The sequence below is a fragment of the Sphaeramia orbicularis genome, chromosome 7 (assembly GCF_902148855.1).
Source record: "Sphaeramia orbicularis chromosome 7, fSphaOr1.1, whole genome shotgun sequence".
In the NCBI taxonomy this organism is placed as follows: domain Eukaryota; kingdom Metazoa; phylum Chordata; class Actinopteri; order Kurtiformes; family Apogonidae; genus Sphaeramia; species Sphaeramia orbicularis.
The window spans coordinates 3,961,325-4,033,413 of NC_043963.1; the positions used below are offsets into that span (position 1 = coordinate 3,961,325).

General features: G+C 37.2%; 3 protein-coding genes and 1 long non-coding RNA gene across 5 annotated transcripts in view; 1 reads left to right on the top strand and 3 right to left on the bottom strand.

Annotated features, from left to right (window-relative positions):
* Positions 1 to 11,960: 11,960 nt before the first annotated feature.
* LOC115422539 (uncharacterized) lies at positions 11,961 to 21,206 on the top strand. The gene is made up of 2 exons (XR_003935849.1): positions 11,961 to 12,024; positions 19,606 to 21,206. It is a non-coding gene; the product is annotated as an uncharacterized LOC115422539 (long non-coding RNA).
* A 373-nt stretch (positions 21,207 to 21,579) lies between these two features.
* On the bottom strand, positions 21,580 to 48,188 carry rhoab (ras homolog gene family, member Ab). The gene is made up of 5 exons (XM_030138903.1): positions 48,074 to 48,188; positions 29,304 to 29,461; positions 25,477 to 25,597; positions 23,601 to 23,731; positions 21,580 to 22,735 (listed from the first exon to the last, which is right to left on the bottom strand). The coding sequence occupies exons 2-5, from the start codon at positions 29,457 to 29,459 to the stop codon at positions 22,562 to 22,564; spliced, it is 582 nt and encodes a 193-aa protein (XP_029994763.1). The 5' UTR covers positions 29,460 to 29,461; positions 48,074 to 48,188; the 3' UTR covers positions 21,580 to 22,561.
* A 5,466-nt stretch (positions 48,189 to 53,654) lies between these two features.
* Positions 53,655 to 67,293, bottom strand: tmem115 (transmembrane protein 115). Of its 2 annotated transcripts, XM_030138894.1 has the most exons (4): positions 66,971 to 67,293; positions 65,535 to 66,194; positions 61,392 to 61,756; positions 53,655 to 54,590 (listed from the first exon to the last, which is right to left on the bottom strand). In XM_030138894.1, the coding sequence occupies exons 2-4, from the start codon at positions 66,024 to 66,026 to the stop codon at positions 54,302 to 54,304; spliced, it is 1,146 nt and encodes a 381-aa protein (XP_029994754.1). In that variant the 5' UTR covers positions 66,027 to 66,194; positions 66,971 to 67,293; the 3' UTR covers positions 53,655 to 54,301. The 2 variants fall into 2 exon arrangements, with proteins under 2 accessions (XP_029994754.1, XP_029994753.1); XM_030138893.1 differs by having other exon boundaries at positions 65,535 to 67,293.
* A 3,483-nt stretch (positions 67,294 to 70,776) lies between these two features.
* Positions 70,777 to 72,089, bottom strand: part of LOC115422515 (helicase ARIP4-like) — a 72,909-nt gene continuing 71,596 nt past the window's right edge. The window contains exon 22 of the mRNA XM_030138870.1: positions 70,777 to 72,089. This exon is cut by the window's right edge and continues 3,433 nt beyond it. The gene's annotated coding sequence lies outside the window, so the exon portion shown is untranslated.

Genomic DNA, 72,089 nt, shown 5'->3' on the forward strand with positions numbered 1-72,089 from the left:
ATCTCATATCAAAACTAAATCTGAACTTTATTTCTTTTTTAGTTGTTCATTTCTTTGCTAAAATAATTGTAGACAGACATGGCAATAATTATGATTAACAATTCTGTGAAATAACAAAGTACATTTTGTGTTTTTGTCTAATTTTTTCAAAGTCCCTGGAACTCTTTGACTTGAATCTAAACCATCTGAAAACCCAGAACCAGCATCAACACTTTCATTGACCTATTGATCTACTTTCAGGAGGAAAACAAGATTGGTTAAAACTGTTAAAACTGTGTTAAAAGTCATAAAACTTGACATGCAACGGGTGAGATCTGGGACAGCAGTATTGTGTTAACTGTAACACATTTACTGTATTATTAGTTTTAACACAGTGCATGTGTCTGGAAGGTTAACACAAAACACACATACACTGCCTGCAAACCCTCAAAGACTAAAACCATCTGTGGCTAAAATGTTCAATAACATTATCACCATGAATCCTAGCCATAAGGTTTAAAACGATAAGATCGGTAAAGTGCAGTTTCTGACAGTTTCAGTAGTTCTACACAGGTCTGATCTGGACATTCACACTCTCTATAGGAAATGTGTTAAATCTGCAGAATTACTGCAGCATAATTTCTTCATCTGAGTCAAAAAAAAGGCCGTAACTTGTTTAGGAAAGTTTAGACAAGGTCGACAACAATGCATTTGGAGGTCTAAAATATCAACAACTAATAGGAAACACAATAAAAAGCATCATAATCTTTAAGTATTTTTGCATTCATTCTTAGACAAAGCAAATGTTAATTATAGTTTTGTTGAAAAATGTGTTAAGTTACTCCTGTAGTCCAGTTCTGAACCCAGACACAAATAAAGTAACCTGAACCAACCTGTAGTCTATATGATCTGGACATACACCGTGTACAATCAGGGGTTTTATTAACCCTTTAACCCCTGACATGTCTGTGGTGAGCGTTCGGAATGTATTATTTATTTAAATATTCATTAAATTCAACCATTTGCTCAATAAGAAACTTTTAAAAGCGTGCTGATAGAATAGACCTTGTTTTTTCCATAGACATCTGAGCATGCTCAGTGAACCCCCGCCACCTGTGGAGGGGGGGGTAAAACACCAAGCAGTGAGAGAGAGAGACTGACTCTCTATAAAAATGGAAAGTTTGGGCTTTTTTTTTTTTTAACACCATTTTCCTTGTGATTTTGTTTTTTACTGTTGTGTGCAGTTTTGTGGTGATTTTCCTTTTTTTTTTTTTTAACTATGTTTATACCGAGTTTTGACCGTGTGACTGCATTTTGGAGTTCAACCAGGCGTCAAAAAGCAGCTGGACTGATTTAGAAAAAAAAGAGCCACAAAACTAAAACTACTGGGCCCAAATTCAAACATTTGTTCAGTGTGTTCCAGTTCACAGTTCATGTTCAAGATCCTAAATCTCTTACTGATGTACATTCTGAGTGCCTTATTTAGTCCAAACCTGTAAAATTTAAATTCCGTTCTTTGTCTTTTTCTGTTCTTCCACCTGTTTTGACCCTAAAACACACAGTAAAACAAAACCACTGAGGAAAAGGAACACAAGCACATACTCACAGCAGCTTTAATGAACCTGAAACAGCACCTTTACCTGGAATAATGTCTCAGGCGTTAAAGGGTTAACTTACATGCTTACATAAAAACTTACACTTCCATATGTTTATTTTGTACCTATGGGTTTTTCCAAATATAACATATATAACATACCATTTATTCCTCCTGCTCTCTCTGCCTATGTCCTTTCATTTATTTACTGTAAATATATTTACATGTTCAACTTATACCATGATTACTTCCACTTCTGAAAATTATAACTACAAAATCTATTCATCTACCTCAGACCCTTTCAAATAAAAGTTTATTTTGTTAGTAGTAGTTATTGTGATTAGGCTAGGTGTCAGTTCTGGAAGGTTCCAGATCCTGCACTTCATTCTAATTTGAGGTCATACCTTAAATTCCAATTAATAAAGGTGAAAACAATAAGTGGGAGATTAGAATTTCTTCCATTAATTATAGCTTCAATGAAATTAAAGAGTATTTTATATATTTTATTGAATGAGAATGTGTAATTGAAAACAGTAAAATACACTTAAGATTATTGAAAACTGTGTTGTTTTTAACAGGAAGGTGTGTTTTCCTGTCGTTTTCCTGCCTAAAAATACTAATTAGTGTTAAATAAATGACTGAACAGGTGGATTTTAAGCTAGTACTGGGACGTTAAACTGACATTTTACCGTTGTTTCAGGTTTTAATGTTACAAAAAGTACGATGCACCGACAGAAGAATTTTTAAAAAATGATGCCACTTACTAGATTCTGATGAAATTCCATGACTTTTGGGGATAAAATCTGTCCAAAACTCTTTAATGTGCCAGGTGGCTCATCTAACAGTTAAACTCTGCTGCCATCTTTTGTTTTTAGCGGTGGTTCACCTGAACGAGATCACAACTTCTGGAAATCTCGCGATAGGAAAACCTTAACTGTTTAACTGTAAAACTGCTGATTTTCCGGTTTGAAGCTTCACTTTCTGTTGAATTTTGTGCTATTTCAGTATTGTTCAAAGATTTTTAAGCATATTATTTTAAATTTTACATGTATTGTTGTGTTGACAGGTGAAGTTAAACCACGGTTCTAAAATCCTATGTAGTGTAATTACATATTTAAACCGCTAGGGGTCAGTGCAACATTATATTTATATTTTTAATACTATAACTGTGGAAAAAGGTCAGAATAGAATGAGAGACTGCATTTACTAAATACTGTTGTTTATGGATGAGTGTATATTCAGTTGAAATATATGCCACAAGCTGAACATACTTGAACACACTTTGATGGGACTTTACAGTATTTATTAAGGCTAAAGATACAGATTTTAACGGTGTTTACTGCTGTGATGTCAGTTTGGATCCCTTAAAAACATCAGAGTGACCTCATACTAACAAGTCAACTGTTTTAGTGTAGATGTAGAGTTATGTTTAGACAGAATATCTGTAGAATTTAACATAAAATATACACACAGTGTCTTCATTCGGAAAAGACAAGGCCATTTTGGTACACAGAAGCACTAATTCAACCAAAAAAAAATTTAAAAATGAAGAAAATGAAGAAAACAACTGGTAACAGTAACTTATCCAAACAATCAAACATGTTGACAGAAATCAACAGAACGAACAAACTACTCAACAAACTGAACAAAAAATCTACAAAAATAATCAATGAAATCCACATAATTTAACAAAATAATCCAAAATATTAACACAAATCAACAGAACAAACAAAATAATGAATGAAATGGACAAAAAATGAACAAAAATAATCAATGAAATCAACACAACTTATCAAAAATAATTTTTGAAAAAAAATTAGCACAAACCATCAGAACGAACAAAATAATGAACAAAAGGGACAAAAAAAAAATTAATGAAAACCACACAACTTATCAAAATAATTAAAAATACTGACACAAATAAAAGATAGTGAACAAAATAATGATCAGAATAGCACAAAAAAATAAAAAAAAAATTAATTTTACAAATAGTAAATAAAACAAACTTTGAGTATCGTGGTTATTAAATATATTAATATAACCTGTGTTTTTATTGTATTATTATGTCACTAAAACAAAGTAAATATATTTGTATATATGTTTTTTTTTGTTTTGTTTTGTGTTTTTTTTTTGTGACTGAGTTGTTCTTCATTCCTTCCACTGATGTGATGGACTTTCTGAGGGGGGCGTGGGGGGGGGGGGGGAAGGATCGGACGCAGTGGGTCTGACCGTTCTGCGCGCTCCCGAGGTGATGTGTTGGAACCTACAATGCGGGCGCGCGGATGACGGGAGCGCGCAGGGTGCTCAGAGCAGAGCAGTGAAAAGGAGGCATTAGAAAAACTGCATCATAAATGAGATGTCATGGAACAAAAGGGTCTGAGTGTCTGCAAAAAGTCCATCATGTGTCATCAGTCGGGGGGGGGGCGGCCTGAGGGGGGGGAAGGGGCGGGGCGGATCAGCGGGTCCTCGAGTTCTAAAAATAAAAGTTTGGGAAACAGCGGAATAGGTGGGTGTTAGGATGAGTCAGAAGCACGGGGTTATCCCTCCTGTCACAGACTTTAACCAGAGTCATAACAAAAAATACAAAATACACACTGAGACAGGAAGCAGCATGACGTCATCACCAAAGATCCACTCTGAGGAACAGATGAGCAACTCTGATCAGAAAAGAGGAAGCACTGTCTAAAGAAGGCAAAGGATCAACAACATGCTCAAAGTGAACAAAACTGAACACAAATGAATAAAATGATCTGTTAAATGAAGGAAAATAACCAAAACCTGAATGAGCTGATCAAGAAACTGAATGAAAACGAAAAAGAAAAAAATATCAACAAAAATGAATTAAATCTTCAACAAAATGTACAAAACTGAGCAAAACGAGCAAAATAATCAATACAACTAACAATAAGACCACAAATAATCAGTGACAACATGAACATGACAAAAAATGAACATTACAATGATGTTAACAAAAAAATAAAGAACATTTTAAAATAAGCTGAAGTTTTGCAGCTATTTATTGAATTAAATGTAAAAATTATGACAGTTCAGTGTGTAGAACATGTGGGTTTAAATACGTTCAGTGTTAATGTCTGATTTTATGACATGTGACACATAATGACACATTATTTGGACATGAACAGCTGGAGGAGAGGTGTCAGCATTCACTGGTCTCATAATTTAATGTAGGGACTTTTCACAGCGTCTTCTGATGGATCTCATGTACTGGACCTGATATTTTTACAGTTAATAGAATAATAACACAAAGTGTGCGCAATCATCCAAGCATATCCAAAATAAAAACCTGCATCTTCTCAATCCCAGTGTCTGTGTAATTATGTAAACTTTACGAAACATAAACATCCATAACATAAATCCTTCTGCAGTGCATTACAAGCATGAAACATGAATTCATGGGTCAGTTGGATCATGTTGTCTGTATGTAGATAATCTTTGACAGAAATATCCATTTGTCTAAAGACTAATGGAAAAAGAATATATACTTAAAGATTTTACAGTTTTCAAAACATGTAATATTTATATCAACTTTTCAACCTATAAATATTCCATATAACCAGTAAATTGCAGTCTTTCATAGTTTTTGTCCAAAAGGTCAGAAAATCACCTAATCTGATGTAAATGTTTTTGATTTATTGAGAAAAACTGCAAAAAGTTTCTCAACTGCCTTTATTTAAGATAAGATAAGATAAGATAAGATAAGATAAGATAAGATAAGATAAGATAAGATAATCATGTAAATCTTTCTGTTACATGTAACTTCCTGCCAAACACTCACAAATTACAACTAAAACACACTCATCATGATTTACTTTTCTTTTTAAAGTTGGAAAAGATTAAATTTTCTGTTTGTGGACAAATTAATTTGTTTTATCAACAATCGGATCCTTTTTCCTCTGTCAACAAGAGAGTCCTGCTGTCTCCTATGTCCTTTTGACGGAGAAATGTGTTGTTAGTTTACATTATATTGACTCTTAATCAGCCCTGAGTATTGGAAAGAGGAGTTGATAACATCATTTATATTGTTGTTTTTGTTGTTGTTGTTATGTTATTTATTATTATTATTATTGTTATTATTATTATTATTATTATTATTATTATTATTATTATTATTATTATTATTATTATTTCATTTTATTATTTATTTATTTTTTTGGGGGGGGGGGGGGGTTGAATAGGTTTGTAGGTTTGTTGTATAGTTTGTTTGTATATATTGTGTCTGTGTGGTTCCTTATGTACAAGTGCATGTTTATGTAAATGTATAATTTGAAATAATAATTAAAAAAAAAAAAAAAACACTCGTCCAAAAAAAAACAAAAAAAAAAAAAAACAGTATAATGTAAAGTTTCACCAAAAAAAATAAATCTGGGTTTTCATTCATGAGTTCATCTTCGCTGCTTTAGTTCTTAGTTTTTCGTACTTCATAAACTCATCAGAGTGAGACCTCTTCCTCTGTCTTTACTCTCTTATCTCCGTTTCAGTCCCGCCCCCTACCCCATCCCCAACTCCTATTGGTCGACTCCTTCTGCTCCCCCTCATCCCATTGGTCAGTTCGAGCGGGTGATGAGCTCATATTGGTTAAAAATAGTTGGGCTCGTGCGGGTCTAAAAATAGCCTGGTATATAAAGGCGGTGGCGGCTCCAGCTCCGCAGCAGAGTCCTGCCGGCGGCAGGAGGCCCAGGCCGGCCCTGCCTCCACCACAGCCGGCCCTACCTCCACCACAGCCGGCCCTGCCTCCACCACAGCCGGCCCTGCCTCCACCACAGCCGGCCCCACAGGCACAGCCGGCCCGGTGCTCAGGGACCGAGGAGCCGGACTCACACCTGGTCCTGATGAGGATCCGGTTCGGGTTCAGTTTGACTCCGTTCGGCCGGATCATGTGCGCCTTTAAGACCAGATGATGAAGCAGAAAATGAACAATGAAAGAAAAAGCAGTGTGTGTGGACACTCACATACAGGGACTTTTAACTGTGTGTTTATTTAGTTTCACACATTTTATAAAAGTAGCAAGAAACAAAAGAAAAACAAACAGAAAAAACTGAAAAACCAAAACAGGACCTTCCACACATGAACCAGTCCACATGAACATGATGGATGTGGACTCCAGGGCTTAAAACTCTGAGATTTAGCTTTTTTTTTTTTTTTTTTTTTTTTACATAGAATTCTGCATTTTCTAACATTTCCCTGTGGTCTCCAGAAACTGTAAATGCTCTGCTTGGCTCTGAAGTTGAATTTAAACTTATTTTATTGATCACTTTGGCTGTTTTTGTTCATTTTCTTGCTTATTTTACCCCATTTTATTTATTATTTTGTGAAGTTCTTATTCATTTTCCTTCATTTTTATTCATTTTCTAGTGATGGGACTTTTGCCTCTTTGAAGGGAGTCGTTCACTGAAAAGAGTTGTTCAAAACTGGCTCTTTTATGTGTTTTGCATTATTTTGAAACACCAATGTTTTAATGACTAAATAGGCTACATGTGATGGTTGACATTACATTTTAAAGGTGTTTAATTGGCGCAGCAGTAAATATTATCTTACCGTAAAAAAGAATCGTTAGTTCAAATGTGTGGGTTAAATCCATGACATGAGAGGTGACATCAGACAAATGATGGAACTGGACCAAAAACATCACGGTACATTATGTGGACTAGTCTGTAGAATGAAAATGAAGAAGAAAATAAAACATTTTCTGATAAAATAACATTTTATTCTCCTCAAAACAAGAACAATAAATGTGTGGAAACAAACGGAAAAAACTGCACAAAACACAACAGTGATGAATCACTGCAGTTACTTAAATACCTGAACTGTAGTGACATTCTCAGAAGAACAGTATGTTGGTAAACTGACAGGCAATCAGACACTCCCTCCTTAAAAAAAAAAAAAGGAACAGTTCTTTACAAAGACTTGGTTCCCATCATTCATTTCAAAGAGCCGTTCAAAAGATTCGATTCGTTCGTGAACACATCACTATCATTTTACTTGTTACTTTATTTGTTTTTGTTCATTTCGTTGCCTATTTTATTATTTTTTCTCCATATGTTTCCATGTTCACTATGAAGCCTCTGAATGTTCACACTGTAAAAAAAAATCTGTAATTTAACAGAATTTTCACTGTTTATTTTTTACAGATTTTTCCTGTATTTTTAAGACACAGGAAAATATCAATGAAATGACAAAAACAGACTGTGATTTTACATGTCAAATGCAAAATAACATGAAAAAACTGTGACTGTGAATAACCATAAAATTTCCATTTTTTAAAACACATTTTTTTTCTATTTTAACAGAAAAATACAGTTAAAATACATTTGCAAATGTACCCTAATTTCACAAATATTTCTTTTCTATTTATGAGATTAAACTGTTAATTTAAAATTTAATACTGTAAAAAAAACAAAAAACAAATAATAATAAAACCAGATAAAATTACTGACAATCATAAAAGGAGTATTTGTTCTGTCAGTTGAACCAGACTTGTTTGTTAATTGAAAAATATCTTGTGTAATTACAGGAGGTTTCACAACAAAAATGTTGAATAAATGTATTTTTGTGAATGTATAACATGTATAAGCACTGATAAACTGTCCAAATACAGTTTTTATCAGTGGATTGGACAACTGAGTCTCACTGAAAATGATTTATATATATATATATATATATATATTTATAGGTAATTTGAATGTTTTAATACATGTAAATATTCTTTATTAATCATTAAAAAGTAAAAAAAAATATGCAAAATCTCATGTAAAGTTAGGGCAAAAAACTGAATTTTAATTATGGAAAATTACCATGTTTTTATGAGATGGTTATTTTCCGTTATTTAACAGTATTTAACAGTCTTGTTTCAACCAACTCAATATGTAAAGTGTCATGAGATAACTTTTGTTATGATTTGGCGCTATATAAAAAAAATTTGATTTGATTTGAGTATTTTTTTCGGCACCGTAGCTACTGGAATATTACCGTTTTTTTACTTTTTTTTTTTTTTTTTTTTACTGTGCAAATGGGACATATCTTTTGTTTTTCTGCCCCTGTCTTTTTTTCTTCTTTCTTTCTTTTTTTCCTCACTTCATAAATATTGTTTTCTTTTCATTTCTGATTGTACATTTGTTATGTTGATGTCAAAAATGAGGCGTCATGCACCCATGAGGGGATCTGAAGTCTGTGCTATGATAAGGCTTCACAATAAAAAAACATATCTGAAACAAATGGCTCATATCTGATCACCATGAACAGGTGAATAACTGTATTTTACACCTGGTCTTTACATATATTGACAGTATGAGTGGAAACTAAATGGTTTGGATCAGTAGCTGCTGGAGGTGTGGATGGTTGGAGCCGGTCTATGGAGAGGCAGCCGTTTCTTTATTCGTCAATCAAATAGAATAGGTTTGCATCCAAAAAAAGAGATTTGAGAGCAAAAGACAATAAGTGGCAATAATAAAAGAGATCATTTGGCTTATAAATCCCTCCTCTTTGCTTACAACTTCAAAAGTTTTGCTGGTGAATTTGTCGTGTAAAATTTCCGGCTGCAGGTGGGAGACACCTGTGGTCTGTTTGACGCTCTTCCACACCGTCCTCTGGAGCGTTGAATTCATGTCTGTGTTCTCCCTAATCTGTGTAGCACAGCTTCGACAGTAAATGCACACAGAGTCAGGTCAAAGTCTGAGACGGAGCAGAATTCAAGCTGCATAAAGTGTTTATTCATGCACAAAACAAACACTGAGCTGAAATCTGCAGAAACAACTGACTTCGGCTCTGGGAGACCATTTTTATTCACCCAAAAATAGGATGGGTTTGAATTATAGACCACGCCCCTTTTACCATATCTAGAACATTCTTCTAGTCACGTCAGAGTCCGTTTTTTTGGCTTTGTCTACGATAGGGTACATTTTTACTGGTCTCTGTCCAGTTTGGACAGCATTTATACATATGCAACTATTTCCCAGTATTCATTTATCATTTATCCTCCTGACACCCAGGAAGTAAACATTTTCACCATTTTACATCAAATAACTGCCTTAATTGGAAACAGCATGATGCAACAGTTTTTTCAGATACATTTTTTATTTTTTTTATTTCTATAATGTCCTTTTCAGTGGACATTATGTAATTTTTTTATTTAAAGTAAAGCTGTGAAACTCTTGTCCACTACAGAGGACACAAATGCATTGCTGGGTCTCAGGAGGATAGAAACATGTAACTTTTTCTTAGCATATGTATATTATTTCCCAGAATGTCCAAAATTTCCATTCACGTGTACTTTTTTCCACCGTGTTTTGAAAACTTTCCAGTAGCGTACATGTCTTTTTGTAGCAGTTCTATCCAGGAAGAACGGTCAGCTGATCTGGTACAACCTACACTTCACACTAAGAAGAATAAAATACTGGTTTCTGACACCACAAATTCAACTGCACCTAATGGGCGGGGCCTACCTCCCAGTAACATGAACACAACGCAGAAGTGGGTTTAAGGTGGAAGCTGCAGCCGGCGCTGTACCCAGGTCAAACCCACCAATAGAAACTCTTCTGTCGTCCATCAGCGTAGGCCCCGCCCATTAAGTGAAGTTTAATTCATAAGCAAAACTTCTGAAGTTACAAACAAAGAGGAGTGATTTATAAGCAAAATGATCTTTTTTTTTTAATTGCCACTTATTGTTTTTTGCTCTCAAATCTCTTTTTGGTTCCAAATCTATTCTGTTTGATGGATGAATCCAGAAACAGACACTGTTCTGGTGGATCTGAACTACAGCCTCTGACTGAACCCAGGTTTCATCTGCAGAAACACACACTCATAAAACAGAAGGATAAATGACGACAGCGAACATCCATAAGGGTGAAGGTCGCTGCGGAAAGAAAGTCATAAAATCCCACAGACGTCTTTGACCCTGAAGGCAGCATCATCCTGAGGAGACAGTCGAATCTGAACTGAACTTTTTGGAGACGTTTCAAAAATAAAATGCAAATTCAGCACATTTTACAGATAAACTAGTCTGCACCGTGTGGTCTGAAGGTGGCGCTGTACAAACAGAACAGTTCAGCTGCAGGGTACGAGGTTAGGCTGGTGTCCAAATATTTATGTGCAGAAGACAGATCTGTGTTCACATGAGTCTGTAGTTGTGCAAACGTAAATATGTACAAACTGTCGAATGAGTTCAGTCGTACATTAAATGGACTGTGTGTATTTTATCAGAATATGAATGAATACATTTAGACAAGAATTACAAACAGGAAATGCAACTTTACGATTGTTCTTTCCTCATCATGAATATGAATTCACCGTCACTCTACTGTTGTAAATCTGTCCCCACTTCACAGATTTTATTTATGGAGCAGAAGATCTGTGGATTCACAGACTGACCATGAGTTCAGGTTCCAGATCAGGTCCAGATCAGGTTCCAGATCAGGTCCAGTTCAGGTCCAGATCAGGTCCAGTTCAGGTCCAGATCAGGTCCAGTTCAGGTTCCAGATCAGGTCCAGATCAGGTCCAGATCAGGTCCAGATCAGGTTCCAGATCAGGTCCAGTTCAGGTCCAGATCAGGTCCAGATCAGGTCCAGATCAGGTCCAGTTCAGGTTCCAGATCAGGTCCAGATCAGGTCCAGATCAGGTCCAGATCAGGTCCAGATCAGGTCCAGATCAGGTCCAGTTCAGGTCCAGATCAGGGCCCAGATCAGGTCCAGTTCAGGTCCAGATCAGGTCCAGATCAGGTCCAGATCAGGTCCAGTTCAGGGTCCAGATCAGGTCCAGATCAGGTCCAGATCAGGTCCAGATCAGGTCCAGATCAGGCCCAGATCAGGTCCAGTTCAGGTCCAGATCAGGTCCAGATCAGGTCCAGTTCAGGTCCAGATCAGGTCCAGATCAGGCCCAGATCAGGTCCAGATCAGGTCCAGTTCAGGTTCCAGATCATGTCCAGATCAGGTCCAGATCAGGTCCAGATCAGGTCCAGTTCAGGGTCCAGATCAGGCCCAGATCAGGTCCAGATCAGGTCCAGTTCAGGTTCCAGATCATGTCCAGATCAGGTCCAGATCAGGTCCAGTTCAGGTTCCAGATCAGGTCCAGATCAGGTCCAGATCAGGCAGGATCACTGTTCGAGGTGGAAGACCAAGTCAGAGAACAAAGCCAGGTCCAGTCCAACCATTAGTCCAGTGTTTTGACCCCAGAGAAGGAACCTGAACTCATGGTCAGTCTGTGAATCCATGGATCCTGGTTCTGGACTGGTCTGATGTGGTCTGATGGAGTCCAGAGTGGTCCACATAGAGGAACCAAGACCCAGACCCAGTACTGCTGGATTCATTCACAAGAAAAAGACACAAAATGAACCTGTCAAATATAATCACCTGGCATCATCAGTTTGGGAAAAATAATGTGTGTGTGTGTGTGTGTGTGTGTGTGTGTGTGTGTGTGTGTGTGTGTGTGTGTGTGTGTATGTGTGTGTGTGCGTGTGTGTGTGTGTGTGTGTGTCCCTGAACATCAGAAAAAGTGTTTTTCTGGACTGACCCTGAAACACTAGACTACGTTCACACAGCAGGTCTTCATGCACAGTTTGGATTTTTGGGTGAAATCTGATTTTTTTGTGTTCGTTCATATTCCACATTAAATGTGACTTTGATCAGTTTTGAGTCTGAACTGAATGTGACCCTGAAGTGACCCACATGCACTAAACAGGTCCTGATGGAATACGTGACCACACAGACACACACTGTGTTCACAGAAGGAAATACGTTTCCCTCCGCTCCTCCTCCTGGGACGCAGAACTGGGACGTTTGTCGCATTTCAATGACGTAAAGGTCGGATAAATGCGACCTGGACGTTCAGACTGAAGTCACATTGAAAATATCAGATACGTATCAGATTTAGGACCACATCTGAAAGTGGTCTGGGTCAGATTTAGGACCACATCTGAAAGTGGTCTGGGTCAGATTTAGGACCACATCTGAAAGTGGTCTGGGTCAGATTTAGGACCACATCTGAAAGTGGTCTGGGTCAGATTTAGGACCACATCTGAAAGTGGTCTGGGTCAGATCAGTGCTGTTCAGACTGTCTGTAACAGATCAGATCCAGGTCACATATGGACCACTTTTACCTGGAGTCTGAACGTAGCCATAAAAATGTTCATAATACTATAAAGCCAGAAACCAAATTATTTAATAATAAGTATCAGTCATATTATAGTTTATAGTATAGATCTGCTTAGACTAAGAAGGTTATTATTGTTATTAATTATATCAGGAGAAGGGGTGGAGTTTATGAGCTGTACTTTTTCTCACTCCTCTTTTGAATATGTATTATATGTCTTATGTTTAAGTGTTTTGTTTATTTATTTTCTTCTGTTCTGACATTCATATTCCAAATAAATACATCAGTCAATCAGAATATTCTGTTTGTAAATGTGTCGTATTATTCATTGTAACAGCGTCACATCCCCTTTACTGATGTCAACATTTGAATGTTACTGTTACTTTCTTAGAATAAAATAATTTGATGTGAAAACGTGTCACTAAAAACACACATTTGCATCATTACTTCATCTGTGAACTTGATTTCTGCCCAAATTCTGTCAGATTGTTGATGATCAGACTCAGAAATGGCATCTTTTACATCCTGATGTGTGAATATTAAGCTCTAAAAACACAGTTATCACACACACACACACACACACACACACACACACACACACGAGCTGGTTTTGGGGGCTGGTTCCTGGTGTACAGCTGAGGCTGAACAGCAGCAGATGCAGGGTGTTGGAGCTGCTGTTTTCAGAGCTCAGTCTGTCGGTGCTGTGTGATGTCGGAGCCGAGTGTGTGGGCTGTCGAGGCGAGGACGCTGTGCAGTGTGTGGGACGACGCTGGATGTGTGTACGAGCAAACGCACACACACACACACACACACACACACACACACACACACACACGTTGTGCGTTGTGTAACGGAGTGCAGAGGAGTGAAAACAGGAAGGACCAGGGTTGAAAACGCTGCAGTGGACGAACATGTTGAACACATTCACTAAAAGCTTTTAAGGAGTTCAAACTAAAGCTGAAAGTGGAGACGGAAGAGTTTCACTGTAAATATGTTCAAATATTCACCCAGACAGACACTGTACTGTTATGACATCAGGTTCTCTGGGTATTGAACCTTTTATCAGCATTTATTAGAATATTATCCTCTGTATTTTGTGTTTTCTTTGTAAATTGTGTATTTTCCTGTTTTTAATGCACTGATCATGTCCTTTAAAGCTCAGAAAGTTGTTTTTTTTAAGCAAAATCTCTCCTTGACTGAACATAAACCCAGTATCTCCATCCACTGTCATTGATCCAACTCCATGAGTTTATTATTTTTCCCCAGCTTTGTTCAGTTTTTGTCTTATTTTGTTCTTTTTGCTTATTATTTGTGCTCATTTTTATTGGTTTTGTTCATTTTATTGATCACTTTGTCTGTTTTTGTTTATTTTCTTGCTTATTTTCTCCATGTTATTTATCATTTTGTGAATTTTCTTTTTTGTTTTTGCTCATTTTGTTTATTATTGAATATATAATTAACCCAGTGTGTCCATCCACTGTCAGTGAACCAACTCCATGGGTTTTACTGTAAATATGTAAAGTGATACTTTTATGGCACTTCCCAAATGAATTTTTCTGTGTATTTAACCTTTTATCAGCATTTATTATAATATAATCCTCTGTATTTAGTGTTTTTTCACTGTAAATCATGTATTTTCTTATTTTTAATTCACTGATCATGTAGATGTTCATAGAAGATCAGATTAAGGTTGAGAGTTATTATATCAAAACAGAGAAAACTGAAGAAAAAGTGACATTCATTTATTTTTTTAGCAAAATTTATCAATAACTTAACATAAAACAAACATCTCCATCCACTATCAATGATCAAACTCAATGGTTTTATTATTTTTTCTACAGTTTTTGTCTTATTTTGTTCTTTTTGCTTATTATTTGTGCTAATTTTTATTGGTTTTGTTCATTTTATTGATCACTTTGTCTGCTTTTGTTTATTTTCTTGCTTATTTTCTCCATGTTATTTATTATTTTGTGAATGTCCTTATTTGTTTTTGCTCATTTTGTTTATTATTGAATATATATATATATATATATATATATATATATATATATATATATATATATATATATATATATATATATATATATATATATATATATATATGTAAAACCCCAGTGTGTCCATCCACTGTCATTGATCCAACACCATGGGTTTTACTGGTGAATCAATGTTGTAGAAGATGACGGTGTTTCCACGGTAACTACGGAGCCTCTGAACATCCAAACGGGTCATATCTGATGACCATGAAAGGATGAAGAACTGTATTTTACACCAATTATTGACATGGATTGATAGGATTAGTGGATCAGCAGGTATTAAACAGTTTAGATCAGTAGATGGTTCTGGTCGGTGGCGGGTGTTTTTTTTTTTTTGTAATAATTCAAATTTGTACTCAGACCAGTTTCACAACATATTAGACAGGACATCATTGGTACCAAGCACACTGTTCCCTTTGTTTCGTTTTTTTTTTTTTAAGAAAAAAAAGGTGTCAATTTTGCTCACTGAAAAGAAGAAAAAGAAAGAAAAGGAAAAAAATGCAATTAGAGAATCTTTGTTACATGAATATTGTTATATAAATACAGAGTTTGCAGTGCGTTACATAACAGAGGAGTCATATGTGAAGCTCAGTGCATTTCGTGGTCATTCTACTTTATAGAACAATAACATGAATAATACTATAGATTATTTATGTAAACAAACATATTTACATTTACTGACACACACTCACATTTATCTACATGTATATAAATGACAGTGGGCGTGTCTGTAAGGGTTCAAACAGCAGAACCGTCTGTGTCCGGGTCCTTCCACTGCTGTTTCTGAGCTGATGTGTTGTGTTTGTTGTTGTTTGTTGTGTTGTTTGTTTGTTTGTTGACTCTTTTCGATGCCTCTCCTGGTGTTTTTCTGCTGTTTTTCCGTCAGAGAATCTGTGTGGGATCCGATCAATATGCCGACACGTGGGAGTTTATAGCCACGATAAACGGCGTCTCTGCACCAGGAAGATTTAAGACCCACCGTCAGTGTGTGTGGAGCCGTTCACAGACTCACAACTGCAACACAACGGATGGGGTTAGGGTGGAGTCCAAACACTCATGTGCATTAGACAGATACAGTGGAGGAAAAAAGGATCAGACCACCCTTTGGGTTCTTCAGTTTCTTATTAATTTTAATGCCTGGTCCGACTAAAGGTCCATTTGTTTGGACGAATAGAATGAAACCAACAGAACTGGGTCACAGCTGCTATCTGCCCAGTCCACAGGTTCTCTGGATGAAACCAACATCATTTCAGTTCTTCCATCTGTATCTGTGGCACCGCACTGACACAAACATATCACACTGATCATGTAGAGGGGCTTCACTACTCATGGATCAGATATGATACGTTTGGTGTTAAAGGGTTAACCCCATAAGAACACCTGTGTGTGAGTAAACACAAACAACCACAAAAAACAAATGAACTATTTTAGATTCTAGTTTAATGCAGAATATTCACAACCTTCTGTTTTATTATCATCACACTGTGAGATGGAGGAGGAGGAGGAGGAGGAGGAGGAGGAGGGAGAGGAGGAGGAGGAGGAGGAGGGGGAGGAGGAGGGAGAGGAGGAAGAGGAGGGGGAGGAGGAGGAGGGGGAGGAGGAGGGGGAGGAGGAGGGAGAGGAGGAAGAGGAGGGGGAGGAGGAGGAGGAGGGGGAGGAGGAGGGAGAGGAGGAGGAGGAGGGAGAGGAGGAGGGAGAGGAGGAGGAGGAGGGGGAGGAGGAGGAAGAGGAGGAAGAGGAGGGGGAGGAGGAGGAGGGGGAGGAGGAAGAGGGGGAGGAGGAGGAAGAGGAGGGGGAGGAGGAAGAGGAGGAGGAGGAGGAGGAGGGAGAGGAGGAAGAGGAGGAGGAGGAGGAGGGGGAGGAGGAGGAGGAGGAGGAGGAAGAGGAGGAGGAGGAGGAGGGGGAGGAGGAGGAAGAGGAGGAGGAGGAGGAGGAGGAGGGAGAGGAGGAAGAGGAGGAGGAGGAGGAGGAGGAGGAGGAGGAGGAGGGGGAGGAGGAGGAAGAGGAGGGGGAGGAGGAGGAAGAGGAAGAGGAGGAGGAGGGGGAGGAGGGGGAGGATGAAAGGAGGAAGAGGAGGGAGAGGAGGAGGAGGAGGAGAAGGAGGAAGAGGAGGAAGAGGAGGAGGAGGAGGAGGAGGGAGAGGAGGAGGAGGGGGAGGATGAAGAGGAGGAGGAGGATGAAGAGGAGGAGGAGGAGGGGGAGGAAGAGGAGGAGGAGGAGGGAGAGGAGGAGGAGGGAGGAGGAGGAGGAGGAGGAGGGTTTGGAGAGCAGATATAGAAAATGGAGGACTAGAGGAGGAGGAGTGGGCAGATGTTTGAAGTGAATGTGACCGAAGACGAGAAACAAACTGAACTCTGAACCTGTTTCAGTCGAGTTTTACACAAAAAAAACCAAAAAACCAAAGGTTAAAAACAGCTGAAAACATGACTTCATCAGGATGGAAACACATTTAAGACCGTCTGCAGAAAATAAACAGAAAACATGAAGAAAACCGTCCAAATGTTGTGGATGTTCTTCATACTTGAACCTCCTCAGACCCAGGACGTGTCTGCAGGACCAGGTTTGGCTTTTCTTCAGTCACTGCTTTTATTGGAAACATCCTGATGCGACAGATTTTTCAGATGCAGATTTTAAAAGTTTCATGGAATGTCCTGTGTGATGGACAGTTTTCTTTTCTTTTCTTTTCTTTTCTTTTGTTTAAACTTGTGAAACTTCTGTCCACAAATGTGGACAGAAAACCCCTCGCTGGGTCTGAGGAGGTTCAGGGTTTGAGGTTTAAATGTCTTAGAATTTAAACCAAACTAATTCAATTCAACACTGAACATAAGTGTCAGGTAGAAAGTTTCAGGTTTTATACTTTTTTTAAAATCTTAAATATTGACATTTTTGTCCAAATCCAAGTCGATACTTGTGTTTTTATGTGAATTGATTTTTCTTTATTTTACTTTTCTTACATCGTGTAAATTATTTATTTGTATTTTTCTCGTCTTGCGGTTTGACATTATTGGTCGTAACTGGAGCTTCAGGGTTTTTTTTTTCTTCTACTTTTTATGATATTTTGACTTTTACATTTTTTAAATTTCAACATCATTTGCTTTTTTGCTTTTCCTGTTTTCTTCTTCATCATTTTAACTCCACACTGGATTCTTAAAATTCTTTTTACTGTTTTAAAGCGTGTATTTATTTTTAATATTATCTTCTTTCTCTGTAACCCACTGACAGCTGCTAATGTGTGAAAGGTCCTGCATTAATTATTGCACATTTTAACCATTTTTCCTTCATTTTTATTCAGTCTGTGGCATATTTTGTTCTTTTTGTTCATTTTCTTGCTTATTTTCTTCATGTTTTTTTACTATTTTGTGTATTTATTAAAGGTTTTGTTCATATGAAAGTGTCCTGGGTCAGATTAGTGCTGTTTAAACTGGAACAGATCAGATCCAGGTCACATATGAACACAAAAATCTGATTTAGTCACATTTACCTACAGTCTGAATGGAGCCTTAGATGTTTGTTGTTTCTACATTTTCTTGCCTATTTAATTATTTTTGTCCTCAGTATTTTTACTTACATTGGTCTTAATCCATTTTTATTAATTTTTCTTTTTTTTTTCTCTCTCTTACTTTGGCGGGATTTCTTCAGTTTTTTGAATATTTATTTTTCCTTCATTTTTGTTCAGTTTGTGGCATATTTTGTTCTTTTTGCTTGTTTTTTGCTGTTTGCTTGTAATTTTTTTTATAGTTTTTGTTCATTTTCTTGCTTATTTTCTTCATGTTATTGACTATTGTGTGTATTTCTTATTCATTTTGTTCACATGTAAGTGGTCTGGGTCAGATTAGCGCTGTTCAAACTGTCTAACAGATCAGATCCAGGTCACATATGGACATAAAAATCTGATTTTGTCCACATTTACCTACAGTTTGAACAGAGCCAGAGATAAAAACCAATCCCAAAAAAGTTGGGACATCGTATAAAATGTGAATAAAACAAATACAATTTTCTACGAATCCTGAACCTATATGTCCATCAAAAAAAGACAATAAAAAACATGTCACATATACTATTGTAACTGTTTAAACTGTAACAGATCAGATCCAGGTCACATGTGGACACAAAAATCCGATTTGGTCACATTTACCTGCAGTCTGAACGGAGCCTTAGATGTTTATGTTGTTTCTACATTTTGTTGCCTATTTAATTATTTTTGTCATTAGTTTTGTTGCTTTTTTTGGTTTTGTTCTATTTTTATTAATTTTGTAACTTTTTTTTAATTGATTACTTTGGCTGGATTTCTTCAATTTGTCGCCAATTTACTTATTTTTCCTTCATTTTTGTTCAGTTTGTGGCATATTTTGTTCTTTTTGTTAATTTTTTTATAGTTTTTGTTCATTTTCTTGCTTATTTTCTTCATGTTATTGACTATTGTGTGTATTTCTTATTCATTTTGTTCATATGTAAGTGGTCTGGGTCAGATTAGCGCTGTTCAAACTGTCTAACAGATCAGATACAGATCACATATGGACATAAAAATCTGATTTTGTCCACATTTACCTACAGTTTGAACGGAGCCAGAGATAAAAACCAATCCCAAAAAAGTTGGGACATCGTATAAAATGTGAGTAAAACACAAATACAATTTTCTACAAATCTTGAACCCATGTGTTCGTCAAAAAATACAATAAAAGACATGTCACATATACTATTTTAACTGCTGAAACTGTCTAACAGATCAGATCCAGGTCACATATGGACCACATTTACCTGTAGTCTGAACGGAGCCTTCAACACATTTGATCAATGACTGAACAGACTCTGAATGTTATAGAAAGTAATTTATTACACAAACCAAAGCTAGTTTACAAATACAGTTTCCAGTCCTGTGTGTGTGTGTGTGTGTAGTCTAGTATGAACAAACCCACATCATCATATTTACAGACTTTTGCATACAGCGTGTTTTTCCTGTTCCTTTGTTTACGTCGAGTTTTTCCCCCAAAAATGAGGCTTTAAAAATACAATAAAAACTAGAAATAAAAGGTGATTTGTACAGAATGAGGACGGCCTTTGTTTCTTTTGTCTTTTTGGGCCGATTTCGTTGCGTTTCAAACAAACAGAGAGAAAAAATAATAATAAAAAGAGCCGGCACAACGTGGTTGTAGAGGCCGCCGCCCACCGTTGCCATGACGACGGGCGTTAAATCGTCGGGAAAAGCACGAAAGGATAAACTAAAGCGACGACACGTAAGCGCTGCCTGCTCTTCCACCTCCTACGTTTAAATACTGATAGACGACATATTCAGGACTTTTTTTTTGTTTAAGTTTAAAGCAGGACATTAAAAAGTATAAAAACACAAGACGAGTTTCTGGAACAGGCTCCGCCCCTCGCGTCAGACCAGGAAGAAGAAGAGGAAGAGGAGGAAGAGGAGGAAGAGGAGGGTTGAACACTGGAAGAGTCGACTGAAATAAAGCGACGGAACATGAAGCAGGTTTGTCATGTTTCAGCTGCTTCAGGTGTTAAATACGTGGAAAACATGACCAAATATGGTGTTTAATCCACACACCGTTCGTCCAATCATCACTCAGGATCCATTAGTCAATACTTGAAAAAAACAAAACAAAAAATAAACCCCACATTTTTACTTTTATGTGTAAAAACAGCCTGAACTCAACATGAATTTTAGACTTTCTTATTGTATTTATCTGAAATGACGAATTAAACCAACTTCTGTACAAAATTAATCCATTACTGCGCAAATTATTTTTGTTTTGTGATAAAAAATTGAAGAATAAATTGCATTAATTAACCATTAGAATGAACATTTTATCTTCACTTTAACCCAAATGTTAAATTCTGTCAGTGTTGAAGCTGATCTCGGTCTAAATTTCAACAGCTTTTTAATCATATTTGTCTTAAATACTTAAAAGTTAAGTGAATATTTGTGAGATAAATGTAATAAATCTGATTTTTTTTTCCTCAAATAGATTAATTCATGTGAGAAAATCCTTGACCTTAAACAAACGTCCACAGACATAAAGATAAAACCATCTATTATTATATTTATCGTTCAAATACATGGGACTTTTTTCATATAAAACGTGTCCGTGTTGCGTTCGTGCTGTTTATCGCGTCAGTCATGTGACCTCTGTCGTCCTCCTCGCTCTTCGTCCTGGTTGTGACGCCGGAGGAAGATGAGCACCAGCAGTCGGCTCTGTGGACCAGGAGGAGGTAGGGAGGGGCCAGGGGCGGGGCGGGGCTATGGGGCCTGGGGGCGGGGCTTCGACATCTACCTGATCCAGGACCAGGTGTTTGGGTTAAAAGCGTCCAGGTGTGGGCGGAGCCTCCAGCTTCAACGTCCTCAACCTCAGGTGGTTTTAATACATGAACGGTTCGTTATCGAAGCGAACGGGTTCATTCATGTCGTTAATAACAAACAAAAGTCAGAAAATTCATCACAAATAAACCTTTTTCAGTCAAGATTCAGTCAAAAGTGTCCAGTTTAAGCCGTAAAGACCCAGAGCTGCTTATGCGTCAGTTCACAAATGACTTTTTTTCTCTCTATTTAACCTTTAAGTGATTTATTACCATTTATTTTAATATTATCCTCTGAATTTGGTGTTTTTTCAGTATAAATCGTGTATTTTTCTATATTTAATTCACTGATCATGTAGATGTTCATTAAAGCTCAGATTAAAGTTGAGGGTTATTACATCAAAAACAGAAGAAAATGAAGAAAACTTGACTTTTGTATCATTTATAGGAATAATTACAGTGTTTTAACCTTTAAAGAACCATCAGCATCTACTTATCTAACGCAATTAATAACTTTTCCTCCATTAATCCTATAAATACATGGAAAAAATTCAGGCAAAAATGCAGTTTAACATTTCAGTATCAGATTTGTGTTTTTCACATTCATCCAATGGATTAATGGAATTAATGGTGGTTTTTTTTTTTGCTGTTTTCTTCCATTTTCTCTGTTTTGATCCATTATTAATAACCTTTGAATTGACACTGAACTTTGATTAACACCTACGTGGTCAGTAAATTAAATACATATAAAAGGAAAATACAGGATTTTTACTGAAAAATACTAAAGATGTCATTATTTTCAGTTCTGCAAAGCATTATTTTATTGACAGTTACCGTAACAATGTCCGGAGCAGCATATTTATTTTTTTGTATTATTTATCTACTCTAAATATAATAATGATAAATATGAGGGAATGGTAAAATGTAGAGAAATTCCTTTGGAAGTCGCCACAAACAGTCGTTCTGGGTCTTTAATGGTTAAAGAATCGACCTGTTTTCTTCGACGGTTTGAATCTGTTTGCTTTTACGTCATTAATCCACTTCCAAACTGTCCCATTTCAACTTTTCTCCGTTAAACTCATGTCTCTTCTGTTGATAAAACCTTATTTCGAACACAGATTCCATTCAGTCATCGTCTCAACCCGGCGTTATGTAAATAACCCCACTGAAGCCCCGCCCCCCGGTTGGTGGTTTTCAGTTTTCTAGGCGGCGTTCGTCCAGTCCCGTCACCTGTCCGTCGTCCCACGCGGGTCACACCCCTGGGTTTTAGTCCAATGGTGTTGGTTTCCGGCGGCATCCGTTTACCCTCGTCCCTCTGTGCCGCCGCTGTGGGTCTCCTCTTGGCTCCGCCCCCTGCCCCTCCCCCTCCATCCAGTCCCAGGGTAAATTCAGTCCACAAACAGCCATTTTACAGCGGTGGTCGTTTACTGCACTCTTTTCCTCCCCTCCCCCTCCCTGACCCCTGACCCCCCCTGACCCCTCCCTGACCCCCTGACCCCGGACCTGCAGCCCTGACCCGGGTAAAAACAGTCCAAATATGACGGTGTTTTTACAGCAGCGCGCATTTACTGTTCTTCTTTCCGCGGCGGGCCTGCAGCGCCGCCCTGGTGGCCATCTCGAACACCTCCCGCACGCCGTCCTTGGTCTTGGCGGAACACTCCATGTAGCCGAACGCTACGATCCGATTGGCCATATCCCGACCCTCCTCTGGCTTCACGGGCTCCTATTGGACCAGGAGGAAACGGGACAGTCAGGTTTGAACTGGACCGGGTCACACAACGGTTCTATTTCAGATCAAATGGATCCACTGGTGGAAAATGGTTTGATTTACACTAAAAAGCCCAGTTTAGATTGAAGATTAGTGAAAAGCAGACGTTTAGTGAATGTCAGAGGTCAGGGGTCAAACTCATTTTATGTCAGGTTTCACATTCAGACCAATAGGATCTAAAATGGGCCGAACCAGTAAAATAATAACACAGAAAAAAGTTAAATTACATTATGAAAAGGTCATAATTATAGAAAAGTTGTCCTTTTCCATCAATGCAAAAAGAACTTTTTTTTTTTTTTAACAAGATTTGGACTAAACATACTAAGTATGTAAAACCAGTACAATTTGTAACTATAATTCTTATTTATTTATTTATTTATTTTACGTGGATGCATTTTCATCTCTCATGTATTTATTCATTTTCCTTTTGAGGTACCACCTGGACCATAAGCCACACCCTCATAGTTCTGTCACACAAATGTTACTAATATGTAAAAATACAGGAAAATCATCCTGTAAATGCTTTTGCAGAAATTGATGAGTGTTTTTCAAAAATTTTTGAATTTTCAAAACAAACAAAAAACAAACAGTTGGGTCAGGAGAAAAAAAAAAAAAAAGACTCAATTACGACATCAAAGTACTTTTCAAACTTTACCAGAATCAAGTCATAACCAATCTTGATGTTTTCTAGAAGCTGTTAACGGACTCAAACCCAGTATCTGAACTCAACAGGTCAAAAACCTCCTTCACTACCTCGAATTATTCTGAACCACCAGATAAAGTGTCATCAAACCCAGGTTCTAAACAGAACCTGTCGTACCTGCTTCATCTTGGCGAGTTCCCTGCGCGTGTGTTCGTCGTTACGCAGGTCTTTCTTGTTTCCTACGAGGATGATGGGAACGTTGGGACAGAAGTGTTTCACCTCCGGAGTCCATTTTTCTGGAATGTTTTCTGTCAACGACAAGTTCAGCATAATCAGAATAATTCAACCTCATACAATTATTATCCTCATCAATATTTAACTGTTAAAACATGGTCCCATGACATGTAATGAGACCCAATGACTGAACAAATCATCTAAAAAAAAAAATACAATTACAGCAAAAAAGGCAAAAAAAGTAAATAGTTTCATTATTTTCCACAAGGTTAATATATACATTGTGATATTTTAAGGCAGGGTTTGGTCTTAAATTTGCTCTTTGAACATATAAATTAATCACAGGGTAAAATAAAGCCTCTTCACCTGTTCTTTTATGTACATTTTTCAGAACTGAAACAAAACACAACAGTTTTGAGAAAGTCGCCAAATTTACAAGTTATGTACTTCTTGTCATGGTTCGATTCATTTATATAAACATATTTTACCTTGAAATGACTAAAATTTACTGATAAATTTCCCATAAACCCAGAGAAAGCGGCGGTGCTACTTATTGTTGTTACTTTTGCAAAACCACCCAAAATGACAACAGGAGCTCCATGACAGAGCTCAACTTCAGCTCAGATAAATGAGAAGAACATTTATTCAGTAATTAAACATTAAAATGAGCCACTGCAAAGATAATGAGGCTCAGAGAAAAGCTTCTGTATCTGCAGAAGCATCGTAAAAGTGTTAAAAACGTCTTACTTTGTCAGCAAAAAAAGATGCTTTAAATGCAAACCGTGGGGCAGAGGAGTGTTCATGTGAAACTGGAGCGTCGCTACAATAATCTTTTGTTTTATTACAACTGGAACTGACATTTTCCTCTGATGTATTGGGTTTAATTCATGTCTGACATTTTAATTATCTGCAGTTTTATCTTGTTTTATGTAAAGCCATTTCCATAATCATTATATAAAAGAGAGAGAGACAGAGAGAGAGAGGGAGAGAGAGTCAGAGAGAGAGAGAGAGAGACAGAGAGTCAGAGAGAGAGTAAGAGTCAGAGAGAAACAGTTAGAGTCAGAGAGTGAGAAAGACAGATTCAGAAAGAGCATTAGAGAGAGTCAGAGAGAGAGAGAAAGACAGAGAGAGAGAGACAGAGAGTCAGAGAGAGAGTTAGAGTCAGAGAGAGAAAGAGTCAGAGAGAAACAGTTAGAGTCAGAGAGTGAGAAAGACAGATTCAGAAAGAGCATTAGAGAGAGTCAGAGAGAGAGAGAAAGACAGAGAGAGAGAGACAGAGAGTCAGAGAGAGAGTTAGAGTCAGAGAGAGAAAGAGTCAGAGGGAAACAGTTAGAGAGTCAGAGAGAGAGAAAGAAAGATTCAGAGAGAGCATTAGAGAGAGAGTCAGAGAGAGAAAAAGAGAGTTAGAGAGCGAGAGAAAGAAAGAGTTAGAGAGAGAGAGAGGAAGAGAGTCAGAGAGAGTTAAAGAGAGTCAGAGAGAAAGAAAGAGAGCGTTAGAGAGGGAGAGAGTCAGAGAGAGTTAGAGAGAGATGGAGAGAAGAAAGAGAGAGAGAGAGAGAGAGAGAGAGAGAGGAGAGAGAGAGAGAGAGAGAGAGAGAGAGAGAGAGAGAGAGAGAGAGAGAGAGAGAGAGAGGAGGCCATGACTGGTGGTTTTAGAGACAAACCCTTCATCTGAGGAACTGAAGGAACACTGAGTCACAACAGGATGAACACATGAGCATCTGATGAACACAAAGACAAATGAACATGGGGTTTGTTCTTGTGTGTGTGTGTGTGTGTGTGTGTGTGTGTGTGTGTGTGTGTGTGTGTTCAGACTCACCCAAACTGTCGGGGCTGTCTATGGAGAAACACATGAGGATGACGTCGGTGTCTGGATAGGACAGCGGTCGGAGGCGGTCGTAGTCCTCCTGCCCGGCAGTGTCCCACAGGGCCAGCTCCACCTGGAACCACCACCAACAGAGAGGATGATGGGAGGAAACCAACAAGGAGGAGGAGACACAGGAGGACACCAGTTAGTCAAGGTCAAGACCCACATTAACTCTAGAAGGACGACCATTATGACAGGACACAGAGTTTTATCTGTAATTAAAGTGTCAGAATGTGTCTTATTTTAACACATATAGGACGATATAAATGAATAAGTATGACTCATTGAAATAATTATTGACTATTTTGTGGATTAGTGATTGGATATTATCATACTGGTTAAGGGTGTGTATTGGAAAGAATCTAGCAATATGATACAAATCACTGTACAATATATCACGATATATTGCAATACTGTTAACACGGTCATATTTTTTGTTTGTTTTGTTTTTTAAAGATTATTTCCTGGACAAATTGAATTATACTAGAAATATGCACAAATACTAAACATTTTTATTTGATCAGAACAGAACCTAATGCTACATCACAAAACTTTCCTTTGAGAGTTAAAAGTTTAAATTATATTTTACAGACATTACAGTTTCAGATCCTGCTCAAATGTTCTTATTCTATTAGTTGTGTAAAGAATCCATAGTGGACCGTCCCTGAATCATCCAATGTCAGAACAGTATTTTTGTGCAATGCCAACAAACGAGCTAACATCTGCCTCTTTCAGACAGTACAAAGGGCTTATAAGATGCTTAAAATAACCAACAAAACAATGTTAAATAGTAAGTAAAATATAAACAAAAAGGAAAACCAAAAAACTAAACTGAACCCTCACCATGTCTGGATTTGAATAAACACACCCAAAATATCGATACAGTACTGTGAAATGAAATATCCCGGAACCGATATTTTCTTACACCCCTAATAGTGGTTACTCCCAAAAAAATAAATAGGAAAAAAAAAAAAAATATATACGTGGACTTAAAAACACTCCCTAGTCCAAAACAACCGATGATGCAACACTTCCAACAATCTGAACATGTACCAGCATCTATTCTCTGCATCCCATCATAATCCAGTTTTTACATCATATAACACATTTTAAAGCCTAAAATTCAGATCGATAATTCTCGTTAAATACGTCGACCCAGATATTTTTGTCCCATGTGGCCCCTGAAAACACTGAACAGGCTGCTGAGCTAAAAGAGGAAAAGAAACTAGATCAAGTGGTTCAGGAAAGTGTGACGACACCAGAAGAGGCCCTGGTCGTCCTCGGCAACGTGGAGGGTTAGAAACCAAGCAGCTGATAAAGACTCCACGTCCCAGAATCCAATTAACCCAGAATGAGGTCAGGACGTGGAGATGCAGATCTGATGGAGCTCAACAGGAAGTTTAGACCTTAAGTATGTTTGGATTCCAGACATAATCCAGACAACAACTTCATTAAACTGAGACACCACAGAGGAAAGAACCTGGATGACACAGATGAGCATCATTTCATCAGCTCTTATCAGGTCAGCATGTTCTATTACTATATTAATGTTTACTAAACGGCAAAAATGAGATTAGTTCTGCTGAGATTTTTAGAGTCCCCCCCCCCCCAAAAAAAAACAAAAAACAAAAAACATTTACAACATTCATAATTAGACATTAATATTATTTTTGGTGTCTTTAGAAGTGCTGTTTGTTGATGCTACATACTGGGGTGGGGAATCTTAGTTGTAAGGCCAATACGATACACATCTCTGATCTGATATATGTTAAAGGTACATGTGTGGCGTCTCACGATACAATATGATTCACACCCAAATCACAATACAGAGCGATTAAGCACATTCTGATTCAATTATTTCATTCTGGCAAAAAAAAAAATATGCAGTGCAATTCAATGAGCTTGATTATTTATTTATCAAATAAGACCATGACTTTTAACAAAATGGCTTTTGTGTAATAATGACAAGTTTTTCTCTTTGTTTTAGTGCAATAAAAAACATTAAATTATGAAAATATTTACATTTACAAACCATCCTTTAACAAAAAACATCTGAATAATTTGAAAAAACTGAAATTTGTAGGTAAAATAAGTGCAGTTTTCACAATATTATGCCTCACTTTATCATTTATACATGTGCATTAGACACAGTGTTACACAAACATGTGATAACAGGCAGGATATCGGTAAAAATTTGGAGTTTGGAAGTAAAATAAGAACAATTTCACATTCAGTTTCTCATTTGTTCAGGTCATTGTTCTTCTCGGTTCAACTGGACTAGTTTTGCTTCAAAAAGCAAAAATAGTCCAGTTGAACCGAGAAAAATAGAGCTGTCACTATTTATAGGTTATGTTATTACTTCACTTTAGATCATACTTGTCTGTATGTGGAACCTGAACTAAAATGAGTTGGACAACCTTGATTGTTCATATCTTCAGTGTAATTTTTGTACTTCGCGGGCCAGATTGGACGTTTTGGGGGACCGGTTTTGACCCCCAGGCCACATGTTTGAGACATCTGCTGTAAGGTTTCTGTTTCCACCCATAATGGTTCTAATTCTACTGTGAGGTGAGAAAATTAATCTGACTGAATGTTAAACTATCTGGTTAACGTCTGTGTGGATGTTAGTGAAGTGATTATTAAATTAAACCAGTACTCAGTTCGGTGTTTTTATGTAAACTTCATCTACATGAGCCATCTGTGGTTGGAGACACGCTGCAGGGTGAGGGAAGATGTGAAAATGGAGCTGCACACTTTTATCAACACCAAATTAAAAACCCCTGAAGGTAGAACTAAAGAGCTGAGCCTGATGAAGCACCAGGAAAAAATATGAGCTCCGGAACTGGTCCTGAGGCCCAGAGGCTCATGGAGGCGTTGTGACGGTTACAAACAGAAACAGTATGAGTCAGTCGTCTGAGAACGGGCGCAAATGTTCCAGGAGTTCCTGTTCGTTCACTCATACACTATATGGACAAAAGTATGTGGACATGTTGGATTCAGGTGTTTCTTTTCGAACAAGATAACAATTTAAAAGGGCTCATATTTGTCTAAACTCACTTCTCTTAGTCTGTGGTTCATTTATTTATGTATTTGGACCCTGATAGTTCATATAGTTTGAATTTGAACCCTCCAGCTGCTGCAAAACTATCTTTAAATTAATTTGGGCAAAAATCCAGTGGATTTCTACAAGCTGTTTGAATTCCTTCTTAATTTTTTACGTCTATAACTAGTTCCGTCTCCACATTTGCACATATCAGGTCCAGACTTAAGACGAACATTTCTCCGAGTTCAACATAATTGTTTGTCAGCAGCAGCCGTTGTAGTCCAGACTGAAAATATGCCCAAACCTGGAGCCCATTACGTAAAATGCTCAGTTGCTGGTTGAATGAGACATTTGTGCATTTAAAGGGCCAGCGCCCCAAACCACTTTTCTGGTGTCATTACTCAGAAATAGGGTTGAAGATGGACCTGTGGAGTTGAATTAATGAAGAATTCTGACCCAAGCAGAGCATTTACAGTTTATGGAGACCACAGGGAAATGTTGGAAAATGAAGAATTCCATTAAGAAAAAGAAAAGCAAAATATGACCCCTTTAAACCAAACTAACCAATGGAATGATATTTACCCTAATATGAAACTATATTCTGATATTAGCCATTTTTGTTTTGGATCCCAGACCCCTGTTGGAAAAGAAACACCTGGATTCAACGTGTCCACACACTTTTGTCTATATAGTGTATGTAACAAAGTGTTGTGGGTTGAATTCCTTCATTTCTTACCTGTTTGCCGTCGACCTCGATGTCAGCGACATAGTTCTCAAACACGGTGGGGACATAGACCTCAGGGAACTGGTCCTTACTGAAGACGATCAGCAGACAGGTCTTCCCACAGGCTCCGTCCCCAACTATGACCAGCTTCTTACGGATGGCTGCCATCCCTGCAGGAGGAGGTCAAAGGTCATGAGCAAGGCACCGTGGGAAAGAACAAGACATTCAGATGACGTTAGGGTAACCATATTTTGATTTCCAAAAAAAAAAAAAAAAAGAGGACACTCGGCTCCGCACAGAGACACTTGATCACATGCTATGCAAGTACTGTAGTAGACCTGTTCTTTACAAAGCGCAGATAAACCCAGAGAAACCAGGCTGTTTAGAATTATTTTTCTAGCTGTAGAAGTATCATAAAAGCTGCTGTGTGTATGTACCTGTGTCCTTTATCAGTTCAAATTTGTTCAGGTTATTCACATCTTTTTTGTTTGGTTATTTTGTTAAAGTAAAAATTTTCATAATTTACCGTTTTGGAGTTTTCTGCATTATTTATGGGCACAATATAATTTTTATTTTTTCACATTAAACTGAGAAGAAAATCTGGGGTCATTATTCATAGGTTATTCTGTTTTTTTGTTGTTTTTTTTTTACTTGAGATCATAATTGGTCTCAATGTGGCCCCTGAACTAAAACTAATTTGACACCTTTGACTTAATTTCAGTATAATTTTTGCACTTTGTAAATTCATACCATGGGTCAGATTGGAACCTCTGGTGGGCCGGTTTTGGCCCGTGGGCCACATGTTTGACACCCCTGTTATAGTGTGTTTGTGGACAGGTCCATCCATCCCACATCCACAGGCTGGTGTGGATCAGTGTCTTTCACTGCCCTAATATCCCCTATGTCACTGGAAAGCACAGTCTTTTCTTCCAGCGAGATCTGGAACTTTTCCGATGAAACGAACAGTGACAGACATTGAAAATGCGCCTATACATACACATTTAAAAGAGTTTTCCTGTGGAAAAACAATGAAAACCAGACATTTTCACTGTTTATCAAAACCACCCGGACATGAAAAGAGGACACGTCCAGGCAAAGGAGGACGTTTGGTCATCTGTTATAAAATCAGGATGAAAGAATTTAGTCTTAGTCTAGTTTGTGAATTCGTTTGGTTTGGTTTAGTGCATGTGGAGAGGTTTAGTTTTATTTTTATATAGCGTTAGCTTTAGTTTCATTAAGTGTTAGCTTTAGTTTTACTCTTATTTACAGTTAGCTTTAATTTTTTCAAGTATTAGGAAAGAAAATTAAAAGAAGCTGAAAAGTTCTGGATGAAAGAACGCCTCACATCAAATATGACTGAACGAACAGGAAGTTGGTTTTCAGAGCAGTGCTATTTTAGATGATACCGCATTATTTACTGATGGTTTCATTTAGTCATCCTCTTTTGAAAAGTGTGGTTGTGTTTATTTCAGGTCGGACGGTGACATCTTTAGCCACAGTTTCCGTTTAATATGTGTGACCTTCAAAGAGCTGACTTAAAAAATAAAAGACCAAAGTTATGTGTGAATAAAGGTTACAACTAAAGAATATTTTCACTGTAGATTTATCAGTTAATGAATTATTGTTTGGTGTAAACCTGTCAAAATGGTGAAGACACATTTACTGTCAAATAGGAGGAAATAAACCAGAAAACATTCACATTTATGGAGTTCAAATCAGACAATTTTACCCGTTACAACAAAACAAACAAAAACAACACTCAGCCTCCTCTTTAAATCATTGCCTGATCGTCACCAGGTCTGTGTGAGATGTTCTGGTGGAGGTGCAGATGAAACCCACAGTCCAACTCCTTCAACCACAGCTGCACACCAGCTCTGCATCTGCACCGGCGGTTGAACCTCAGGGAGTTGGACTCATGATTAATGGAGCTAAGGTACAACTCTTCATACTGATGATTAATGCCTTTTTCTTGAAATGAGAATGGAGATGAAATGAATGGCCGTGGGGTGTATTTCATAACAGCACAGGTGACTGTAAAGAACAGGTGTCCATTTGGAAGTGGAGGAACAAAAGGTGGAGGACGTCCTGGAAGTCATGGACATTACTCTGAACAGACAGACAGGAACAGCACTTTCTAATCTAACTTTCTTTGTAATTCCTTTAAAAGATCATCAATCAAAACTTAGGAATCTAATTTAAGTTTTACTGTATTTTATGACATGGCTGAAAAATGTTCTTTTAATTAAACACACGCTTTAAGGCATTTCACAGAAGTTTTGAGCTGAAGTTGAACTAAACTTTCATAACGACATTTCAGTTTTTACTGCAAACTATACCGTCCAAATGTTAATTATTGTCCCTTAAAACCTGATTGGATCTGATTAGAAGACTGAGCACCTGGTGGACTCAAACCCACTGTTTTATAGGTACGCTATATGGACAAAAGTATGTGGACACGTTTCTTTTCTAACAAGGGTCTGGGATACAAAACAGTAATGACTAATGTCAGACTATAGTTTTATATTATGGGATAAATATCATTGCATTGGTTAGTTTGGTTTAAATTGTTATCTTTGTTTCCAAAATCTACTTTCTTCACATCTCACTGAGGAAGAAAAGTCTCCCATTAAACATTAAGGAAATGTTAAGGTTTCTAAACTTTATGGACAAAAATTTTGGGACATATGTTTACAGATGTAAGATGTCTTGTTCATGAGGATTTGAGATAAAAACATCAATATTTCCTCTTAGTTGTGGTAGAAAATTATTATTTAGTCAGAGTGTGAAAAATATTTTAGAAATTTAGCGGAAGAACATTTAAAATCACAGACATGAAGAAAATAAAATCAATGTTGCAAGAAATTAAGTCAAAACCATTTCTGAGGCATGTTGGAAACAAAGATAATGATTTAACCCAAACCAATGTAATGGCATTTATCCCAATATAAAACTATATTCTGACATTAGTCATTATTGTTTTATATTCCAGACCCCTGTTAGAAAAGAAACACCTGAAGTCAACGTGTCCACATACTTTTGTCCATATAGTGCACATTCATTGTGGGTCGGTGCAGTGACGTGGTGTGAGGGTGGAGGAGCTGAGGTTTCTGCCCAGCCTTTACACAACGACTTACAGACAAAATAAAAACGCAATGCACCGAGCTAAAAGGAAGTACAACGCAGCAGAAGTTCCAGGAATAACCTGATGTCAGTAAAACAGCCAACAGATGAGTCAGTGTGGGTGGAAGACGACCAGCTTACCCAATGACACAAGGGAAGTTAGGGGGAAACAGTGACGTGAAGTTTCATTTGGTTCAGAGCAGTGGTGTAAAGGTTAAAGAACACTGGTCTATGAATAAAATAACCCTCCAAAGTGGTGAAACTTTACCTGTTTGAGTCACTAACAAATATACATTCAGTCCAAATGCTGGTTTTCTGTAGTTTCACAGACACCGTCTATGGTCTAAACATGAAAAAGTAAGAATTAATGGTAGAATGGGTTTGAGTCCAAAGGACCGTTTGTGTCAGAGCAAAACACTGTCTGTACTAGGGGTGCAACGGGACACGTCATACCGTTCGATGCACCCTTCACGGTTCGGTACGAGCATGTACTGCGGTACGGCTCATTTGTCATTTTCAAATGACATTTCCGGACAACTTGCGTTTATATTAGGGCTTTGCAAGATGGCTGACTTATGGAATTCAACTGTTATTGGCTGGAGCTGAACGCGAAGCCCGGCTACAGCATTAGGTGCAGAGCCGGACACAGTGGACCCCGGCCCAAGGATTTCTTCAATTTGTTGCCAATTTATTTATTTTTCCTTCATTTTTGTTCAGTTTGTGGCATATTTTGTTCTTTTTGGTTATTCTTTTTGATATTTTTTTTTATAGTTTTTGTTCATTTTCTTGCTTATTTTCTCCATGTTATTTACTATTTTGTGTATTTCTTATTGGTTTGTTCATATGGAAGGAGCCTGGGTCAGATTTGTGCTGTTCAAACTGTCTTTAACAGACTGGATACAGGTCACACATGAGCAAAAAAAATTGGATTTGGGCCACATTTACCTGCAGTCTGAATGGAGCCTTAAACTATTACTGTTGCTGCATACTGTGAAATTTTGTACATATTAAGAATTAATGCATTATTTTTTGTCTTTTTAATTTTTTACAGTAGTTTTATTCTACCCTACTTACCATTTATATATTCTATGTTAGATTTTATTCTTTATCTTTCTTATGCTACAAACAAAGACCTGGGTAACTACTTTGTTCTATCATGTACCATTGATTGAATGACAAAACTGAGTCTGATTAAAACCAATACATTACATTTGTGGTGCATTAGACTCTTCACAGTAGGCGTAACCACTAGTTGTATTCTGCAAAACTAATAAATAAATACATGTTATTGGATCCTTTACTTGTGAAGAGTTTAGAACGTGACGATGACAGGGTCTAACCACAGCCCTGATCTGTCCATGTTCATAGAAGTCACATTCAAAGCAACATCTAGAACAATTTCATCTTCCTTCTCAGAATCTAACCCTAACAAATGAGTAAACACTCTATATTTAGATTAGAAAGACTGCATTTCCATTTCCAACGGAGACTGATTAAAATTCAGGGCACAAGAAAGCAGCCGTTTCCTTTCATACATGAACAGGAACTGCACAGAAAAGCCCATAGAAAGTTTGAGGGTGTGGAATACAGATACGTTATTCACACAAGTGCACATCAAACGCACCTCATTTGTCATGGCAGCGCTGCCGCAGAGACCCTGACGCTCGCACCAGCACAGAGGACGTACTGTGGATTTACTGGCTGTACAAGGACGACAGGACCTCACACACAGACCGCCATAAATCATATCGCTCTGCACTGTTTCCTCCATGAGCTCAGAGGGATCAGCATCCACTGTCAATCACATCACTGTCCTCGCCTGTCACCATAGTGACCTGGAGGCGGGGCCAAGAGCATCTCTGCTTTGTCCATCGGGTCTGGACTACGTTTTCTGGGGTAATAACTCAGCACAGGTGGAGGCTAGAGGTCAACTTCTGATGGGTTTTTAAAGGCAGATATAACACCAATAGTTGGACTAAGAACAGGATTATGGTTTAAACCATGGACGTCAAACTCATTTAGTTCAGGTTTCACATTCAGCACAATTTGATCTCCAGTAGGCTAGACCAGTAAAATAATAACCGAAAAATAATAACTCCATTAAACTCTGAAAATATTTACATTTACAAACAATCCAAACAATAAAAGATGCTAATAACCTGGAGAGAAAAAAAAAAAATAATTCTTGAAAAGAAAAAAAAGTGCAATATTATGCCTCAGCTTATTTATACATACACTAAAAACAAAAAGTTTAGGATATTTCTAATTTTTGGGCTATTTTTTTTCATTTGGGATTCTTGCACAGCACTTTTTACTTTTTTTGTGTGTGAATTGAAACATTTTTTTAATGACCAGACATAGCTTTATTTACAAATGGCAAAAGCGACAAAAACAGACCAGAAAAAAAAAAAAAAAATTTGTAACTTTTTGTTTGTAGTGTATGCATTATAGGTCAGATCTATAAAGGCACAAAACATTTAGTAACAGGCAGAATATTGTTAAAATTGCTCTTAATTTTCTTTAAAGATTTCAGGTTGTTCATATTTGTTCAGATTATTCACATTTTTTGTTAAACGATAGTTTGAATGTAAATATTTTCATAATTTAATGCTTTTTGCAAGAAAATTTTGTAGTTGTCATTATTTATAGGCGTAATGTGATATTATTTTGACATTAAACCAAGAAGAAAATTTGGAGTCATTATCATTTATAAGTTATATATTATTTTACTTGAGATCACATTGGTCTGAATGTGGAATCTGAACTAAAACCAGTTCAACATCCATGACTGTTCATATCTTCAGTGTAATTTTTGCACTTTGTAAATTCATCCCATGGCCTGGATTGGAACCTTTGGTAGGCCAATTTCGACCCTCAGACCACATGTTTGGCACCCATGCTTTAAACTGTGTATTTACTTAGTCTTTGATATGCCAAATGCACAAAAATGCACTAAACTGTACAGAAGTGGATGCAGTTATCATGTGTAGTGTTTTTTTTTCCCTTTACTTTTCTTGCATTTTATTCTAAATTATATCTTGTATTTATCATTCACAACCGAGACAGCACCTACCGGCTGAGAATTTCTTGTCTGTGTTTATGTACTTGGCAAATAAAGATGATTCTGATAATGATTCTCCTTCCAAAACTGTTTGACACCAACAGAAAAGAATTATCTCTGGAAAAACTTGAAAAAGCTCAAAAACCTGAAAATCAGGTGAGATTTTTTGCTTCAGTTTTCTTGCAGTCACCATTCAAACTCACACAAATGTGTTTAAAACGATAACATTTTCACCACATGCTCACACTAGTGTGCCGTTTGAACCTCCTGAAAACAGCCCCTTTAAGCATCGCTGGTCATATTTTAGGTTGTCACCTCCAGAGATGTGTTGCTGTGTGGATGGATGGTCAGTGCCCACATTCTCCACTATTATCTGTGTCTCTTTGCTTATTTGAAATCCCTCTGGTCCCAGTTTGGGGTTGAGTTCCTTTATGATTCAGTGGGCAGTGTGCATGTGTACCTCACCTACAGTGGAGGTGAATATGTAGAGTTTACTGCAGCACAAAGATGGATTTAGATTCAGCTGCTCCGCCTTCCTCCCCCTGAGGTCTGCTTTATATTTTGTCCACACAGCAGTGGGTTGATTCAGCTCCTCTTATTAACCATATACTGTTCATATCGCATCACAGATTTAACAGAACATTCAGCTGCTTTACTAAACATTTACTCGCTTTATTTTTAGACCAATCTTCTAAAGTTCATGCACATTAAATGCAACTTAAACAGTAAGATTTCAACTATTGACTTTAATATTCAACACTTTTATCATCTGTATCGTCTTATTAAATAAAATACTGTATTATGTCAATGGATAGAGTGAAAGTTAACTTAATTCACCATTTTACGTCAATATCTCAGTGACGTTAGTGTTTGATGTCTATTCTAAACTGAAAGACTTTCATTTTAAATGCAAATATACATCTGCTACATTTCCTTTATTGTTGAGAGAAAAATCCATCAGCCCTGAGATTATTTCATTAGCAATTGATTATTTATTCAAAGAATTAATCAGTGAGGCATTTTAGGTGGAAACTGAAAAAAAAAAGTTATGATTTACACAGAAGGTGCCTCTTACAAATGCAATAAAAACAGAAATATTCAGTTTATGTACAGAAATATACTAATCCATTAACACCCACCATTATAACAGGCCATCAAAACTAGATTTCTTCCTGTTTTTTTTGCAATAAAATTGTCAAAATGTCTTTTTTGCTAAGAACTTAACTTAAAAACAGTGTGTTACAGTAAAAAAAAATAAACAGAATTGAATTTTCTATCATATTTATAATAAAATAAACAACTGAAAATGCTCATAATGAAATTTTAACAGATTACAGAAATAAACCTTCAACTACTTTACGTGTTCAAAAATTTTTGCCGTTTTCTGATGCAGTTTGACTTTTGCGAATAGCAGAAATGATTCAGGAGTTATGGTTGTTTGAATGTCGTAAAATGCAAACTGTAGCACCAGAGCAACTACCGTCATAAAAGGGTTAAAAAAAAAAAAAAGAAGCATTAAAACTTCTTTTTATGAAGCTGCAACATGGACAATGTGGAGATTTCAGTTTTGTTTTTGTTTTTTTAATTTAAGTAAAATGTTTGAGCTCTTTTTTTGCTCAAATAAATCTGAAAATTGACCGACTGTTGCATCCTAAACTCAATTTATTCAACGTGAACTTGTTTAAAACACAGACTGAAGTATCTCCGGTGGTTCAGGTGATTTATTCCCTGCAGTTTAATAAAACTGACTTCCTCTCAGCGTTTTTATCGTTTCAAACTGGCTTCTGACCCTGAGCCCCAGAGAGGTGCTTTGAGAATCCTATAAATGGTAGATGAACATTCAAAGTAGGACAGCAGTGTCAAAAATGATTACACCCGCCGCGTTTGAGGAAAAAGAAAGACAAAAACGGGGGCAGTCGTAGCCTGGGGGTGGAGCTGAAGTAGGTTTATGGTCAGTGTTTGAAACCGCTGACCAGCGGCTAAAAAGGGGGAATAAAAACGTGTCCTCGTTTCTAAAGAATCCACTTAGGACTCTATTAACAGCTCATTACAAACACTGGGTTATGGTCAACAACAGGAGTCTAGTCCCCATCAGATTATAGATACAAGGCTCTAGAAAACACTGTAGTGCTGGGGTGTCAAACATGCGGCCCATGGGTCAAAACCAGCCCACCTATGGTTCCAATCTGACCCACGAGATGATTTAATAAAATATCAAAATTGCACTGAAAATATTAACAGTCAAAGATGTTTAAGTGATTTTAGTTCAGGTTCCACATACAGAACAATGTGATCTAAAGTAAAACAATACCATAATTTATAAGTAATGAAAGTACACATTTTCTACTTAGTTTAATGTGAAAAACTAGTATTAGGCTATACTATGAAAATATTCACATTAAACTATCCTTTAACAATAAAATGTGAATAACCTGAACAATTATGAACCTGAAATGTTTAAAATTAGGTGAAATTTAAGCAATATTCTGTCTGTTACTATATATTTTATGGCTTTGTAGATCTGATCTGTAATGGACATGGATAAATAAGTTGAGGCATAATATTGGTAAATTGCATTCATTTTTCTAAAGAAATTGCAGTTTTTTCAGGTTATTCACTTTTTTTTGGCAAAGGATAGTTTGCAAATGTAAATATTTTCATAAAATTATGGAGTTGTCATTACTTACAGGGTATTATGCTATTATTTTACTGGTTCAACCCACTGTAAATGAAATTGGACTGAGTGTGGAACCTGAAAGAAAATGAGTTTGACATCCCTGCTATAGTGGGACATATTCTAGACAAAACAAGATATTTATCAGGGCAACACAACAGGAAACATCCATTAGCCTCGGGGGTTGTTGTGTCTGAACTGTATGACCTCCAGTTCTCAAAGAGCAGAGGAAGTCCAACGGTAAATGTGAACACTGGTCAGACCGACGCCCATCAAACGCTCGATTCTCTGAGGAGACTCCCACTACTGACAACGTAAGCATTTTACTCACTTTTACAACAAAAAGATACATTTGCAAACTTCAAATGGATTAACGAGTATCAAAAATTCAACTATCGCAAACAATTCCATGACTCAGTGATAATACTAAATTTATGTTTACTGGGGGGAAAAAAATCTGCCGTCTGCTCATTTATTTACACAAAAACATTCTTAAATCTCTATAATAGATGTACAGAAACTCTGTTTGCAAGAGCTAATTTAACTAAACATTCAGTTTCATTCCCAAATATTACATAAACTCATATTTCTCACATTTAGCAACACAAACGAGGCTTACGCTGTAGGGGGCGACAGCCAAGAACATATCCCTGAAATCCCCCCAGTCCTCTGCGAGACAGCATAGTTAGACAACTGATCTGAACTCAGTTTGAGCTACATGGACCTGATAGTGGCAGAATAATTGTCAGAACCAATTTAACCCACAAAACTTCACCTAGTAAATGAAAATGACACCATATAAACTCTGGATGGTAGACAGAACATGGACATTGGAAAAACATCAATATGAACTAGGGATGCAAATTACCGATTAATCCTTTTATCATTAGTCGGTTGAGCTTATCGATCAATTAACGATGACTCGATAAGCGGCGATTTTCCTGAGAACCTGAATTTCTCTTTAATAGGGTCAATAAGAATAAAAGCTAAATATTTTATCTATACTTCATGAAAAAAGCATGTCACATTCCTTAATGACTGATTTATTGAACCATTGGATACAGAACAGGCAATGACATTTATGTAGTAGAACTAAAGAAATTATGCAGTGAAATTCAATAAAATACATGGATCTGAAGAGGGGCAGTTTGGAAGAAATGGGCGTTTCTGAGTTTACATCACTGACACGGAGCCAGGTTTCAGCAGAGCTGCTGTTTTAATCTTTATTGAGTATGAAATGTCTCCAGATGAAGCACTAATCTGGATTTTAGGATTTCATTATGCCTACCAGTATCAGTACCAAAAAAAACTTAACTGAATTAATTTCATGTCATGCATAACTACTGTCTGAAATATAGTAAACTTACAGAATACTTATAAATACAGATAAGCACTGACGACACCACTCTACTGTTATTAGCATTTGAAAGTCATAAACCATAATTATATTGCAAAAGTTTGTATTAATTAATTTAATATGTTGGAAAATACAAAATCTGTGGTGAAAGTACAGTTTCCGCCTGGTGTGAATGTACCGTTTCATGCACTGGAATGTAACGACTTTAAGGTTTTCCTTCTTAACTACGTTTCAACAGCACAGAGGCTGTGAAATAACACCAACCACACACATTATCATCATCCTGAGATGATGAGAACATGTTAGTCATTCTGTATCTGCCAGACGTCTTGGTCAACAGCCAACACAGAGCCTCCTCGAAAAATATAACATGCATACACTATATGGACAAAAGTATGTGGACGCGTTGAATTCAAGTGTTTCTTTTCATTTAACTTTAAGAAATATTGATGTTTAATATGTTAATCCTCCTGAACAGGACATCTTACAGCTGTAGCCATGATGTGTCCCAATATTAATGTCCATGTAGTTTAGAAACATCAATATTTCCTTAATGTTTAATGGGAGATTTTTCTTCCTCAGTGAGATGTGAAGATAAGGTATAAATTGATTTGAAATTTCACAGTGAACAGCAGCAACATTACAAGCAGCAAGTGCAGAGAAAAGACAGGAGAAACAACAAACCACTGAAGAATGAAATATGAAGAGAAATTAAGAAATCTGGTATTTACGTAAAGAAAGTAGATGATTAGTTGTGGTAGAAAATTATTATTTAGAGTCAGAGCAAGAAAGAAAATGTCAGAAATTTGGAGGTAGAACATTTAAATCAGTTATGGATAAAACAAAATCAATGATAAGAGAAATTAAGTAAAAACCATCTCTGAGTCATTTTGGAAACAAAGATAATTTAAACCAAACTAACCAATGCAATGATATTTATTCCAATATAAAATTATATTATGACATTAGTGATTATTGTTGTATACGACGGCGTATTAGGGCCACATACGAAAATAAAAACACTTGTCACTACGAGAATAAAGTCATAAAATATCAAGACGAAACCTGTAATTTTATGAGAATAAAGTCGAATACAAAAAGTCATAATTTTACGCGAATGAAGTCGTAATACGAGAATAATGTCATATTTCGAGAATAAAGCCATAATTTTGCAAGAATAACGTCTTAATTTAAAAACAGGCGGGAAAAATGTTATGATTCAACCACCACTTGCCTTGCAAGCGACCACTTCCACTCAGTCCCTCCTCCACAAAAGAGGCAATTTGCTCCAAATCCATTCGGTTCTTACGATGAAACAAACCCAAACGTGTGCAAACTGTCTTCAAAGTCCTTCGACTAATGCTAATGTGTGATGGTGGGCGGGGCTAATAGGCTCCGTATTGGCCTTTGTGCGGTAAACCACAAATGAAAGCGGAACCTCACAAAATGTTCTAAGTTCTCCATTATGTGACGAGCGGGTATGACTTTATTCTCGTAATTATGATATTTTTTCCTGCCGTTTTTAATTACGATGTTATTCTCATAATATTATGACTTTATTCTCGTAATATGACGACATTTTTCTTATATACGACTTACTTCTCGTAAAAATATGACTCTTGTGTTCGACTTTATTCTCCTATAAGTACGGGTTTTATCTCACTATTTACGACTTTATTCTCATAGTGACAAGTGTTTTTATTTATTTATATGGCCCTAATATGCCGTCATAGTTTTCTATTCCAGACCTGTGTCAGAAAAGAAACACCTGAATTCAACATGTCCACGTACTTTTGTCCATATAAAGACTGGGTACAGCCTGTGGATGCCATCACACATCACCAAACTCTAAGTTGTGTGTAAAGTAGAAACTCTGTGGAAGGTTTGAAAGAGGCCTTGCTCTGCTGTAATTCCCAGTTTGTCATGTGACTTCCATCCACTGATTATAATCGACGTTCACAACCAGAACCAGAGTCCACGTGCACACCTTCACCTAAATGTCCATCAGCACGACACTCCAAGATGAAATGAAAAGAGACAAACGGCAGATAAGCAGAGACACCGGGATAACCCCATCAGTAACAGAGGGACGGACTCTGATAAACAGCAGAGGAAAACAACAGGAGATGACAGGCAGCTTCATTAAAAGTCTGATTCACACTTTGAACCAACTCCACTCCATCTGAGAAACACATTAACTGAAGTCCTGACAAGGCAGCTTCACTCTCCTCAGATAATTTAACTAACTCTGAGTCCTAGTTTCCACTTGTTTTTTTTCATTTATCTGAAGACATGTACACACCGAACATCTACATTTACACCAATGTCCACCGTGAGTTGACATCGTCCACTTTCAAGCCAATTGTCCAGCTGTGAAACAAGAACTTCACTGAACTACCAACCTGTAACACAACGACTGAAAAACACTGAATCACTCATAAAATAAAATAGTTTATGCAACTGTCATCATAGAAACATACTATCCCTAACTGTTACCATCTTCTGGTTATACATAAATGTATTATCTGTAGAAGGTGGTCGTAATGTGCATAAAAGCTGGCATTTAACAACAAAAGAAAAAAACAAAACAAAACACTATTATCAGGCACCAGCAAAACGTGCGATATTGTACAAACTAAAGACACATACAAAACAAATAGTTCTACAGCTGTAAAAACTTCTACGTAAAAAGTCTAACCAGAGATGAACTAAGGCTATGTTCAGACTGCAGGCAAATGTGGCCTAAATCTGATTTTTCTGCCCCTATGTGACCTGGATCCGATCCGTTACAGACAGTTTGAATAGCACTAATCTGACCCAGACCACTTTCATATGAGGTCCTAAATCCGATATGCATCTGGTATTTTGCAACGTGACATCAGTCTCAATAGCCATATCGCATTTATCCGATCTTTACGTCATTGAAATGCGACAAATGTCAAGTATTCCGTCAGAACCTCTTTTGCGCATGTGGATCACTTCAGGGTTGCATTCAGTTTATATTCAAAACTGATATAAGTCACATTTAATGTGGAATATGAACGAGCACACACCCACACACTCCAAAAAAAAGGATTTCACAAAAAAAAAAATCTAAATTGTGCATTAAGACCTGCTGTCTGAACGTAGCTAATTAGCTGTTCTTAAAAGCTGACTAAGCCTAATTTCAGTTATTCTTTAATTAAATGTGTTAATTCCGTAATTACAGCTTCTTATATATGAATATTTTCCTGTTTCTGTCCTCCTCTGTGACAGTGAAATGAGTATCTTTACAGCTTAACACTGATCAACATTACACTGAATAACCAAAGAGTTAATAAATAGATGAACCAACAATGGAAATACATGTTTAAAGCCCTGGGTAAGTGTAAAGAGACAGATGAAGTATATGAAAGAGCGATGGGGTGCAGAGTTTGTCATGTTTTAACCCATTAAGACCCAAACAGCTACTGGCAACCAAAATCATCTACTGATCTGAAATGGTTAATAACTTGTCAACCATTAATCCTATCAATACATTGAATAATTCAGATAAAATGTGGTTATTCATCTTTTCATGGTCATCATATGTGACCCATTTGGACGTTCAGAGGCTCCGTAGTTACCATGGAAGCACCATCATCTTTTACAACACTGATTCACCAGTAAAACCCCTGGAGTTGGATCAATGACAGTGGATGGACACACTGGGTTTATGTTCAGTAAGGATATCTTTGCTGAAAGTCACTTTTTCTTTGTTTTTTTTTCTGTTTCTATATAATCACCATCAACTTTGATCTGATTTTTTATGAACATCTACATGATCGTGGAATTACATAGAGGAAAATACATGATTTTCACTGACAAAACACAAAATACAGAGGATAATATTATATAATAATGGTGAGAAATCTCTTCAGAAAGGTTAAATAGAGAGTAAAAATCACTTGGGAACTGCAATAGAAATAGCTCTGGGTCTTATGGGTGGAGTAATAACTGAATATCTCCCGGTGAATATCAGGGTTTTTGCTTGAAATCTCTGTCCTTTGTCTGAACCCAGAATATGCATCCAAACTGAACCGCACTTTTCTCTGCACAAGACTCGTCTGTCAAGCAGCATCTACCGATTTAGGATTTTTAAGCGTAATAACCTGTGTACTAACTGTCACCACGTTAAAGCTAGAACAGCCATGTTCTGGACGTCAGGCCTGCCTGTCAAACCCACTCACAGTACTTAGCTGGATTTTATTTGATCAGCCAAGTGTAAAGCCAAACACCAGTTCCGCTTGTTTCCTCGCACGACACAACTGTAAATGTATTATTAATAATCAAAAACGGTGGCTGTGAGCTTCATGATTCACCATCTTGTCCTTTAGAAAAACCCTCCGCTGACAACAGCCTCGTCTAAAGCCTGTTCTGAGTCGACGCCAGGAAACACCCCACACACTGTTCATTCTGCGGCGCTCGCTCTGCTTTAATGATGGTTAAACCGACCGCCGGCTGATCAATGTTTCACTTTTTGACAGGAAGTTGGCGGCTGCCTTTACTCTGCCACCTGACATGTTTTTCTGGGGGCGGTGGAACTTAGAATCGTTCCTATGTTCTAAAAAGGAAACATCTTATCAACCCCACAGGAGTCATCGAAAGAGACATTATGCTAAACATGTCCTTGTGAACGCATGCAGGTGGACACGCTTTGGCAGACATGGGGACGTTTTAGACCAGGGGAGTCAAACATATGGCCTGTGGGCCAAAACCAGCCTGAAAATGGTCTAATCTGGCCCACGAGATGAATTTCAGAAATGCAAAATGACATTGAAAATATTAATAGCCAAGGACGTCAGAGGCCACATATAACTCTATGTAATCTCAAGTAAAATATTCACCAATAAATAAAGAAAACTCCAAATATTTCCATGGTCTAATGTGAAAAAAGATTATATTATGAAGATTTTTACATTTGCAAACTATCCTGTCACAATAAACGTGAAAAAACCTGCACAAATCTGAGAAACCCGGATTCTCAAGAAAATTAAGAGCAATTTAAAAATATAATGCCTGATACAAATGTTTTCTGGCATTTTTAGATCAAACTGATCTGTAATTTGTGGTAGTAACAATAAGCTGCGACATAACTAATAGTAAAATTGACTTACATTTTTTCAGGGTGTATATGGTTGTTCAGGTTATTCACATTTTATAAAGTAATTTAACTTTCACACTAAAGAGAAAAAATTTTGATTATTATTATAGTTTATTCTGTTATTTTACTGGTCCGGCCCACCTGAGATCTTATTGGGCTACATGTGGAACCTGATCTAAATGCGTTTGACACCCCTGTTTTACACATTTCCAATCCTTTAGGTATGCAAATTGTAAAATCTTCTCCAACTGCATCTCACACAAGATATACAATATTAAAATTCATGTATGGGTCTTGATTTACAACCATTTTCCTCGCACTAATAAATGTTTTGTGAACAGATTTACCACAAAAAAGACGATAAAGTGTATCAGACCGTGAAAATGAAAACACCTCAGAGGACAGATGAGGATGGAAAGATTGAAGGAAGAGGCTGAATTAGTCAAAAATGGAGGAAATGGACGGGTTATAAGACCCACCACACTGGACCAAACTAACACTTTCAAACCCACTGGTCATTCCATGTGTTAAAACCAAAATAAAGACACGATAAAAATGTAAGCTATAAAAACTGAACCACCTATTTAAGCACTAACCTCTAGAAAAATAAAAGCACAATAAAGGCCGATAATTATGGATAACAGTGAGAAAAGTGTTGTAACTGACCACAAACCAGAGTCCAGCCTCCATTTAACCTGCATTTGGATGTAAACCTACAATCATGAGATTAGCAGTTGAATTAAATTTAACTTCCTGTGTTGTGTGGAGGACAGGATATGGTTTTAGGTTTTAACGGTTTTGTAAATGCTGCTCAGCCACCGCAGACGGAGCTGTCATGTCTTTACTGGATTCAAGCCTTCTTCAAAGCTTTTTTTAATCCCATCAAGATTAATAAAATCAGTAAACATAACGTGGAGGAGCTGCTGAAGATGTCAATAGTGATAATAACTGTCAAATCAACCCAAATACATCTGTCAATCAATCAGCTCCTTCTGAGGAAGCCCAATAACTCACAGTCCACAGCCATAATTACCTTCCAGAACACTCTGCAGTGTATACTTTTGGACATTTAACACCAAAACGCCTGTTAGATGGAGTCCACATGAAGATACGTTTGGTGTCCAGTCTATTTGGGCTCACGTCAATACATTTTAACAGCTAAGAAATAGAATGTCTATGACAGAATTATTACAGGAAACACACCTGACTGACACTAGTTGGATTTTAGCATCTGATAAGGACATTTTGAACAGAGTTCAGGACCAAAAATGTGACTTTCCATTTCCTGATGAATAGTTATTTCACATTTATCATGATAATTAGCTAGATAAACTGATAAAAACATTCACCATGTTAATATTTTTGAGTGCATCAATCAGCCCTAGGTGCAGGTAAATAGTTCACTTTTGAGAATGAATTAGGATAATCTACATTTTTAGAACAGGTAAGCAAAAAAAACAACAACAAAAAAAAAAAAACAACAACACGGAAAGCAAAGAGAACCAACAAGTCCCATCTGTAGTTTAAGTCTGCAGCAAACAAAGTGAAAGCACCGAAAACCTTAAGTTAGTTTAGTCATGTTAGTACACCCAACCTGCAAATATCTTAAAAATATGATTTCTACTTTAATTATAGTGGGCAAAATGGTCAAAAACATTATCACAAATGTTTCCATATCACTCACTGCTGTCATTATTTTGCTAAATGTCTAATTGTGATTTCCTTCCAGTTTAAAAGTTGGTTTTTCCTTCAAAAAACATCCAACACGACCTTTACCAGACAACACCTACACGCCTACAAATGACAATACCTGAACATAATCCAAGTTCTTCTCATCATAACATAATCTAGGGGTACAATCAAACAATTAATGATAAAATGTTACATCAAAATTGCAAAATTAAGTAAAACAACAGAAAACAGACATATGGAAGTGTGTTAGGATGGAGATGCAGAAACTAAACCCTAAACATGTACAATGGAAGTGTCATAATGGAAAAGTAGGAATTATCACTTTAACACTGAGATCTGGCTTAATTTCACTGGTCCTACAATTTTCAGAAATGATCTGCTTCAGAGATCAGATGTGTTCAATGTAATGAATTTTAATAAGATTAATTGGAAGACAAATTACAAAAGTGCTGGTTTGCTGATGGTTTCAAGTGTTATTACACATATATGTCGGTTTATGTCCACTTATAAAATAGATTTATAAATGCTCACTAAATAGAACCTGTAAAGTGACTGTATGTCATGTGTAAAAAGTGTTAAGAAGTAGATCTGTAGCTCTGACACTAATATTCCTTTGGAGTTAAACCCATTCTCTCATTAATTCTCAAATTTCACATTTTGACCGAAGACTGAATCTGGGAAACTTCAGCCAACCAGCATTTAGGACTGGGTTTTTCTTTATCAGTGACTCTCATGTGGTAAAATTTCACTACTTTTACTCTGGAAGTATTTGACTTGTAGACCAGTGTTCCCATTAAACTATAAGAATCCTGCTCTGACTGGGAGAAATGAAGCTGTGGGTGTGTGAGGTGTCTGTACAGATAGAGCCTGGTCGACTAGACGTTGGTAGATGTGTCCGTGGAACCCTCGGTGTGAAGTCAAACATTGTTTTTAAGGCAGCTCTGACTGGGTGGGTCACCAGAAAGATGGCGTCATCACACAGGCAACAGCTGGCCAGTGTGTCCGCAGTGGAAGAATGGGTGGGTGGCCCCCGGTCCAAACAAACACCCGCACACAGTACACTCCAAGCCCCGCATCCAGCATGACAGGCCCCGGGGGACACAACTTATACCGCCACTATAACCTGGGACGAAGCCCCGGGTTAAAGAACCAACTGTTTCCGAAGTGCGGACCCGCCTGGTCAGCAGAGCAAGCGGGAAAGGGGCTTATTGTTCGGCCGCGGTCTAGATCAGTACACGGGGGGATTAAGACGCTCTGGTTAAGTTTTCCCGAGAACGGCCCAGTCATTATCAGAACCTGAGGAGTGGGATGAGAGAGCCACGGGACAGAATAGCGCAGTTTCTCCCGGTGTAACTGTGTGTCAAGTGCGGGCGGAAGCGGCTTCGTATTCGGGTCGGTGGAAGACAGACAATGTCGCTCAACCGTATGCTAGCATCCGTCAGCGGAGGAAGGCTTAAAGTAACTTAACCGATGCTAGCTTCAGTCGGCGGAGGAAGGCTAACCTTAAGCTAATACAGATGCTTAGTTCAGTCAGCGGAAGGAATGCTAATTTAAGCTAACGGATGCTAGTTCAGTCTTCTGGCACCGGAACGGCTAACTTCAGCTAAACCGACTGCTAGCTTCGGTAGCGGTCACTAACACCGGCCTCTCGGAGCACCGGATAACTTTAAAAAATAACCTCCTTCCGCTGTTAAACCGTCTACACATTCACAACGACACTCAAAACAACCCACGTGTTCCCAGAAAAGTAGTTTACCTGCAGTTTGTGGGCGTAGCGGGCGGGTTTTTTTTCGCTTTTGCCGGAGCTGAGCCGCTTCCTCCGTCTTCAATCTCTACAATGAATTAGCTGTCGGGCGCGCGCCGCCGGGTTTGGAGTTCACGGCGGAGGGGGGAGGGGTGGCGGCCACGAGCAGCAGAGCCACGCCTGCGCGGTCACGTCGGGGCTGGAGTTTGGGTTGGTGTTAAAACTGCAGTGGAGATGTGTGATGTAGAAGGTCTGAGGAAAAAACACACTATTATAGAGCTGACATTCACACAGAGTTAATTTAACGGCCTGTTGGTCAAACACAGGAGTTTATTCACTGTTACAACTCATTTATAAAGGATAAACGGAAGCACTGAAGCCAAATTACAGACATTTATCCTGAACTTCACCTCTGCACACCTACATCTGCAGATGAACACAACATATTTACATTTTCCTGCATCTGTCAATTCATTTTTCTTATTTTGATTCCTTTTTTTTCTCCTTCTGTGAGACCAAAACATAAAAGCTATTACTTTTACTCGTACCAATAAGTAAAAAACAACATGGTGTCACTCTACAAGCTGAATCTGAGCTAGAACTGAGAATATTTTCTAATCTTATATTTAAAAAGTTTTATTTAAAATTAATAATACATGTAATTTGAGACAGTGGGAAAATTTGACAACATTTAGGAAGAGTTTTCGTGGAGGATGCTGACCTTGTTTCCCAATCAGAGGCTGAATCATAATGTTTCATAAAAATAAGTTCGTTTTTTTTTTTTTTTTGTTTTGGAAGAAAAGTACAATATGGCATTATTTCTGTCTCATTTTCTGATCTCAACCCTCAGTAAGATGCATTTTTGTACATTAAACCACCAACTATTTATGAACTACTTCTATAAAATAGAGATTTCCTGCCTCACTGTCACCTGGGATTTATTTCTGATCTGTCAGATGATTTTTATTAGATCTTGATGTGAATTGTGATGCACCTTCAGATATTCCTGTAGTATAATTAGCATTATATTAGCAAAACTGAATGGAATTAAACATGTGCAGCTGCAGTGAATGAATACAGCAGCAAAAATAATCAAAAACATTAGATTTAATTGTGAAAGAGACATTTCACTGCAACAAACTCCTATGTTTCATTTAATGGATGGAGACCTTGTACTGCACGTATTTTCTCGATCTCACTGCTCCACCTAATGGACACTTTAGGTACAGCATGACTTTTTATAATTTATAAGAAAATCATCACTTAATAATTTGAAATAACTTAAAATAATAAAGATAGATGTGAAAATTAATAACAGTTTTAAAACATTAGTTTGAGAGGGTTTAATTATGAAAAGAAAGATATAAAAGTCAATTATCATCTACATTGTGTATAGTCCTGATTTCTTACCTCTTCTTCGACTGGTAAACTGAATTTTTATGACATTTTTTAGCCTAAACCGTCAATTGTGAAGAAAATGTACAGATTAAATGATAAGTAAAATGACTCAATGAGCTGAATTAACTGATTTTGAAGTGATTTTAAAGAGTTGCAGGAAATCAGAGTGTAAATATTAATAGTACATTTCAGTTATTATCCCTCTGAGACCGAACATCTGCACACGATGACTTCAGATTTAGACTTTGCGGCAACATGCACCTAATTTTATTGATTTAAACCAGTTTCCCCATTAGTCCACATTTACTAGTTGTAACAACACATAATTTATCATAATTTATTATAATATATCCTGTGTTTTTAATTTTTTCAGTGTAATCATGTATTTTCTTATATTTAATTCACTGATCATGTAGATGTTCATTAAAACTCAGATGAAATTCAAAGGTTATTATATAAAAACAGAGAAAACTCAAGGAAAACTGACTTTTTTCACTCAAATATATCAGACTGAACCACAGTCAGGTGTCTACAACCTTGTTTTGTTCATTGTTTGTTTTTGTTCATTTTGTTGCTTGAGCTGTTTATTTTCTCTATTTTTTTGCCACTGTATTATTTGTCCTCAGTTTTGTTCAGTTTGTAGCCTATTACCTCCACCAGAGGAGGAATTGTGATCGGCTTGCTTGTATGTGTGTGTGTGTTGTTTGTTCGCAAGATAACTCAAAAGTTATGGATGGATTTTCATGAAATTTTCAGGAAATGTTGATACTGGCACAAGGAAGAATTATTAAATTTGGTGGTGATCAGGGGTGGGGGGCCCACAGGGGGGCCCCACTGACCGGCCTTGGCAGAGTCTGCGCTCTCCGAGTGCTTTTCTTGTTTTGCTCTTGTTGCCCCCCCCCCCCCCCCCCCCCCATTTTTATTCATTTTGTTAATTATATTGCAAACTTTGGCTGTATTTCTTCATTTTGTTGCCAATTTGATCTTTTTTTTTCTTCAGTTTTGTTCAGTTCGTATCTTATTTTGCTCTTGTTGCTTATTTCCCCCCCCCATTTGTATTCATTTTGTTAATTTTATTGATGACTGGCTGTATTTCTTCATTTTGTTGCCAATTTTAATGATTTTTTCCTCAGTTTTGTTCAGCTCGTGCCTTATTTTCTTCATGTTACTTATTATTTTGCTGATTTATTATTCATTTTTGTTCATTCTATTGATCACATTGGCTGTTTGTTGCTTTTATTTGGTCGCTATTTTATTCTTTTTTTTTAAATTCATGTTTAATTTATGCTTTTTTTTTACATTGCTTTTTTTGATTCCATTTTTATGTTTTTCCCTCATTGTATTTTATGAGTTAATAATATAAAAGGTAATAAGTAAATCACGGTTTAAGTCCAGATGAGGACTGAAGTTCCATTTGTTATTATTTATCTGATTTCTGTGAGGAAGTCACGTTGTCCAGTGGTTTTCTCTTTAAATAACCCGTCTGTGCTCTGGTTTATTTACACGTCATAATAAAAAATCCTTCCTCGATTTACTGTGATACCCACCAGGTTTGATGTATTTATTATAAGACTTTACTAGCTTTATTACTTCATGTAGTATTTTAACTGTGGGTTCTTATAAACCGTGACTATCAGAGCCTAATTACAGGGTTCCAGATGTTTTAAGGCACTGTTCACCTGGAAACTGGAACTAAACCCATAACATAGAACCTTATACTTCCACCTCAGCTGTTAAAATAACATTCAAACCACACAGTAAAAATCACAACATGTACTTTTACTGCAGTAAAGAATCACTACATGTACTTTTACTGTATCTGTACTATGTGTCGACTCTGAACCTGTGACTCTGTCACAAAATCAATCAGATGTGAAACGCTGAACACACTGAACATGTATAATTGATACAGAACAAATATTTTACCATTATAATAGTTTTTTGACCCTTCCTCCATAGATTATAAAATGTTTTGACCAAAAATATAATTAAACCACTGATAATCATCTTTCTTAACCATATTTTTTGCTAAAATCACAGAATTGTCTCATCTTTACATCATTTTGTCTGTTTTTTTTTTACATAATTAAAACCACCAATTAGCCTTGATGCACTTTGTTTTAATTCTTGGTTTTTCTGGCTTATTTTAACGTGATCTTAACTCATCATTTATTTATCTATTGTCCCATGTATTGTATATATATATCTATATTATTATGTTTTTTATCATGCTTTTGACAGGTTTATATTGGCATTTTAGTGATATCTGATGACTTTTATCATTTTATTCTGTTTTATTTACATCTATTCATCATTTTGTCTGTTTTTACATAATTAAAACCACCAAATAAGCCTGACGCACTTTTGGTTTGTTTTAATTCTTGGGTTCTGGCTTATTTTTATGTGGTCTTAACTTATTAGCATTTATTTATCTTTTTGTCCCCTCTATGTATTGTATACTATTAAATGATGCTTTTCTCATGCTTTTGACAGGTTTTATATTGGCATTTTTAGTGATATCTGGTGACTTGTTATCATTTTCATCTGTTTTTTTCAAATCTGTCATTTTGTCTGTTTTTTGACATAATAAAACAACCAAATAAGCCTGCTACACTTTGCTTTGTTTGATTTCTGGGTTTTCTGACTTATTTAACATAATCTTATTATCATTTATTTATTCCCCTTGTATTTTATTGTATTATATTATGTTTTTATCATGCTTTTTACAGGTTTCATTTTGGCCTTTTTAGTGCTATCTGATGACTTCTATTCATTTTAGTCTGTTTTTTTTTAATCTATGTATTTCTAGTCTGCAGTGTCCTGTGGTTTTCATGTTTTTTGTCTTTCTCCCAGACTGCAGAACAAATCTACCTACGGGTAGTTAATAAAATCACATTAAACCTGAACCAAAAACCGTCTCTGCTTTCTTCTTTTCCTCCGCTCAGGACCATACATAACCAGAAACAGACGCTGGGACGTGTTTCATGTCATCATTGACTGTTTTTTATGTGATGACAGTTTGACCTGTTGTTAATCAGCTTTTTACCGGTTTCGTCTGTAAAAGTGCTGCATGTTTCTAACCGTCTCTCTGGGGAACATTTGGATTCTTTTACTAGAAGAACAAAAAAAATGTATCAACAAAAACCAGAGGAGGACTGAACAGATCTGTGTCAGCCCGAGTTTTGTGTTCAACTACTAATAAAAGAAAAGTTATCAACTGTTCAATTCAACCACAAACTGCAGGTAAAAACAAGAAGCCTGCGGTCCACCAAGACACAGCACAGGTGCAGGTCCAGGTTCCAGGTCCAGGTCCAGAAAAGTCTCGTAACGTAGTCCATCAGCACCGATCCTTCAGTTACCTGATCGAAAACTGACGCCTCCAGAGTCTGAGAATCAGAGCGACTACGGCTGCTCTTGAAGACTTTTATAGAGAAGAGTCGACACCCATTTCCTTATTTATTAACAAAGACAGAGACACAGAAGCAGTGGAAGAGCTCTGCACGGGGGACGAGGTCCAGAAAAGACAGGGTTTCTGGACGTTTACCGGAGGCAAAGGAGAAGAAGAAGAGAGAAGAGGGAAGTGTCCGTCTAACTCATGCTAGTTCAGGTTCCACATTCAGCCCGTCTCCCCTCAAATGGGTCAACCAGTAAAATAAACAACATAACTACCACTGATGACAAGGTCCAGGTTTGTTTTTGTTTCAGTGCAAAAAAAGTTAATTAAATTATACGCATAATGTGAAAAACCAGGAAATTTCATCTGAAAAATAAACTGCAATTTAACAATATTATGCCACAACTTATCATTTATAAACTGTATGGACATAAATATTGGGACACAGCTGTAAGATGTCCTGTTCATGATGATCTGACATTGGAAAATCAATATTTCCTTATAGTTTAATGGTAGATTTTCTTCCTCAGTGAGATGTGAAGAAAGTAGATGGTTAGTTGTGTGAGGAAATTATTATCTTACAGTCAGAGCATGAAGGAATATTTTAGAAAATTTAGAGGAAGAACATTTAAAAATCCGAGTCATGGGTAAAAAAACCCCAAGCAAACCAAAAAAACACATCAATTAAGTCCAAAAACCATCTCTGAGTCATTTTGGAACAAAGATAATTTAAACCAAACTAATGCACTGATATTTATCCCCTAATATAAAACTATTCTGACATTAGTCATTATTGTTTTGTATCCCAGACCCCTGTTAGAAAAGAAACACCTGAAGTCAACGTGTCCACACACTTTTGTCCATTTACTCTACATCTACATTACAGATTGAGTGGATCTACAAAAGGCACAAGACATTTAGTAAACAGGCAGAATACTGGTAAAATATCAGAGTTTGGAATTTGGAGTCACCATATTTGCCGTTACTAGAATATTTGACTGGTTCGATCCATTTGAGGTCAAACCGGACGAATGTGGCAACCTGAACTGAAATCAGTTTGACACCCAGTTCATCCCGCGGGCCAGACAGGAAGCTTTGGCGGGCCGGTTTGGCCACGGGCCGTATGTTGACACCCATGGTCAGAAAATGAGGCGTTACAACCGACGAGTCTGTAGTGAAAGCGCTGTACAGTCCACGATCCTTGGACGTGAAGGTCTGGGTGTGTGTTGGTGATATCGAGTGTATGCCTACTTACTGACACTGAACGCACTCCTATACTGTAGTCTATACTGGTACTCGCATATTCGTACTCGTATACTGGTTACTCTATACATGTACTTGTATATTCATACTCATATACTGGTACCCGTATGCTCGTACTTGTATACTCGTATTCGTATACCCGCAGTCACTCCCGTCACAACGCCAGTCTCTCTACGCACCATCCGTTACGATCTTGAAGGCGCGTCCTCGAAGCTGATGATGCGGACTTCCGGGTGCGTGGCTCCGCCTGTAGAGGGCGCCGCGCCGCTCTGGGACAAAGAGGACGAAGACACGGAGGCGCCGACAGCTCCACCCCCCGGCCTCGGCGCGGAGGAGGCGGATGCGGGGAGGAGCGGCTGCGTGTCGGTCCTGACCTCATCGTCATCATCGTCTTCTTCGTCGTCCATGCTGGGCCACGCAGACTGGTCCTCCACACGCTTCAGACGCTCGTTCAGAGCCTTCAGCGCCAGTTGTCTGGAAAGAAGGCGGAAGGAAAACAGCTTCAGTCGATATAAACCCATCAGGTACCAGTGGAACGACACTGGAATCATAGATTTATTTGAGTCTTAATGAGTGTTATTTAAATAAAACACTAACAAATAATGATGAAAGACATGGTTGATCATTTCAAAAATTCATCAAAAATCCAAAAATGCAAATTTCTCCAAACTGTGATCAAACTTCCTAGACATTGTTCCACAGAAGCTACATAAAAAATTTGAAGATTGTTGAAATCTAGACATTGGTTGCCTTGAGTTTGACCCTTCAAGGTCACTTAAGGTCAAAGGTCATAGATCCAAATGAAAGTCCATCTATGACTTCTATCAGTGTTCAATAGGAACTATACTGATATCTGTAAACATTTCCATGTTATAAACCGTCAAAATATGGACCATACAAGGAAAGGCTAATATCTAATATTTCCAAAAATTCATCAAAAATTTAAAAATCTACATTTCTCAAAACTGTGAACAAAATTTGTAGACCTTGAAAAAAATGAATCCAACCAGTAGTGTCTTCAGAGATGTTTGAAGAAACTGCTAACAAAGAAATATGTTGTCATCTTTTAACTCCATGGTTTTTTGGTTTTTTTGTGTTTTTTTTTTTTTACTTGCTTTTAGATTTTTTTGGTCCTCACCTAAAGTTTTCTCAAGGCTAAAGGTTAACTTGCTTTATTATCCCTGTGGGGAAGTTCTGTCTGTACTTTACCCATAATACAACAACACACAGTACTTAGCATTAGCATTAGCAGTTAGCACACATCCGGAGCATCACATAAGGAATATTGATATTTACAAACTATATGGACATAAATATTGGGACACATCATGTCTACAGCTGTAAGATGTCCTGTTCATGAGGATTTGAGATAAAACATCAATATTTCCTTAAAGTTTAATGGTAGATTTTTCTTCACCACTAGATGTGATGAAAGTAGATGGTTAGATGTGGTAGAAGATTATTATTACAGTCGGAGCAGGAAAAATATTTAGAGAAAGAACATGTAAAATCATCGTTATGGATATAAAAACGAAAACAAAAAATAAAATCAATATTACAATTTTGGAAGCAAATATTACAATTTAAAATAAACTAACCAATGTAATAATATTTATCCCAATATAAAACTATATTCTGACATTAGTCATTATTGTTTTGGATCACAGACCCCTGTTAGAAAAGAAACACCTGAAAGTGTCCACATACTTTTGCCCATTTCATGTATATATATCTCTGTGTCTATCCGACACATCAAATCAGTCGTATCAGAGGAAGGCGCCGGATGCCGAACACTGACACTAAACTAATTAGTCAGCGTGTGAGGCTGGTTCCCACAGTAAACAGGTTAGTGTGTGTATTTACATGTAAGATGAGCTGCTGAGGTTTCCAGGGGTAACCCACATGGAACCGACTCACTTCCACACAATGAACCGGGCTGAAAACTAACCTGAGACGACGTGAAAGCAGCTTTGTGTGACTGAGTGTAAGAGTAGACATGTGGGACATCACTGACATAACGATGGGAAGTACATGTGTCTGCGGTACAAATACCAGCGTCTGTACCGATACAGGTTACATACATGCTCATATTTATAGATTCAACTTTCACACCAATGTTTAACCATGATTATGGAAGGGAATTCAGTTTAAATTCTCTGATTCCAGCTCCTTAAATGTGATCTTGGATTATGAACCAAACAGGGCCCTTGGAGATTGCCATTACAGGACATTTAACAAACTACTAAAGATGAAATGAGAAATACAACAGTTTAAATTTCACTTTCCTTAGTCTGTGGTCCATTTCTTTGTGTATTTGGACCCTAATAGTTCATACAATTTGAATTTGAACCCTCCAGCTGCTGCAAAACTATCTTTACATTCATTTGGGCAAAAATCCAGTGGATTTCTACAACCTGTTTGACTTCCTTCTTAATTTGTTACATTTTATAACTACTTCCGTCCCAACATTTGCACATATAAGGTCCAGATTCAGACGAGCATTTCTCTTAGTATGACATAATTGTTTGTCAGCAGCAGCGGTTGTAGTCCAGACTGAAAATATGTCCGAACTTACAGCCCATTACCTCAAATGTTCAGTTGTTGGTTGTATCGATGAAATCAAGCACAGTCAACAACATGGACGGGGGCGCGGTCATGTGCATTTAAAGGGCCGGCGCTCAAAATGACGTTTTTTGTGTCATTACTCAGAAATAGGGTAAAGATGGACCTGTGGAGTTGAATGAATGAAGAATTCAGACCCAAGCAGAGCATTTACAGTTTATGGAGACCACAGGGAAATGTTGGAAAATGTGTAATTCCATTTAAAAAAAGCGAAATATCACTCCTTTACGTAATCAGCCCTTGTTCATACATGTTCACAATGCATTCAGTCAACTTTCAAGAGCAGCGTTACATAAATAAAACATTTATTCAATGAGAAATAATGACGCAAGACATGGGTGATCATTTAAAAATTCGTCAAATTTCAAAAATAAATATTTCTCAAAACTGTGGACGAACTTTGTAGACATGATCCCAAGGAAGATACAAAAATTTTTTTAATGAATCCGACCAAAAGTTTTGGAGAAGGAGATTGCTGAAATGTAGACACTGATGACCGTGGGTTTGACCCTTCAAGGTCACTCAAATCAAAGGTCATGGACCAAAATGAAAGTCCATATCCTCCTGACACCCAGCAAGTCAACGTTTTGGTGTTTTCAGATTAATTAATCACCTGATTGGAAACAGCATGATGCAACATTTTTCTCAGATACTTTATTTATTTATTCATTTATTCATTTATTTATTTATTTATTTAGGATTGTCCTTTGTGGTGGACTTTTTTTTAGTTTTTTAAGTAAAGCTGTAAAACTCTTGTCCACTTCAGAGGACAAAAATGCATTACTGAGTCTCAGGAGGATATATGAGTTCCTATCAGTGATCAATAGTAAATATGCTGATATCTGTGACCATTTAAATGTTATAAACCATCAAAATATGGACCATTAGAAGGAAAGGCACATTTTCAATATTTCAAAAATTCAAAACCCTGAATTTCTCAAAACTAGAAACAAAATTTGTGGACATTGTCTCAAACAGGATAAATCTAAAATTAATCTGACCAAACTAAGAACACATCTCTCTGTCAAAAGGATATAGGAGACAGCAGGATGTTGTTAGTTTGCATTATATTAACTCTTAATCAGCCCTGAGTATTGTAAAGAGGAGTTGATAACATTGTTTATCTTGTTGTTTTTTTTGTAGTTATGTTTTTTGTTTTTTTTTCTTCTTTTTTGGGGGGTTTAATAGGTTTGTTGTATAATTTGTTTGTATATATTTTGTTTGTGTGGTTCCTTATGTAAATGTATAATTTGAAATATTAATAATAAAAAAAATAAAATAAAATAAAATAAAATTAATCTGACCGGTAGTTCCCTCAGAAAAGATGTTTGAATACTAACGAAGAGGACAATGTCGACCAGTGAGCTAAAAACGACTGAAAAGATGCAACAAGATGAAAACTAGAAGCACTCGGAGAGCGCAGACCTCCGCCAAGGCTGATCAGTGGCCCCCCCCCGTGGGCCCCCCCACCCCCGATCACCACCAAAATTTAATCATTTCTTCCTTATCCCATTTCCAAAAAACCCTGAAAATTTCATCAAAATCTGTCCATAACTTTTTGAGTTATGTTGCACACTAACGGACAGACAAACAAACAAACCCTGGCAAAAACATAACCTCCTTGGCGGAGGTAATAAGGGAAAACTCAAAAAATATGTAAAAGATGCACCAGACACAGATGTTATGAAGGACATAACAAGACAAAAAAAAATGTGAAAATGCAACAACACAAGTCAAAAATGAGCATTTACACCAACATTATTTTGCTGGTAGACGTAGAAATTGATGGTGTCATTTTGTAAACCTGTGTTTCAAACAGATCTAGATCGGTGTTGAAATGATGAAACAGATGGAACAGATAGAATTGAGGTGGCGTTATGAGAACGTTAGTACGTTAGACCTTCTATTTAAGGCCATGTGTTGTGTAAACTAGTGTCATCTGTGTGAAATACAACCCTCCAACACATGTTCAATCCAAGTGTCAACAGCCTGGGTAAATATCACTGCTCTACTGGGTTTACTCTGTGGGTGTGGTCTGGTACAGCAGGGGTTAAAGGCCTGAAACACCAACTGTCTGGATGATGGAGTTCAGACAAAACAGACCCCCATTTAACACTTTATCGGGCAAGTGATTATTTTTGGTAATTCCCTAAACCTGGTAAAAAACCATAGGTCCACCCAGGTGCATGCTGGTCTACCTTGGTGCTGCCTATTTATACCCAGGTCCCCACAGTCTAAACTAGGGATGTAAACAATTAATCGACTATCAATTAATTGTCGATAAGAATTTGCACGATTAAATAATTGTCGGTTAATTGCCCGTTTCTCCGGCTGAAATCTGGCTCCATCATGTCAGTGGTGCAAAGTCAGAAATACCCATTTCTTCTAAACTGCCCTCTTCAGATCCATTTATTTTATTCAGTTTCTCTGTTGAATTTCTTCAGTTCTGCTCCATAAATGTCATTGTCTGTTCTGTATCCAATGGTTCAATAAATCAAACATTAAGGAGTAGGACATGCTTTTTTCATGAAGTATAGAAAAAATATTTAGCTTTTATTCTTATAGACCCTATCGAAAAAGAAATTCAGGTTCTCAGGAAAATCGCCGCTTATCAATTCATCATTCATCGATTGATAAGGTCAACCAACTAATGATTAATGGATTAATCAATAATTTGCATCCCTAGTCTAAACCAATAAGAAAAGCAATAACCACGAAAGTAAAAAAAAAAAAATTCTAAATATTAAACGAAAAAGCAAAGAATCAAAAATAAACAATTAGCAAAAAAAGTACGAAATTACTAAACAAAAAAGTAAATTAACTTTAAACAAAAAACTAAATAGACAAATAGCTCCTACACATTTATCAGATCAGTTAATATGTGCTCCACAAATTAAGTTTATTACTAGATAATTAAAATAAAGCTGTGATGTGATTTTGTCTTATTAACCTCCTGAGGCCCAGTAAGTAAACATTTTCACCATTTCACATTAAATAATTGCCTCAATTGGAAACAGTATGATGCAAGTATTTGCAGATACAATATTATTATTATTATTTTTTAATATAATGTCCTTTCCAATGGAAATTTTTTAATTTTTTATTTTAAATTAAAGCTGTGAAACTCTTGTCCACTATAGAGGACAAAAATGCATTGCTGAGTCTCAGGAGGATATAGTGGAAAATGTGGGACTAAACCGTTTGTTTTCAGAACTAGATTAAAGTCATTAGTTTGAGCAGAGGTTGGAGTTTGTCTCTGAGGTAAAACCTGCCGTGTATCGTCACTGATCTGTAGATTTACTGATCCAAAAACATCTGTAACATGCTGAAGAATGTAGCAGGACAACAGCCAAGGCTTCAAAACCAAAAATAAACCCTGGAAGTGTTTGAAGAGGAAGGAAATTCCCTCATATTTTTAGTAAATGAACACAGATTCTACTTCTCTCTGGTTTTTTAACTTAGCGGTGGAAACACGACAGCAGGATGTTCAAATACTGTAAAACACTGAGTCTGCACAAGTTTCAGTGACAAAAAACAGGTACAAAGAAGTGGAGACATGTCGAACTCTGCTCGAGGAGGGAGGTTTATGTACATTTCAAACTCAAAAGTGGGAGGATTCTATGAATAACATCCTGAAACATTGTTTAGTCACTTTACTTCTTCTCTGGGGTTTTAGTTTCTTTTTGTCGTTCGCTGAATGTGTCTCTAGAACTCCCCAGATTTTAGCTTATTTTTCACTGGATTGAACTGAAATTTGCTCTAAACATCCACAAAACACAAAGAATCTACATTATTTTAAAGAACTGCAGCTGAAGGTTTGTAATTATCAAAGGGAACATCTTTAATTTCTTTGTCATCAACAGTTTTCCCTGTTTTATTTTTGATTTTTTAAAAAACCAAATCTGCACTTTTGTAGTATGTAAGATTCAGCACATTTAACCTGGATGGATTCAATTTGTTTTTTGTTTTTTTTTTAACGGTTTCTTATGGTTTATTTGTTCAGATTTTGTTTTTCACCAATACTGTTTTTATACTTCTAATTTATTATGAATAGTGTGTTTGCTCTTGCATTGTATTTTTATTCTTATGTTCTATTATTATAGATCTATCTATCCATTAATCTATATCTTATTTAAGTTTTTTCTTTAATTTTCTTGCCTATATTTTCCAATTTTGTTAATTTTTCATTAATTTTGCTGCTTATTTTTTGCTGATGCTTACAATTGTCCATTTCTGCCTTAATTTGTTCTTTTCTTTACCTATTTTGTTCTTATATTTATGACTTTCATTCATTTTTTCAGTCATCTATTTATCAAGCTGACATTTTTCCATTATTTTAACCATTCCTTTTAATTTTGTTTTTTTGTTCATGTTGTTGCTTATCTTGCCTATTTCATTCAGTCTATCTATCTATCTATCTATCTATCTATCTATCTATCTATCTATCTATCTATCTATCTATCTATCTATCTATCTATCTATCTATCTATCTATCTATCTATCTATCTATCTATCTATCTATCTATCTATCTATGTCCTTGTCCTTCTATGTACTTGTCCTTAATCTGTGTTCTACAATAGTAATATTATTAGTGTTTGTATATCAGTAGTACTGTGATGTAACCCCTCCCAGACCCGCTTCTCGTGGCTCACCTCCTCCTCTCGGCATCCTGGGGGTCGGTCCCAGGGAGGCTGATGGTGATGGAGGACGGCGCCCCCACGTCGTACCTCTTCACCATCTTCCTGCAGACCTTTATCTTGACCAGGGCAGCGTGGACGAGGCCGGCCAGCAGTCCCACGGCCGGTTGCAGCGCCTCGGGGAAGAAGCTGGCGAAGGCGAAGTGGTCCGACATGTCACCGCGGCCCCGGCTGTGCCTCTGGTAGAAGCGCAGGTACACCCACCCGGACAGGGCGCCGTAGCTGTAGGCGGCCAGGGGGGCAGAGCTCTCCAGCAGCCCCGACAGGCGCAGTAAGGCGAGCAGCAGCAGGACCAGGGCCGGCGCCGCTTTCAGACGCACCTGATGGACGACACACATGTCAGACTAGGACCAGGACCGGGACAGATGCCAGCTCTGGGAACAGGCCAGAACTGCAGATCCACGCTGACATGTAGCAGCGTTTGGACGGAAGACGTTCACCGACCTGCTCAGCTGTGACGGTGGAGAGGAGAGAAAAATAAGACAAATAAAACTGAAATGATACAAACTACAGCTGAGTGGTGGGATGGTTACAGAGGCAGGAGGAACGTGTGAAGATTGACTACAGAACAGTTTGTTTCCTTCATTGTTATTGTTAGGATGTGCTTTATATAATAATAAGATTATTTATTGTAATATCCTCTAGAGACAGCAATGCAAAAAAATTACAAACAAAAAAAACTACGCGTTCACAGCAAAGGACATTATATATTTTTTCTGCATAAAAGTGTTTTATTTGTCCATAAAAGTCTTTCAAAAATGAATAAAATGCTTGCTCTTCACTCTACAACAGAAACACATGGGGAAAAAAAATCCAAAATATGAAAAAAAAAAGAGAAATGCGAAAAACAAACAAACAAAAAAGATCTGATCAGGGTTTTTCTCTTTCTTTTCTGTCAGATTACTGTCTCTTTGTTGTTGTTGTGTTACCAGTGTTTTAGGCCTACATTATACATTTTTAATCCTCTAATGACACGTCGACCTCCTCCGGTGTGTTCTGGACTAAATATGTATAATATTTAAGTTTCTTGTATTTTTTTAAGGACATTCAATTTAAAAAAAAATACATATCTGAAAAAACTGCTGCACTGTTTCCAAACAAGACAATCATTTAATTCATTCTAGTTCAGGTTCCACATTCAGCCCAATATGATCTAAAGTGGATCAGAACCAGTGAAATAATAAGTGAAACAAACTAAATTACATTCTGAAAATGTTTATATCTACAAACTACCCTTTAAAAAAAATGTGAACATGAAACGACACATCTGACAGTCAAATGAAAAACTAATCAACAGGCAGCACCTACGGGCTCTAATCTAACATGATTACAGCCTTTTCCCTGAGTCCAAACCTGTCAAAATAAATAAATAAACCAGTCATAATAAACCTGTTAATGTGAAGATGTTTTGGAGACATTACATACTTTAATAAACTAATCTAAAATGACCTGAGGTGTTTTAATACGTTACATTATTACATCCTGCTCTTCAGGACAAAACAGCGTCACTATAGAAAATCTGAGAAAAGTTCATACAAATACTTCATTTTACTTAGTTTTACAAGTGAAACAAGCAGTTTAATTCTTTCTCACTTTGAGGAACGGACTAGTTTTTCAAGTATCATAAGGAAAACCTTGATTTATCGAGGCTGAAACTATCATTAAAACTCCAGATAAGGACTATGTTTGGTTAGAAGCGTTTGTTCACTGTCTACAGAAGTCAAGGACCACATGGTGGAAGACTCCTCAAGACAGGGGGGTCAACATACGGACCATGGGCCAAAACCGGACAAGCGGTCCAATCTGGCCCAATATGATCTGAGGTGGGTCGACCCAGTAAAATACTATCATAATAACCTATAAATAAAGACAAATCCAAATTCTTCTCTTTGTTTTAGTGTAAAAAGTAAGTCAAATTACATGAAAATCTTTACATTTACAAACTGTCCTTTCAAAAAAATATGAAAAATCTGAACAACTATGAAAAACCTGAAATGTCTTAAGAAAACTGAGTGTAATTGTACTAATATTCTGCCTGTTATTAAATGTTTTGTGTATTTGTAGATCCACTGTGATCTGTACGTTGTAATGTACATGTGGAAATGATAAACTGAGGCAGAATATTGTTAAAATGGCTCTTATTTTTCTTAAGAAATGTCAATTTTTTCATGGTTGATGTTATTCACATTGTTTTTAAAAAACAGTTTGTAGATGTAAATGTTTTCATTATGCAATTTCACTTTTGTCACTCTAAAACATCAAGACAATTTTGGAGTTGACATCATTTATAGGTTATTATATCATTATTTTCCTGGTCTGACCCACTTCAGTAGCTTGTCTAGCCACCCATCTTTCTCAGTGAGAAATCCGTCTGGAATTGCGGGGCTTGAATCCAAATATGAAGGCGGGACTAATAGGCACTGAGTAAACCAATCACAGATAAGACAGACGTGATGCTTTTGTCAGAGAAACTTAAGAATACAGAGTGTAAATCTGTAATTCAATCCTTAGTTTTGAATCAAACAACCAACAACAGCTGTAAAGAGATTTGCGGACTTGGAACTGACTTTGACTCACAACGAAAAGAAGTCGGAGTATATGATGCGTTGCAAAACACCTGCCCCCAGACTTGTGATTGGTCCGGGATAGAATAGATCGGGTAAAATTCACAGTGAATGGACCAGTTCCAGACTGTTTTGTCAGTATTGAATACACTGAGAAAACCAGATGGATGGACAGGGTACCACTTCAGATCAAACTGGGAGGATGTGGAACTTGAACTATATTGATTTTGACACCCAGATCAGTTCAGACCAGGATTCAGAAGCTGAAAACTTGAATCTATACTGATATGAACCAGTTCATACCAACAAAACAAGCCAGTGCATCATTTCAAAACTAAACTTGACGTTCATTCCAGCAGCTGGTTTTTCTGGCTTTTTTGTAACAGAATATAATTTGTAGCATCTGAAAATATGACGGAGACGTGTGATAGTGAGTCATTTGTTACGGCTGCATTTCTGGTGATGATGAAACACAAAGAATCGTGAAGGTTAAGAACTTCTCTGTCTATTCTCAGAGGAGTTGGTTTCACCTCGAGTTATAAGATCAAACTTTTGAGACATGATTTACAAGAGCAACTGATGACAACACAAGACCTTATAGAACAGAAACAGTGAGAAGTTGACACATCATATACCACTGTGTTCTAAAATATACCATCAGTGGGTTTGACAACAGTCAGAACAGGTCCGTTTACATCATTCAACCTTTACCTACAATGTTAGAAAATGGGTTAATCTCATCATGAATCTTTGTTCTGAACTGGACTTTCGTTTTCCTGTTTCTGAATTTGAGAGGAAAGTTGTTTTTGTTTGTAATCTGTGAATAACAGCAGGCAATATCCAAATGTGATGAAGTACGCTGTGATTTCACAGTTAAACATCTCTATAGATCATATACAGGGTTATTCAACAAGAATGAACCGATTTCATGACCCACTGCTTCAGTTCTCAAGCACGGTCATGGAATGAGTCAGTGACCATTTGAAAGAGAAGTTTTCCAAGTTTTGAAGGGTTAACCTCGATGATCTTATACATCGAATAACACCACCGATCAACTCAGTGGATGGTGATATGCTGATACATGTCTGGGAGGAATTCTCTTATCACATTGATGTTGTCTGTGCTGCAGGTGGTGGGCACACTGAACACTTGTAAGGCAGGAAATAAAAGTTGATTGTGAGTAGAATACTTGGGACTTTGCTGGAGTTTTCTACTGCTTTTCCTTATTAAAATATTGCATAATGAAATCAGTTTATTCTTTTTGAATAACCCTGTATAGTGATAATAGATTTGGACCTGATGGCCCAGCCCTAATCCAGACTGGAATAAAGACATTTCCCCTCTTTTTCTCTCCCCTTTCCACATGTGTGGCACCTGTGTTACCCCTCAGAGGGGTTTGGAGTCATTGTAAATATGTTAACTGTCTTTTTTATGTTCTTTCATGCTTTAAACTGAAGGTTTCCAGTTCAGTGAGACGGACATGCACCTCTGATTTGTCTCTCCTTTCATTTGTTTCTGAAATATTTGTCCTCACCTGTGGCACTCTGAGGACGGTCGTGTCCCCCATGGTTTGCTTCAACGCCACCAGGACACCTCCCAGGAAGGCCGCCGCTCCATGGACACGCACAGCAAACAGGAAGTCCAGGTCAAACGTAGCCACGTAGGTGAGGAGGTAGGAGAGTCCCGCGAGCAGGCCCGCTGACACATTAACCACCGCGAAAAAGATCAGGAGCTCCAGAGCGCCCCACAGAGGCTCCAGGAGGCGTCCACAGGCCATAACTGTCCCCACATTGGCCGCCACGCCCCACACATGCTGCTCCACCACACCGTGGGTCACCAGAGTCCAAACCCAGAAGTTCGGAGGGAACAGGTAGCCTGGGGTGACCCCGAGTGCATACGGGGTGTCCACAGCCCAGGACAGCAGGTAGAGGAGGACCACCACAGCACTGATGGACTTCACCACCACACTGGTGCTGGCCAGAGCAGCCAGGAAGTGCTGTCGGGCCACGGGAAGGTAACGATTCATAGTGTCTTCGTCTTGAGCAAAGGCAGCTCAAGAGAATAAAAGGGCAAACAGGCTGGTTCTGCTGCAGCGGTGGATGGACTCTGGTGTGAGATTAACAACGCCAAACTACACCTGCACGTCCTGACAGCATCACTTCTCTGACAGCCTTCATCTGGAACTCTGTGGCTGCTGAGAAACACAGATCCTGCAGCTTAGGTTTGAGAACTACAGGTTTGAATGAATTAAAAACTACAGATAGAACTGGACTATCAGCAGAACTGGACCTCTCAACTGGAATAACTGACTTTAAGGAAGAATAACAAATGTCACTCCCCTTATTTTTATTTTTCAGTCTGATGTTTAGTGATCCTGGTGTGTTTATTCATAAAGGCTTTGATTCTTTCCACCCAGTTCCAGTTCCACTACAGTTTCTAATAAAAGTCAATTATTCATTTCTGACTCTGTCCTATTTTTCCTGGATATTGGCCCATTAAATCTACTCCAGACAAACCACCTGTCACTCTGTGCTTCAGACTTTTCTAAGCCAGTCTGTAACATTCATAAGCTTAAGGACGGTGGAAACACACTAGTTTCTGGCCTGTGTCTTCCAGTCCAACAAGGCAACAAACTTTGGGCTGCAGCAGATAAGCCCGGGGCTGTGATAACCTTAGCCCGGGAGTCCTTCTGATCGGACTGCCTTGCTTACGACCTTCAGTCGGCGTAGACAAGAGCGCAAGAGGTTTACAAATCAACCCCGGCTAACAGGCAGCCAAAATGCAAATCCCAAACTGAAACAAATACATCTAAGTGCCAACTTCTCCACAGAATCTCGGCGGAGTTAGCTTGTAAACACAGGGGCTAATGTTAGCTAGCTGTCAAACTAAAAGTCAGTGGTTTGGGTATAAAAGGTCATAAATGCTGTCCGTTTTTTTTTCTTATGAGCTAAACCAGCTGATTAATAAAACCTGATCGATGAATTCATCCCCGGAGCTCCATTCCCGGTCCTCTGCGCTGTTCCGGCCCGGTGTCTCCTAAGCTAGCCCGAGGATTTCCCGGAGCTAGCAACAGGCCTCCAAAACAGTGTTGAGCCCGTTTGGAAACAGTTTTCATTCACCTCCAGACCACAGGCCGTCCAAACTAACTCCCACTGGGCCGTTTAGGTGATTGTTCTTCCGGATATTAAGAAGTGGTCCCCGCAGAAAATGGTCTTATCGCATCAGGCACTCCTCCTCCGGGAACAGCGGACTGGACTGACCTGCGCCGTCTGCCACCGTCATCAGCAGGCACGGAAAAAACGTCGAGTCACGCAACGGCACGGCCCCAGGGCATGATGGGAAACTGAGTCCGGAACACAAAAGCGCCTCAACTCGTAGAAATAAGTGCATTTATTTAAATGGTCAAAGGAATGTGGCTTTATGGTAACAGAATACCAAGGGTCTCGTCACTCTTTATAGATACTGACATTAATTTTATGGGAGAAAAATGTACAAATAAATTCATGCGTGGTGCCCTCACATCTAACCTTTTCCCCAACAATTAAAACGGAAAAATGTAAAGAAATTATAATCAGGGTTAGAACCAAATACCTGACTCTACCCATATCCCCAAAAGCGAAAGAAACTCATTTTAAACCCCTAAATGATATTTATCCTTGTATTGACTTTATGAGACAAAGATTTAATATTGAGAAAAAAAAACTGTGTTTTCTGTGAATTTGAAGATGAACCTTTAGAATATTTATTTTTTGACTGCTCATACACCAGGACATTTTGGACGGCATTTTAAGAATGGACATCTAAGAAGGACACTCAAAATGCCCAAACTGGAGAATAAAGACATTAAATTTGGAATTATAATGAAAAACATAAACGAGAAATTATGTAAAACACTTCAATTATTTTTGCTAAACAATTTCTCCACAGAGGTAGATTTATGAAGAGACACCCACTGTTCTCAATTTATATAAATGAAATGACAAACTTAAAAAAAAAAAAAAACAAAACAAAACACTGAAACATGTAAAAACCAAACAAGCTTTGATTGTGCATGAAAATTTAAATGTACTGATACCTGAGTAGACATCTGTCTTTTATTTTTGTTATTTATTTTATTTTTTATTTAATTTCTTTCAATAATGTTCTTTACAAATACTGTTTCAGCATAAGGTTGATATTGATGCTCAGTCTGGGGAAAAAAAAGTGTTTTCTGTAATTCTTCAGAATGTATGTCCAGATTTTGATTGATAAATTTGAAGGATTAAAAAAAAAAAAAAAAAAAAAAAAAAAAAAAAAGTGCATTTATTTATTTAGTAGGATACAAAAAAGACATTCTAATACTAAATAAAATATATAAATAGTAGAATAGAATAGAATAGAATAGAATAGAATAGAATAGAATAGAATAGAATGCCTTGGCGTGCCTTCGCTGCAGCAGCTCCTAAACTATGAAACCATCTGCCTCTCCACATCAGACTGGTCTTCTCTCTGTCTGTTTTTTAAATCCCTTCTTAAAACCCATCTTTTCTGCTTGGCTTTTGAAATCATGTGAGATGTTTGAAGGTATTATTTCTATTCTATTGTTTTTATTCGGTAGTGATTTATTCTTATTTGTTGTTTTTAATTGTATGGCTTTTTATGTTTTTTAATCTATTGTATTTTATTATTTTATTTGGGTTTTATTTACTCTTCTGTATGGCACTGTCTTCTTTTTTTGCACAGTTCTATGTCTTTAAATCTGTTCTGTATTTTATTCTTCTATTTTGGTTTTAATTATTCTTCTGTACAGCACTTTGGTCCACTGTGGTTGTTTTAAAGTGCTTTACAAATAAAGCTGGATTGGATATACTTGTAAAAAGTATACACATAAATAAGCATTTACAAATATATCTACACTCCTGATCAATCACAGTGTGAATACCTGACAGGAAATGACAATGAAGCCTCATTTTTGCTTGATTTTGGCTTTTAAAGGCTGAGGTCTCAAACTTTTGATGGGCTGATGAATAGCCTATTTCAGTTTAATTGTTGTTTTCAATAAATTGCTTACTCAAAATTTTTTTTGGTCTCACTCCCACTTCTTCTTTTTGCATTTTGAGATCCAACAGTGCAAAATGTAAATTCTTGTAATTTTTCAACTGGTCTTAAGATTTTGGTCAGGAGTTTATATGTGTAAAGTTTTAAAAAAGGGTAAAAAGAAAAAAAAGTTCGTTATTGTAGGCCACTGCAAAACATCATTTCACCGATTTTATAATCAAACTGAAAAATGTACATTTATAGCAATTCACATAAAAACTCACAACAGCCGGTGATTTTATGTGTGAAATGTTGTATTTAGGACAAAAAAAAAGTCCAAATATTTGTTGCTTTTGTCTTCCATGATTAGATTACCGTCTTCTCCTTAAAGTTCTTTGTTTAAAGTCTGTCTCTTTTCATCGCTCTGTAAACATGGTCCAAACTCCAGCAGGTTTCATTTATTAACAGGATAAAGTTCTCAGTTTGATTTCATCCAGAGCTGATAACACTGAGGCCGGAACAATGGAAATCAAAGGTGGACTTTTGTCACATTATCACAAAACATACAATTAAACGTGGGGACAGATCAGACATTCTGTTTGCAGCTAAAAGGACCAGTTCACAGCGTTTATTTGAACAGATTTTGTAACGTCATGAAGATATGAGCTGTTCCAGTATCAGGCCTGTATTTATCTCAGATGTAGAAGGTACGGAGCCTTTATTTGAAGGAGGTTTTAGGACACTCAGGCTAAAAAACGTCTATTTTTAAAGTGAATGGAGGTTTTCGATTACTTTTATTATATATGTATGCATATGCATGCGTGTGTGTGTGTGTGTGTGTGTGTATATATATATATATATATATATATATATATATATATATATATACACGTGTGTGTGTGTGAGTATATGTATGTACATACATATGTGTTGTTGCATTATGTGTTTATGTAAATTATATTTGTTTGTAATAATATAAGACCACAAACAAACTTATTCAACAGTAACTATCAGGCATTAGAGTACAGATATGTTTAGACTAGGAAGCTTATTATTGTTATTAATTATTCAAGGAGAAGGAGTGCGAGTTTATAAGTTATATTTCTTCTCACTCCTTTTTGAATATGTATTATATGTCTTATGTTTAAATGTTTTGTTTGTTTATTGGTCTTCTTTTTTGACATTCATATTCAAAACAAATACATCAACCAATCAATCAATCAATTATACAATGTATTAAATAAAGGAAAATATCAGATTATCACTGAGTCAGGCAAAAAAATTTCATGTTTCTACTTTTTAAGCGAATAAAAAGTTAAAATTTCTTTGCCAGATTTTTATTGAGTAAATAATTTTCTCAACCTTTTTTGAACAAACGCCCCCTAACATCATCATGAGCCTTCTGATGCCACCCTCCCCTCCAAAAAAAAAAAAAATTGAGGGGGAGGGTGTGCGTGACTGTGGTGGAGGGGGCTTATGTCCCATCCCCCCTCTCAGCTTTCTTGTTCCAAACGCCCCCTGAGGGGTGGTACCGCCCCCCTTTGAGAAACTCTGGTGTGAATATTCCTATGGTGCTTATGTTTGTTTGGACAGTATGAAATATTCAGACACACACACCTGCAGTGGCTGAGAAAAATACTAAATTCAGAGGATAATATTATAATAAATGATGATGAATCACTTAGGAAAGGTTACCACCAATATACTTGGAGTAAAGGTCTGAAACACAACTATGAAGGTAAAGAAACTGGAAAAAGTGCCATTTAGAACATGTTTCTCTTTATTTACAAACTTCAAAAAACAAAAAAGAGGATCTAAAAGTAAGATCAGAGACATCATCCAACAATAAACTACACGACAGGCTTCGATTAGCGCCGCTCCTCGGAGACGGCCGCGTGAACGCTCTCCTCGGCTTCAATGGAATTCAGACAGGCAGCCTGGCTCGGCTCGGCCCGGTTTGGCTCGGCTCGGCCTGGCCCGCTTCGATTTGTATAAATAAATATATGTAAATTCAAGTAGAAAGCTGTGAAATAATAGAGCAGTCGGTCAGCGCGGAAAAAGGCTGAGCTGACAATCAACAATAAAAGTCATGGACATTTCAGACGAAGTGGAAACAATAAAGAGGAGGAAACATCAGCGTCTGAGTGGTTGAACTGCTTCGACTTCTGACCTTTGACCTGTGACCGACCTTCAGCTACATGCAAAGAGGAAGATGATTCAGAGTTACGTCCAGATTTCACAAAAAAAAGATGAAATGTGCGCTCGTGGATACAGAGAAGTACATCTGTAAACCCGACATGGTGTCTGATTGGTCCACATGTTTTGAAGGCAGTCACATGTGTTGGGTCAGATCAGCAGATTGTCACGAAAAAAAACAAAACACACACACACAAAAAGAAAAAAAAATCACTAATCTGGAGCCTTTCCCACCTGTAACAAGAAGAGTAACAACAACATTTTACAAACAAGTGAAAGAAAAGGTCATCAGACCGAGAGAAAACAACCAAAAATTGTACAAAAATAAAAATACAAATGAATAAATATGAACCGTTATAAATAAATTAATTTGGTAAATTCAAACATTGTAAAAAGAGGAAACAAAATAAGTAAACTAAGCAGTATGATGAACAAAAAAACGTGGAAGAGGAGAACAGGAGGTCGTGGGTGTTTGTTGTTGTTGTTTTCTACGCTGTGGATCGATGGAACAGCAGAGTGAGGAGGGTTCAGGTGGATCTGGGGCTTTTGGTCGAGGTTTCCCCGTTTTCAGGTGTTTTATCTTTGATATTTTTTACAGTGTAGTACAGCGTACAGTGTGAACAGAGGAACGGATATGTACGTCTCAACTGTGGACGCCATCAACGCGATATTTGGTCTCTAGAGACGAACCTCTGAGCTGGAGGACGCTGATGTGCTTCTGCATCGATTTTGTTTAAATTTTTAGGATTTATTTGGTACAGAAGAGGATTAGGGCCACTGGAAAAAAAAGTTAAAATTAAGGTCCAATATATTTTTTTTCCAGAAAAAGTCAGAATTCTGAGATCAAAGTCAGAATTCAGACTTTTTTCTCACAATA

Excerpts from the sequence above, each read along its gene's own strand:
- tmem115 (XM_030138894.1), bottom strand. The coding sequence starts at position 66,026 with ATGAATCGTTACCTTCCCGTGGCCCGACAGCACTTCCTGGCTGCTCTG. Across the intron at positions 61,757-65,534 it reads CCGTCCTCAGAGTGCCACAG|GTGCGTCTGAAAGCGGCGCC; the intron begins GTGAGGACAAAT and ends GTCGTCCATCAG. Across the intron at positions 54,591-61,391 it reads CAGGATGCCGAGAGGAGGAG|ACAACTGGCGCTGAAGGCTC; the intron begins GTGAGCCACGAG and ends CCTTCTTTCCAG.
- rhoab (XM_030138903.1), bottom strand. The coding sequence starts at position 29,459 with ATGGCAGCCATCCGTAAGAAGCTGGTCATAGTTGGGGACGGAGCCTGT. Across the intron at positions 23,732-25,476 it reads AGACAGCCCCGACAGTTTGG|AAAACATTCCAGAAAAATGG; the intron begins GTGAGTCTGAAC and ends TGTCGTTGACAG. Across the intron at positions 22,736-23,600 it reads AACTCGCCAAGATGAAGCAG|GAGCCCGTGAAGCCAGAGGA; the intron begins GTACGACAGGTT and ends CTGGTCCAATAG.